Source organism: Copadichromis virginalis, linkage group LG18 (genome assembly GCF_057382275.1).
Source record: "Copadichromis virginalis isolate Kocher_CV1m ecotype Utaka linkage group LG18, C_Virginalis_male_GT1.1, whole genome shotgun sequence".
Classification (NCBI taxonomy): Eukaryota; Metazoa; Chordata; class Actinopteri; order Cichliformes; family Cichlidae; genus Copadichromis; species Copadichromis virginalis.
The window spans coordinates 1,589,593-1,661,116 of record NC_140635.1 but is presented as its reverse complement, the minus strand read 5'-3'; the positions used below and the strand labels follow the sequence as shown (position 1 = coordinate 1,661,116).

Genomic DNA, 71,524 nt, shown 5'->3' with positions numbered 1-71,524 from the left:
CTTCAAGCAGCGCTGGATCACCGACCGTTCATGGGAACTTATAGATCAACGTCGCTTGGCGAAGTCAGTTCGGGACCAGGTGGCCTCTGACCCACATGCTTCTGCAGACCAGCGTGAGAGGGCCATGGCCACCTACTGAGACTTTGCCCGACAGGTCAAACGCAGCTGCTGGCGTGACAAGCGTGAATGGATTGAAGCTAAAGGCATCGAAGCCCAAGAAGCAACCGATCGGAATGATACCCGAACCTTATATCGCATTGTACAAGATCTAACTGGGGCTCGTGGTGGCCGCGGTGTTCCAATCCGAGACAAAAATGGACGTGTCCTCCTTACTGCAGCTGAACAAGACCAACGAAGGGTCGAAGACTTCCGCGATACTCTGAACCAACCTGAGCCACCCCAACTGTTCGAGGCCGAGGACCTGGCACCTTCCATGGATCTTCTTCCTGTCGATATCGGACAAATCAGCATCGCTGAAGTCAAGACAGCGATCCGACTCCTCAAGAGTGGAAAGGCCGCAAGCCTGGACGAAATCCTCGTCGAAATGCTGAAGCATGGCGCACCCCATCTTGAAGCCGCCCTTACAAAACTCCTAAATGCCTGCTTGTCAACATCACATGTACCCGATGATTGGGCAAAAGGCACCATCATCAAACTTTCAAAGAAAGGTGATTTGGGTGACTGTAACAACTGGCGGGGCATCACATTGCTGTCGGTACCCGGGAAAGTGTTTTGCCTCGCTCTTTTGAATCGGCTACGACACGCAGTGAACGAACAATTGCGAGAAGAGCGGGCTGGGTTTCGGAGTGGCCGGTCATGCGTCGAGCAAATCTTCACCCTCCGCATGATCATTGAACAAACACTGGAAAACCAAAGGAAGATTTCTATTAATTTCATTGACTTCGAGAAGGCTTTTGAAAGCATCCACTGGCCGACTCTATGGGCTATCCTACGCCACTATGGAGTCCCTCAGCAGTTTGTAGATGCCTTTCGTTGTCTCTACTCCAACTCCCGTTGCTGCGTTCGGACGGATGACGGCTGCACAGATTTCTTCAAGATCAATACTGGCGTCCGACAAGGATGCGTGCTATCCCCTTTCCTCTTCCTGTTGGTAATTGACTTCATCATGGGACGATCAGTTGAACAAGCTGGCATCGGTGTGCCCTGGCACGAAGTGCGTAATCTCACTGACTTGGACTTCGCAGATGACGTCGCCCTGCTTGGCTCGATTCAGGAAGACCTCCAAAAGTTGACCGCGGCCCTGCAGAGGGAGGCGACGAAAGTTGGATTAAGAATCAGCGCCAAAAAAAACAAGGTACTCCGAGTTGGCTATGCACGTGCCCGCATTCCTGTCAACCAACAACGTGCTGAAGAGGTGAAGAATTTTATATATCTTGGCAGCATCATCTCGAATGACGGGGTCTCTGATCGGGATGTCGACGCCAGAGTAGGGAAGGCAGTTGGTGTCCTGCGATGTCTCCAACCTATTTGGAACTCGACCTCCCTGAATGTTAGGGTCAAGATCAAACTATTGAACTCTATCGTCTTCCCTACTGCACTTTACATTAGTGAAACCTGGCGCTCAACAAGTGCAATTATTCAACACCTGAACGTGCTTCAACAACGTGGCCTGCGGCGAATCCTGAGAATTTGCTACCGGGACCGAATAACAAATGAGGAGGTCCTACGAAGAGCAGGCACCCGCCCATTAGCTGATGTTGTTGCAGAAAGGTGCTTCCGCTTTGCGGGCCATATTTTACGCCTACCCCCTCATTGCCCAGCTAAGATTGCCATGACATGGCATACACGCACTGGCAAGTGAAAGCAAGGCCGACCAAAGACCACATGGCGTCGAACATTCATGGACGATCTGAGAACTGTCACCATTGCCTGGGATGAAGCTGAAGCAGTCGCTGCTGACCGACATCGATGGAGATCACTAGCTGCCTGATGCGCCGCCCGGCGTAGGAGGAACTAAGTGCTAAGTGTGTAAGACCCTCTTGTATATGCATTTCCGGGATTTTCTTTCTCAAGATAAAAATACAGGGAAGAGACCTGATTCTAAATGTCCTCAAAGAACTCATAGATGAAGTGGAAATTCAATCCTAAAGAACACAAATGGCAACAGAACATCTTCTAGCTCTTCAAATTTTGATGTTCTTTTCAACATATTGTGGCTTCTTTGGCAGGAATTTCTGCTCAGTGAGGTTTAAAAAATTACACAGGGGGAGGGATGATGACCGCGTGTTTGGACCCTGTCCTGACAGTAGTCAGACCTTGGATGGACAGCACTCTAATCAATGCATTCATTTTTAAACGTGTTGCAACACATTTTCCCCGATTTTTCCCAAGTATAACAATTTAGTTAGAGTGTAATGAAACCTTATTTCATGAGTAAAGATTTATTAAACAAAGATTAAATTGGTATATTTTCAGGACCTTGGACAGTTCATAAGCTAGGATTCGACATGTGACACACACACACACACACTTACTTGTCTGAATACAAGAATGTTACGGCGCACAATGTCAAATGTGGTTTATAGTCCTGCATCGGTAAATAAATATTTCCAACAAGCTCCTCCTCTTTGTAGCTTCTCGTGTAGACAGTCAAATGATAACTTTGAACCTTTTTCACATTTTGCAAAAACACAGCTTCTCTCCTGTTGATTTCTGCCTGGATTTGAAAAACAAAAGTGTTCCCAGAGGTGGTCCATTGGTACAGTTTCTCACATTTGTGTTTGTTTTATTATGGACTATGATGGACTGCCTTTTTGTTTGATTACAGTTTTCTCCTGTTCTTTTTACTTAGGGAGGTAAGTCGCTGTCATTTGGTTTAATTCTTTTGAGTAGGTAAGTTTGATTTATCTTTGAGATAAGCGCCCTTTGTTTGTTATTTTGGCCTTAGGCCCACCCCAGAGTTATAATATGCTCCCTTCCTTTGCTTTTAAATTCACTCATTGTAAATAAACCACCATCAAAAAGTACTAATTGTGTGATGTGCTGCTAGGGGTTATGTCATGGCCTAGCCACTCCTAGACGGGCCATAACAGTTGTCATTTTTAATCACAGACTGGGTCTCTATATGATGTGTTGTGAAATGTCCACTAAATGTGTGCTAATCAAAGGTTGATTGAAAATACTGGGTAGTTTAGTGAAGGATAAACTGGTTAGTTTGTCCTACTGGTGAATTTACAGCAAAACACTGTGTTGGACTGATACACAGTGGCTGTGGTCTTCATGGTCACAGTTGAATTTGTATTTAAGCTGCTTAAGATTCAGTCACTGAATGTTACCTTCATACCAGCTCTTTACTGTCTGATATAAAGACAGCATAAACAGTGTTGTGTCAGTGTTGAGGATGGAGATCAGCCAGGACAACTCATGAAACATCTATTTACATGTTATATACACTGTGTCAAACCCCAAAGAACAGAAGGTCAGCTGAATACAGCCTGTACACAAAGAGAATCTACAGGAGCTCTCAATAGAAATTCTGAGTTTTGATTTGTTTCCCCACACTGAGCCACTGCAAATGATTTTAGGGTTCAACAAACTGTTGAATCAGACTTTAAATGTTCCTGTTTAGGTTTGGAGAAAATCAATCAATCAATCAATCAATCAATCAATCAATCAATCAATCAATCAATCAATCAATCAATCAATCAATCAATCAATCAATCAATCAATCAGTCTTTATTTATAAAGCACTTCTCATACAAAAAATGTAGCACAAAGTGCTTTACATAGTTACAAGCAGCCCACCCCACCCTCCAACTCACTCTCCACACTCTCATTAACATAAATGATGTGAATACACACATATATCCCCCCCCCCCCCCCCCACACACACACACACACGCACACTTAAAGAGTAAAAATTGGGCTGGGTTCACATGAGCCAAGTGAGGAAACACTATAACAGGGAGCCGTCTGCACCAGGAGCCGGTCACAGACCGCAGCCTCCAGGCTGGGCACACAGCAGGAGGGAGGCAAAGGAGCCCCCCAGCCAGGCTGAGAGGACCCCCAGAGACCCAGCAGCCACGGTCGATCACAGCCCCGGTGCAGAGAGCCCCCTCCGAGGAAACACTGGAGATATGACACAATAGGATATATACAGGGTAAAACGATTAAATAAATAAGAACGGGATATAATATAAATATAAATAGAGTAAGAAGATTAAAAAATGAATAAGAATAAAAGCAATAAATATTAGGTAAAGCCTAAATTAATAATAGAATAACAGGATAGAATAAATAAGCATAAAATAAATAAACGCTAAGTAAAAGCTAAATTAAAAAAGGTGGGTCTTGAGCCTGTTCTTAAAAACATGTACGAAAAGTAACAATCTACAATGTAGACAAAAGAAAAGAACTTTTATGTTCTCGTTTTAGTTTTAATTTTTATTAATTTATTTTATTTTAAATAATGTAACCCAGCAGAAAAGATTTCCTTTTAAACTCTGAGCAGATGTTAAGATCATAAACCATAAAAAAGTATTTACAGTATGAATCATCTGTGGACTGAAGCAGCACAGAGCTGAAATATGAGCTCCCACCTGAAAGTGAAGATGCTGCTACTAGTGTGTAAAGCAGGAGGAAGTGAGAGAAGTTCAAATCCAGATCAGAGAGGAGGAGGAGAGATTCAGGGAGGAGCTGAGCTGTTACTGAACTAGAAGAGAGAGAAACCTCCACATTCAACAGAGTTCAACACAAACCATAAACTTTACCTTCATTCAACATGTTGTCTTTGGACTATTTTGCACTTTCTTTACTGATTCTCACCATTCTAACAGGTACGTTACAATCTGTGTGTTTAAAGAAACACATTTGAACTGTGATGATTTATAAAAGAATAAAACATGTTTCTGTTCCTTTAGGTGTCAGCTGTGAAGATCTCACTCCAACCAACAAAGAAGTGTTCAGTGTAGAAGGCAGCACTGCTACTCTGTCCTATAAATACTCCAAAGCTGCAGATGGGAATGATTATTTATTCTGGTACCGACAATATCCTGGAAAACCACCAAAATTCCTGATCTCTCACTTAGGAACAGGAGTGAAACTGTCAGATCCAGTCCCTGGAATAACGTTTAGAGTGAGTGAAGATAAAACACTGATGAGTCTTCAGATCTCCTCTGCTGCAGTGACAGACTCTGCTGTGTACTACTGTGCTGTGAGGCCCACAGTGACAGGAAACAGCAAAACTCTGTACAAAAACCTTTGGAGCAAAGACAACAGAATACTCCACAACATCCACTAGAGGGAGCCACACACTGTTAAACCACTGATTCAAGTTGAGAGTAGTGAGCTTTATTTGTATGTCCTGAAACTTTTGCATGTGTCCCTGCTGCAACAGACCTGAATAAAATTAGTAGGTCATTTACAACACTATAGGCTTGAGGAGATCTGCAAAGGAGATCTGGAGGAGATCTGAAGTGTAACCTTGCCTCAAGGTTACATTTCATTATTCATTATTTGTTTAAACAAATAATAGAACCTTGAGGTAGATTCTGTATTTAGCTGGCAGCCAAGTATCAAAGTAATACTCTCTTTCAGATCTTTAGATCACAAGAAAGTTTTGCGTTTAGAAATGCTCCTGAGCTGTAAAAAACTGCCACGAACAACCGAGTTTGTTTGTTCAAGGTTCGAGGTTCTTTATTTGTCACATGCATAGTTATACAAGTATAACACACAGTGAAATGTAACCTGACATGCTCCTCAACTTGTGCAAGAAAAAGGGGCGGGTGGCGGGTAGAGAAAGAGCATTCTAAGGAGCTTGGAAAGAAAAGCGTCTGGACTTGATTAAGTGGCTTGAAGATGTTTCACCTCTCATCCGAGAAGCTTCTTCAGTTCTAAGGGTCAACCACCGCCTCTGTTCAAAGATGGTCGCTCACAGTGGACATAAATGTAAATGGCTTCTTTCACTGAGGCCGGATGGCTTGGGGATAGAAGCTCCCCTTGAGTCTCTCTGTCCTTGTCCGGATGATGCGGAACCTTCTGCCGGATTGCAGAAGATGGAACAGTTCGTTGCCAGGATGGGATGGGTCCTTCAGCATCTGCGCTGCTCTAGTCCGGCATCTCCTGGTGTAGGTGTCCTGAAGTGGGGGGAGAGCAATCCTGCAGCAGCGTTCTGCTGCAGGAATGGTCACAGGTCACAGATATCTGACTACTCTTCAAAGAGGAGGGAACTGGGATTCATAGTACGTGCAAAGAAAAAACATGAATACAGCTAAAATGCAAAACCGGCTTATTTAAATACATGTATTCTATCTAAAAACAACATCCCATGTGATCATCACAGATTCTGTTTGAAAATTCCAGCGGAAAGCTTCAATTATTAGGAATTATTCAAGACTTCTTGTCGTTTTCAGGTATTTTCTCTCGTTCATTTTTACAGCGAAAAAATGCTTTGAGTATGACGCTTATGTGTAAGTTTGTTTGGGAAGGTCTGTAATTGCTAATCTGCATTTCAGACATTACTGCCACTTTCCCACACGGTCAGTCTCTTTGCTGACATCATGTTAGTCCAGTCACCTTCTCGCCCACCTTCTTTGAGCCAATCAGGTTCCAGAATATCGAGGTATGAACTTTGGCTATATCGCCCATCCCTAATCTGAAACATCTTAAAGACCGAGCTCAAGTGGCTTTACAATGACAGCATTCAGGTGGGAGGAGTCCGAGTAATGAAATAAAGTAATGGCAGGTGTGCTTTAATTTAATGCATGCAAAAGCTAACAGAAATAACCTATAAAAATCTATTCAACGGTTAGAAAGGATACAAGTACAATGCAAGTAAACCATTATCTTCATTTAACCCTAGTCTATTTTAGTCCATTTTTTAAAACCCTTTCTTGTAAAGTGGTGCTGGATGAAAGATGAGCTCTGGAAGGTCCCCATGATGCAGGAAAAACACCTTTTCCTCACACTGTGCTGACGAGCAGAGAAACACCTGTGCAGCTACAGGAACGAGGTCTTTGAGCAAGGCTGGAAGATTCCAAGGGACACAATCGAAACTTTCTGCTTTACTACTGTCAAAATATTCATCCATTAGTTACTGCAGTGTACATAAAACACAACAAAACAAAGACCCTCCCCCATGCTGGTCCTGCCTACCCAACCTGATGATCCCATTAGCACAACACGCCTACATTCTTACAAAACGCAAAAGTTAAAAAACGACAAAAAACAAAAATGAAAAAATATGTCATCCTTAATGAATGGAATAACCAAAAGTGATACAGTGAGATGCAAAAGGTTGGGTAACATTGTTAATAGTCATTATTTTCCTGTATAAATCGTTGGTTGTTACAATAAAACATGTCAGTTAAATACATCATATAGGAGACACACACACAGGGATATTTGAGAAGTGAAATTAAGTTTATTGGATTTACAGAAAGTGTGCAAAAATTGTTTAAACAAAATCAGGCAGGTGCATAAATTTGGGCCCCACAAAAAAAAGAAATGAAATCAATATTTAGTAGATCCGCCTTTTGCAGAAATTCCAGCCTCTAAACGCTTCCTGTGGGTTCCAATGAGAGTCTGGATTGTGGTTGAAGGCATTTTGGACTGTTCCTCTTTACAGAACATCTCTCGTTCATTCAGATTTGATGGCTTCCAAGCATGGACAGCTCTCTTTAACTCACACCACAGATTTCAATAATATTCAGGTCTGGGGACTGAGATGGCCATTCCAGAACGTTGTACTTCAAATTGAGTTTCAACTTTGCCACAGAGAAATATATCAATAAATAAAACAGCTAAAATTCATTTTTTGATAGTCACCATATTTTCATTGACGCATTTGATGAGAACAGATTAACCCTATAACACCCTTAGTGTCATATTTGCTACATTAGTTTCTAAGACCTCCATCTCATCAAAACAAAAACATCAAATTATCAAAAGGGAAACAAAAAGTATATTTCTATTATATATCATAAACAACATGACATTAAAAATGTGGATTTTGTTATAAGGGTTATTAAACATCTCAGCCCCGCCCCAGAAAAATTATTTATTTTTAGAATTGATGGATTGGGTCTTACAGGGTTAAATCTGCCTTATACATGATAAACATGGTATTTAAAGGTATCTAAACTCTGAAAGTACTCATGTGAACCTGTATAAATTCTCAGATATTCCTCCACGCTTGGCTTCTCAGACATTGTTCTCTAAATGTTTCAAGACTACGATTTCTCACCTGTGTGAGTTTTCATGTGGCGCCATAAATGACTGCTAGATGTGAACATTTTCCCACATGTTTTGCAATGATACGGTCTCTCACCCGTGTGGGTTTTCATGTGGCGCCATAAATGACTGCTAGATATGAACATTTTCCCACATGTTTGACAATTATACGGTCTCTCACCTGTGTGCGTTCTTCTGTGTGCCGATAAATGACTACTACTTGAGAACACTTTCCTGCATGTTTTACAATGGTACGGTCTCTCACCTGTATGCATTCTCATGTGTATGGTCACACCACTGCTTCGCGTATAACTTTTCCCACATATTTCACAAGAATATGGTTTCTCACCTGTATGGGTAGTCAAATGGCTTTTAAGTGTTGATAACATACAAAACTTTTTCCCACACGTTTCACAAGAATATGGCTTCTCACCTGTGTGGATTCTCTGATGTCGAGTCATTCTGTACTTACACTTAAAGGATTTTCCACAAAGATTACATGTTATAGACTCGTTACCTGTGTCAGAATTACTCTGACTTTCTAAGTTACTATTTGTCCCTGAGTCTAAATTCCTACTTCCTCCGTGATTTTGGCTCTCATCTATAGGAGAGGTTTGAAAAGGGAGCTGGTTACTGTTTGCTTCTGGTTCATGGTGGTCTCTTTCCTCAGCAGCAGTCACCATAAAGGTATCAATCTCCTCCTTCAGTCCAACCTGCTCACCCTCCTGACTGGTGCAGAGTTCCTCCTGTTCCTCTTTAATATGTGGAAGTTCTGGTTCCTCCTGGTGCAGAGAGTTCCTCTCCTGGCTCCAGAGCTGTGGCTCAGGGAGAACCTCCTCGTCCTTACAGACAGGCTGCTGTGGGAGTTCTGGCAGGACAAAAAGGAAATGAGGAAAAGGTAATGATGATAGACTGAGAGCTCCTTTTTTTTTTTTGAATCTGCTTTTCTTTACAGAATCTCAAGAGATTATGAGAAAAACAGCGACCCAGGGTTGGATGTAACTTATAGCTGATTTTGTTTTTTGTTAGTGCATTTACAACTGTTGAAGTATTGCAGATAAGGTGGGTCCAAGTTTTTGTCAGAGTCTGCGCAGTAGTTACTTGAGGTGGAGCGTCTACATTACTTTCCCGCCCATACACCTGCTGGACGTGACCACGAAATCGCCGACCTTTAGATTTTATGTAGCCCGGCTGCTCCCACTGATGACTCATTAAATTAAGGTAAATACAACCACATTGCTCCTATTTATAAAAACAAAGAAACAAAAACCCAAACCCCCCAAACAAACAAAAAATGTTATATGTTGTTACACCCCGGCCTAGGCAACCGGGGTGCAACGTAGAAAAACAGAAATAAGGAAAATAAAACCACGAAGGCTCTCCACCAAAATCCCAAAATGAAAATATCCCATAACGAAAGCATTGACAAACCCATTCACAACTATTTACAACAAACTATTTATTTACAACACGGGGGGGGGGGGGAGATCGCGACCATGACATACTGAAACACAAGGCTTAAATACATAGAAGGAGCAATCAGGGAAGGGACCACAGGAGGGAAACACAGCTGGGGCAAATTAGACCTGACGAGGCAAGGAAAAGGAAACTGAACACACTAAGATAACACAGACTTTCAAAGTAAAACAGGAAATACATGACAGTCACGCAAAAAACAAAACACTGACAACACCGAAACGTAACAATGTCTACAACATCTAACAGCACTATGTTGGTAATTTGTTAGCTACATTAGCCGCTAGCATACACATTGTGATGTGAGAGATTTATGATATTTGGAGTGTGCAGTTAGTGTGTAGTGTAGTCAATAGCTTTGTTGTGTGTGTCGAAACAATGATGCAACTGCTGAATGTCACAGTTGCTGCCAAAAAGCCACCAAAGGCAGATTACAGAGCAAACGCTGTCGCCAGGTGGAGTGATACACCTCCGGCTGTCAGGCCTGAGGCTAAAAAGAAAGAAGAAGATACCAAACAAGGCAAAGTAAACTTTTTCTTTTTTCTTATAAATATACATCCTCTCTGGTTACTCTGGTATGAATGACTCTCAAGTACTTTATGGTAAATAATACAATATTGTAGATATTGGAGAAATTCTAGATTGAAGCCTTTAGTTCAACATATAAATGATTACCTTTGACCTTAATCGGGTTTAATTTAATGCTGTCAGAGAAAATCTCATGTGCTCTTCATGCAGCTGAAGCTGTGCATGTCTGAGATCAGCAGCTTTCTGAAACAGCAAACTAAGTTACTGGAGAATCTTGTCTTCGTTATCGTATGTTTTACTACTTCGATTTCAGCGTCTTCACCTCACAACTGAAACGTGCAGTTTACTTTGTGTGCACTCAAATGTAGGAAAGTCAACTAGCGCCACCTGTGGCCAAGTGCCACAGTGCATGAAGTTGATAGAGCCAGATTACCTTCTGACAAACATCTGGCTCTGGCTCTATCAACTTCTCTTTGCTCTTGACGAAGGCGGTCGCACTTTTCTCCTCTCCTTCTCCTCCCCCTTAGCTTCCCTGCTTAGCCTCTTGTGTCCTTGTCTAGTCTCGTGTTTGTTTGTATTACTTTCCCTGGAACAGTCTCTCACAGTCTGTTCTCTAAAACCTAAAAGAGGATTTACGGATTTGATCAACTGGTCCCTAAATGAAATTGACACCCTTTTCTCAATGAGAAGTCTGGGCTCGGGTGAGCCTGAGTGCTGAAGATATCTACCTATTCGGAACCATGATAACAGGGTTCTGGCTGATCGGAGCTGGCTTGGCCCTTATAGAAGAATTAAGGAAGCGGAACCGGCTGTTCAAACCCCAACAAGGCTGGATTGTTTTGGCCTCCTAAGCGAAGCAGTTGTTTTGTTTTATTTTATTTTAACTTGAGCCTTCAACTGCTTAATAAATTTAAGAAAATCCACTTTGAGCATATTTTTCTTTTCTCTCTAAATGAACCCAACATTGATCATCACCAGTTAATCTGTAACAGCAGCAGGGATGCAAAAGATGCAGTCGGGTTTTTATTAACCCTCACAATCAGAAACGTCCCGCAGAGCTGTGATCAGGATCCTCCCTCAGAGGGACACTCACCTGTCCTGTGCAGCTTGATTTGGGGTTTCCAGGTGATATCCAGCAGTCTGCGCTGACGGTCGATCTCTTCCTCGTACTGGACGATCGTTTTTTCAAACTCCAAGAATATTTGTTCAGCAGCAGCAGTTAGTCGCTCGTTGATGAACTCTCTCAGATACTGAACTGAAGGCATCGTTGCTGCCGCAGCTCACACACTCAGCTCACACAACAACAACACAACAGAAGAGTCTCTGCTCAGTCACACAAGAGGAAAGCTAACAGTTTTAGCGCCTTTCCTTTGTTTACTTCCGCCTGGTGTCACGTGATAAAGCTCCGACAGAGCGGGACTGTTAACGCACCTCCCCCTCTCTCTCTCTTATTAATGAATGTAAAGTATTACAGAGAGCTCGGTGAGTCAGTGCAAAGCCGCTAACACCACAGTGATGTGCTGACTCTTTCGGTCCCATACTCCCGGCTCTGTTCACACACGCGCCTTTCCTTTCTTTATTTCCGCTTGGTGTCACACGGTTGTTGCTCCGGCAGAGGGCATTTACCTTTAACTGTTCCGCTGTCGAAGATTTCTCTGTTTCAAATCAGTTTCCAGCTGAAATCAATTTTTTTCTACATCCACGGAAAACAAGAAAATCGCAGATATTCTCATTTGAATTTTAAGCTTTCTGGTTTGAAATGATCTGAATGGTTTTCTTACATTGAACTTTACCGTGTTTCCTATCTTGAATCCACTGCCTCCTTAAACCGATCAGCACCGCAGACTCAGATGACATTTGTAAATCTCATTTTTATAAAAGGAGTTACTGTTTGGATTTGGTGAGTTCAGAATAAATAAAAGAAATATGTTTTCACGCAGTTTAAATACAAAAAAATCCCTCACAAAGTAATGCCTGAATAAAATATTTGTTAATTATTATTACTGTTTAGCTGAGCGCTAATACATTTTTATTATATGCAGATGTTAAATATTTGGCCTATTGTCTATTAAATCAGATGTTCTGGTGCTCCATACTTTCATTTAGATGAGATGATTTAACTTATTACTGTTAACTTTGTTCTTTTCAATTTTAGTTTTGATTTAAATTCATTGTTCGACTTTTTTTTTTGTCTCTAATCATAACCAAGAGAAATTCTGTTTTGTTAAAAATTCTGTTCATGTCAAACTTAACCCTTAATATACTTAAGGAGCTCAGTGATGGGGAACATTTGGGTCCTTGTGATTGCACACAGTGAAAAGTGCTCCATCCTACCTCCTCACAGTGATGTGCATTTATCTATGTATCCTGCAAAAGATGTAAAATGGATGTTGTAAGATACAGCAGTCATCATTTCACTGAAGACCTTGGAAGCCTTGACATGACTGGAAAGACTGAAGCAGTTCACATATGTTTTTGTCATTGGGTTGATGACAAAGACGAAAGAGAAATGAAGCAGGAAACAGGAGCTGCTGTGGAGGCACAAAACTGTTTGATTGGCTGAGATGAACTGAAACTATGATGTCAAAATGTAACTGGCCCCGCCCACTGAACCTTGGTCATTGTGCTGCAGTGGAAGAACATTGTTCATGTGCTGTCTGTCTGGCTTTAATAACTCCAAAGACATGTTGCTGCACCTCTTTTTGCTTCTATCTCACATTATAGGTGAGTTTAAGAACAGGGATTAAAGTTTAGTTGAAGCTGCTGCATTAAGCAGATATACAGACTGCATTTCACTACTTTTCTTCTTTCTTTTTCCAGGACTAACAGCTGGAGACTCAATCACTCCTCAACAACCTGAAGTCACTAAAACAGAAGGACAATCTGTCAAACTCACATGTAGCTATGAGACAACATCAGAGTATGTACGCCTTCACTGGTACAGACATGATTCTGACCTTCAGGCTCCTCAGTTTATACTCTACAAAGGAGCAAGATTATGGAGTGGTGATTATATTCCCAATAATCGATATGACTCAGAAACATCACCTACATCAACTAATCTGACCATAGCAGCCCTAACCCTGGCAGACACAGCTCTCTACTACTGTGCTCTAGAAACACAGTGATACAAAGTGTAGAAGAGGCTGTACAAAAACCTGAACACAGATATCTGACTACTCTTCAAAGAGGAGGGAAGTGGTATTCAAAGCACAGCTTCATATCAGATGGATTCTGCTAATTCCTGTTTTATCAGAGTCACTGTGGTTACAGCTGCTAATGAAACACTGTGGGAGGATTCACATGAGCAGCAAATCCACACCAACCACAAACCAACTGCAGGAACGTTCAGACACAATAAAAACTGTCAAACATCAAAAGCTGCTCATTTACACTATTTTATATTTAGTGGATGAGGACATGCAGAAATGCAGCAGAAGCAAAATAAACAGAGTAACAGAGGTTTATCTCTTTAAGGTAAAATCTCTCACATGAAGCTAAAAGTCTTCAGCTCAGTTTTTATTCTTTTGCAGAATTTATGTTGTATAAAATAAAAACAGTGAAAACTCTTTGTTCTCATATTTAAATAAAATTCAAATTTCAAGCTAACAGCTGTTTGAGAATCACCTTACTGATGTAGAAATATTTTATGTCAAACTGTTATCTTTTGCATTTTTTAGAGATTCAACCAACAAAATGTGAATATTTGTCTTTTTTGTAACACAGTCGAATAAATAAGATTCCAAATATACAACATAAAACTGGTTATTTGCTAGTTTTCTGTTCTGTGTAGAAAACACTGGTTCATGTGTTGAGTTAGGAGCATTTTATGCTTGAAGGATTCATTACTCAGTGTTTAGAGTCTTAACAATCAAAAACATTCTCCTGAAAATGATCAGGTACAAGGACTGGACTGAAAATGAGTGAACAAGCAGCCAATGCAAGGAAAACTTTGAAAGACCTTCAGGAAGCTGGAGAATGATTTCTACCCAGTAATGCACATCACTCAATAACTTCATCATGACTGAGTCTAAAGAAACGCCTGTGATATCTAACAGAGCTGATACTGAACTCTGTATTTATTTTTTCACTCCTACAGATTTATAACTTGCCAAGTATGAGAAATTTAGGAAGAGCTACCAACAGCTGATGCTTTACATCCAAAGCTTCACTCTGTGCAGAAAACAGTGGAAAAGGATTTTTCTAATCAGGCTTTGATATGATAAACTGTGTTAGGTTGTTAAAACCAATCAGCTACAAATGAATATTTAAAGTCCAGTGTTGATGCTGGCTGGTTTACACGTGTACTTCTGCTGTTTAATACATGAGTGAGATTATTCTACATTCTGCTAAATATTTCAAATATTCAAAGCTCTTTATTTACAGGCTCCACAGAAACCAGGGCCAAGCCTATCCAGAAGAAGCAGCCTTTGGAGGAGGAGCTACAGCAGTGAACATGAACGGCTTCATTTAGGAGCTGAAGAGCTGCTGTGTTCTCTCTATTGTTCATTCAGTCCAAGAGAAAATCATGTTGCTGCTTTTCATTTGGATGATGATAGTCTCCTTTCAGACTGGTGAGTCATCAAAAGATGGAGTGAGATGTAAAAGGAGATGATGGACATGAAAATATCTGGATGTTGTTTGAATTGATTCACTTTTTATAAACTAAGTTTAAAGATGCAGAAACATGATGGTGAAATATGTCTTTGTTGTTTTCAGGATCCTCTGAGGATTTACTGACACCATCTAAAGATGTAGTGACGAGTTTGGAAGGAGGCACTGTGACTCTCTCCTGCAACTATTCAGGCTCTGTCCTCAACCTCTACTGGTACCATCAGAAGTCTGGTTCACATCCACAGCTTGTTATGGCAGAACATTTAAAGCAAACAGAAAAGCTGAAGTTTATACATGACAAAGAAAAACAGCAGTTTCATCTGGAGATCTCCTCTGCTGCAGTGTCTGACTCTGCTGTGTACTACTGTGCTCTGCAGCCCACAGTGACAGGAAACAGCAAAACTCTGTACAAAAACCTTTGGAGCAAAGACAACAGAATACTCCACAACATCCACTAGAGGGAGCCACACACTGTTAAACCTCTGGTTTGTTAGCACACAGGAGGGTCTCAGGATATTTTAAAACTGTTGATGAGTGAAGCCTGATTTCAGACACTAAAGCATCACAGTGAAGTTTTGACTTCTCTTAAAATGAAACAAGTCAAAGATTTTTCACAATAAAGCACAAAATTCTTCATGACTTAAAAAGAGTCCATTAAGTTGTCTTGATGCGCGCTCAATCATCCAGGTAAGGAAATCCCAGAAAGTTGAATCTGTAGCGTCTTCAGTGAGAGAACCTTTCTTCACTCCCCCAGGTGACTTCTTCAGTCTCAGCTGACTTCAGGTTTCCTTATAAACAGTACATTTGCATAATGACCAGCATCACAGATTAACAGTAAGCTAATGTGTCACCGTGTCACAACAAGCAACTATTCTGCCATCACTTCCCTCTGAGTGCTCCTAAAGATTATTCCAAATTCAAGCTTTTCCTTTCAGTCAGGTGTGAGATGGAAACACAGGATCCCTAAGCGTCTATGTTATAAAATCACTTTTAGACCTCACGTTGTACTTTTGTTTGAATCGATTATCTCAGAATCTGAACTTGTGTAAATCTACGTTTGTCCTTCTTTGATCTTCCCTGAGTTCCTTGGACTTTCATATTGTTCTGAGTATTGGTGGATCCCATGAGGTCTGTCTGACAAATCCTTTTTGTGCTGCAAAGAGAAACTACCAGCTTGAGTCAAACACTCATGAGAACTGTGGCCTTGTCAAAGTGAAAGACACTGTAGAACCTTCAGGACCTTTATTATGTATATATTTACATGTAAATCTATTTATTTAAGCCTGTCTGTATACTTTAGGGTCCATGTGAATTAGAGAAAATCCAAAATAAAGTCAAACTTGTGAAGCCAATTATTGTTTTTTAAAGTCAATAAAGGTGAATGTTGAACAATCATTCCACCCTGGAACACTTCAAACAAATCATTAAAACCCAGAATTACCATGACTTTCATGCTCATGATGAGATTATATAAACTTCCCACCACCACACCTCCTACTCTGCTGTGTTTCAAGCTGATTGAAGAGGAGGAAGTTTAAAAGACGGAGGTGTAACAGAGAAGTGAAGCTACAAACCAAAGAGGAGGCACAGAGGTTCAGGGAGGAGCTGAGCTGTTACTGAAGAACAGACGAGAGAGAGAAACCTCCACATTCAACAGAGTTCAACACTCAGAAGATTCACTTTATTCAACATGTTGATGTTGGACTGTTATGAAACGTCTCTGTTAATGATCATGATTCTAACAGGTGCATGACAATCTGTCAAAAACTGCTTCATCCCAATGTTTACATGTTATTTATGCTTTCTTTGTATACAACACAGCATTTAACAGATTTCTGTTTCTTTAGGTGTCAGCTGTCAACAACTCACTGCAAACAAAACTGAAGAGTCCAGTTTGGAAGGCAGCACAGCTACTCTGTCCTACAGATACTTCAAACAAGCAGCTGGAGGTGACGAGTTTTACTGGTATCGACAATATCTTGGAAAACCACCAGAGTTCCTGATCTCTCACTTGGGAACAGGAGTGAAAATGTCCAACCCAGTCCCTGGAATCACTTTTAATGTGAGTGAAGATAAAACACTGATGACTCTTCAGATCTCCTCTGCTGCAGTGTCTGACTCTGCTGTGTACTACTGTGCTGTGAGGCCCACAGTGACAGGAAACAGCAAAACTCTGTACAAAAACCTTTGGAGCAAAGACAACAGAATACTCCACAACATCCACTAGAGGGAGCCACACACTGTTACACTTCTCTGGTTTTGGGTCATGTAATCGTTTCTGGTCGAGGTCACACCAACTGTGTAAATCAGTAAACACCGCAACGTGTCACGGATCGTCTTTAAACAATAGTATAGTAGGCCGGGGAGGACATGAGTACCCAGGCTGGTTAAGCTCTGGACCTTAACATTCATTGTTAGCACCCAAGATCAAAGTCTCTCAACTAAAGGCGTCTAATGATGTGTTGTGATTACTAACCCAATTATAAAGTTACATAATGACATCCTGTATGAAGGACAATTTTGACAGGTGACACAGAACTATAAATAAAGAATTGGAAGATTATTGTTACGGCTCACATTATTGAATATTTATAATCATATAAATATATAAATAAATATAATGTGTTTTGGTTTATAATATTTTTAGGGAGGTCTCGAATGGAGAGTAGCCTTTGACGGAGGAGGTTATGGGCAGACTCCATCCAAGTAAGCTGGCTGCTCCAGGTCATCTGGTTGGAAGAGAGGAGATAACACAGGGTGTTTTCTAGCTCCTGGTTGGTTGGTTCAGTCTGACCGTTTGTCTGGGGATGTAAACTGGAAGACAGACTCACCTTTGTGCCAACGGTTGAACAGAACTCTTGACAGACCTGGGAAGTGAACTGTGGGTTGGAGGTCTGAGGAAGCTGGTTGGTGGTGAGCTGGAAGACTCTCGGACTTCCCTCATGAGAGATGGCTACCGCAACGCTCCTTGCAAAAATGTTATTGTGCGGTTCATTCCATGGTGTCAGGTGAATTTCCCCGTATGGGCCCTATGAACTACCTGGAGTGGACGGACATAGGAATGTAAAACTGCCCGGGCGGACCATTCCCAAGGTCTGGTTCCCGGTTCCTGGAACCTCCCAAACAGCAGACTTGATTTATCCAGGCCAGGAACCCACCACACAGGCGGTAGGGAGGATGTTCGATTCCTCCGCGGGCTCGTCAAGTGAAAAAGAATTGCTGTGACAGTGCACCTGGTTTTGTGTTTCTTGATCCAAGTTTGCAGGAGACAATGAAAACCAACCGAGTGAAGCAGAGGGCCCACCTGGCTTGTCATGTATTTAGGGATCTTGCAGTCCGGAGATATGCAAGGTTTTTATCGTCCGTCCAAATGATGAATGGCTGTTCCGCTAGGGGTGGGTTTTGATTATCGATTTATTAAAATCGATTCTAGCTTGGATAACGTGATATCGAATCATTAAAATCCTGAACTGATTTTTTAAATATAAATTAATTTTGCCCGAAATGCCAGAATCTCAGGATAAACCTCACAAAATTTCAACAAACAGCTTAAACAGTAAATGAGAGCAGGCACACGGATTCTGCACAAAGATGTAACCACTGTAGTGTTTTATCACAAGCACATCCTTGTGAAGGGTTGTTTGATGTTTGGTCAGCTTCCTGCCCTTTTTATGGTTTCACTGTGTTGTGCATGGTGAACCAATACAGGAATTGAACCACATATTGAGTGTGGGGGAGATCATCATTTTACGACTAAGGATGTTGTTAGAAACAGTTGGAGGTCACGAACACAGAGAGACACACATTCTCACACTCACTCAAACCGGTGGGGCTTAAGTTAAGTCTGTGTTTAGGAGTTTTGTCTTTCAGGTGAACCAGTTTTTGTCTGAGCGTGTTGGTGGGTCTGAAATGCATCAGGATGTCATGCTTGGAGAAAACTCTCCTGAGTGTTTCTGATGCACCGGCTACATAGGGGATGACAATGTTGTTATTTTACATTTGACATGTAAAATCAGTCTATTTATGTAAATTTAATGATATTCTAGAAAAACAGTACAAGACAGTAAAATACTTTTATATTACAATTTGTTTTTACAGTGTAGATCAAAAACGAAAGAAAACCATTAATCAACATATGAACATTACCTGATGCTGCTGAAGTGAAACAAAGTTACAGAGGTTTTATTAGAGACACAGTGTTTTGCAATTTTGTATCATTTTAAAGTTTAAATTTGTTCAGTCTTCAACAGCAGAAATGAGACTTTCTCTTCGGAAGTTAAAGGAAAAAAAAAAGACAGCGCTGCAAACAACGGTAGACTTGTGCGTAACAAGCAAGCGAACAATGCAGAAAACAGATTTTTAGACAGGAAACTGATCTTGAACTGCAGAGAGAGAGAGAGAGATCTCACATCTCATTGATTCTGATGCGTCGGCGGGTCGGCGCTTTGTGTTTACGTCTCTGTGCAGAATCCGTGTTCCTGCTGTCATTTACTGTTGTAGCTGTTCAGTGATTGTTGAAATTTTGTGAGGTTTAACTTGAGATTCTGGTGTTTCGGGCAAAATAAATTTAGATTAAAAAAATCGATTCAGAATTTTAATGATTCGATATCATGTTATCCAAGCCAGAATCGATTTTAATCGATAAATCGATAATCAAAACCCACCCCTAACATCCCAGCGGTGATTGTATTGCATTCCCAATCAATGTTAGGATTATGGACCTTTAACGAAGCATGACCCAGAACTAACAGGGTACCAGGAGCCTCGATGAACCAAATGGTTTCCTGACAGAACCAGAGAGTGGCTTGGTTAGTGATTTAGCGCGGAAACCTGTAATGGCGCCAGAAGGAGTTCCTGGGGAATGTTGAGCTGAGTAACCAGGGAGTGACCTTGAATCAACTAATGGATGTACGGAGTGAGTGTTGGTGTTTAGTGAAATCTTAGTGAATAGCATGACTCTGGGCAGGGAAAATCTGCCAGAATCCTTGTGACTGCTAAGGGACGTGGCCGTTTGGCTGGGAGGGACAGTTGTGAATGTAATGGTAAATGGCCTGTATTTGTATAGCGCTTTACTTAGTCCCTAAGGACCCCAAAGCGCTTTACACTACAATCAGTCATTCATTCACACACTGGTGATGTCAAACTACATTGTAGCCACAGCAGCCCTGGGGCGCACTGACAGAGGCGAGGCTGCGGGACACTGGCGCCACCGGGCCCTCTGCAGTCTGCCAGCAATGCAGACTCTCTTATTTTTGGACTGAAGCAGCACAGAGCTGAAATATGAGCTCCCACCTGAAAGTGAAGATGCTGCTACTAGTGTGTAAAGCAGGAGGAAGTGAGAGAAGTTCAAATCCAGATCAGAGAGGAGGAGGAGAGATTCAGGGAGGAGCTGAGCTGTTACTGAACTAGAAGAGAGAGAAACCTCCACATTCAACAGAGTTCAACACAAACCATAAACTTTACCTTCATTCAACATGTTGTCTTTGGACTATTTTGCACTTTCTTTACTGATTCTCACCATTCTAACAGGTACGTTACAATCTGTGTGTTTAAAGAAACACATTTGAATTGTGATGATTTATAAAAGAATAAAACATGTTTCTGTTCCTTTAGGTGTCAGCTGTGAAGATCTCACTCCAACCAACAAAGAAGAGTTCAGTGTAGAAGGCAGCACTGCTACTCTGTCCTATAGATACTCCAAAGCTGCAGTTTATGATGATTATTTCTTCTGGTATCGACAATATCCTGGAAAACCACCAGAGTTCCTGATCTCTCACTCAGGGACAGGGGAGAAAATATTAAATCCAGTCACAGGACTAAATGTAAAAGCAGTTGATAATAACAGACAAATGGATCTTCAGATCTCCTCTGCTGCAGCGACAGACTCTGCTGTGTACTACTGTGCTGTGAGGCCCACAGTGACAGGAAACAGCAAAACTCTGTACAAAAACCTTTGGAGCAAAGACAACAGAATACTCCACAACATCCACTAGAGGGAGCCACACACTGTTAAACCTCTGATTCTTGTGTCATTGGACTGATGACAAAGACAACAGAGAAATGAAGCAGTTTGGGTCAGGTGGCAACAATGGCAGATGAAGGTCTGATTCCTGGTTGCTGAAACTAGTTTTGGGTACTTTGTGATGTTCCCCCTCTGGCAGGTCCAGACTCTCCTCTGTGCTTCTGCTCTGAACAACATTTCAGAGGGCCTGGCCTTCTTGAGGTCTCTGAGCAGGATCCTGGACGCTGCATCATCTGGTAACTCTATTGTGCTTCTGAGGACTTTATGTGTCCGAGTGACACAATGGTGGTTTCTGTTTTACTGGACTTGTGTGCTAACCACAGTATAGGTTATGCTTGACTCTGTAATTGCATCATCAGGTCTGCAGCAGTGTGTTCTGGACACTCTGGTGAAGAGAGGAGCTGAGCTGTCATCTGATCACCATCTGGGGGTGAGTTGAGTCAGGTGGTGGGGGAGAATGCTGGACAGGCCTGGCGTATCAAAGTGGTTCAGGTGATCTTCAACTCCCACCTCCAGCAGAGCTTTGGCAGCAGTCTGAGTGAGGCTGGGGACTCATTGCTGATGGGGCTGTGCAGAGCTTTGGCTGCAAGCTGGTTGGTGCTTGTAGTGTTGCTAACCTCCTAACCAGATCTCATTAACTCCTCGTGTTTTGGGGAATGAAAGGTCCAGCTGAAACATCCACTCTTTGTCAGATTGTTGTCTTCATTCTGGTGGTAATTCAGCTTTAATTTATGACTTATGAGTTTGTGCTTGTAGCTTCTGTTACCTCACCATGTTCTCTTGTGTCTGCTCATAGCTCTGTGGACTTGAGTTACCTGAAACCTGAAGGATTCTCTCATTGTCTGCTGTTTGGAAAGGACTGACTTGTAACAGAGCTGGAAAACTCACCTGCCCATCCACTCTCCACCCACTCAGCCTTCTGAAGCCTTCACTTACCTCCCTGACACAGAAACTCTAAAAGTGAAACACAAGAAAGGACTCTAATAAATACTATATAAGCAATTCTGACTGCATACTCAGCAGTCGTTCTCTCGGGCAGTTCTGTGGTGTCTCCCTGCTCTGTCCCTCTGCAGGAAACCTACTTACCTGCCCCCCTGTCTTTGAACCTTCTCAAAATAAAAGCATGTAAAGCTTTAGCCTCATGTGGGCTGCGTTAGAGTCGATGCATTCCTGTAATCATGACACTGAGAGGTTGCTCCAGTGACTTAAATCATGTATTAATCGTAGTGGAGAGAAATTAATATGAATATTTCCTGTGTGAAGATGATGGTGTGATATCAAGGGAAAAGTCCTGAGATTTGGTTCCAAGATGGTGCCAGTGTTTTCGGCGAGCCGTCTCCTCGAGCTTTGTCTACTGTTTGCTATCCCATTTTCTATGATGTTCATCCTGCCCGTATTTTTAAGGAAGCGCTGAATACTATTGGGCCTTGTATTTTATTAATATTGAATGCATCACTGTCCTCAGGCTGTGTACCATCTGCCTCCAAGCATGCTGTTGTTCAACCCGCTATTAAGACGACTAATCTTGACTCCAGTGTTCTTTCAAATTATTGTTGTTCTTTCAATAATTGTTGTTCAAATTAATTGATTTCTAAGCTTCCCTTTTGGTCAAAGATCCTGAAAAAAGTGGTCTGTAAACAACTTCAGACCTTCTTAGACACCAGTGGTATTACTGAAAAATTCCAGTCGGGCTTCAAGCCTCGACATAGTACTGAGACAGCTTTGTTAACAGTTTTTAATGATCTCCTTTTAACCACTGATTCAGGTTGCTCTGTGGTTCTAGTCTTACTGGATCTGACTTCTGCTTTTGACACAGTAGATCACAAAATTTTATTATCAAGATTAGATCAAGTAGTTGGTCTTAAGGGCACAGCCTTATTATGGTTTAAATCTTATCTTTCAGAGAGGTCATTCTCTATCGCTATGGGGCAATACTCTTCCTCCTCTGCTCCCTTTCTCTGTGGTGTGCCCCAGGGGTCTGTTTTGGGCCCTATGTTATGCTCTCTGTACATTTGCCCTTGGGATCTATTTTCCAAAGATATAATATTTCTTTCCATTGTTATGCCGATGACATTCAAATTTATTTTCCTGTGAGTTTGAATGTCGCAGATCCATTGCATACATTGTTTAACTGTCTTCATGATGTGAGAACCTGGCTATCTCAAAACTCTCTTACCTTGAATGACAGTAAAACTGAAGTTAGTGTCTTTGACAGCCATATCCCTCTGAACCAACTAACCATTACCCTTGGCCCACTTGCTAGCTACCTCTCCCACATTGTAAGAGACCTTGGGATACTCTTGGATAGCTCCTTCAAATTAGAGAAACAAGTATCTACTGTGGTTAAATCCAGCTTCTATCAGCTACGTCAAATTTCTAAAGCCAAGCCTTTTCTCTCCCCCAAGGACCTTGAAAAGCTTATTCATGTATTCATTATCTCTAGACTGGACTGTTGTAACTCCCTCTATTTAGGCCTAGTACAGAACGCTGCTGCACGCCTTTTATCAGGTGCCAGAATGCATGATCATATTACTCCAGTTTTAGCTAACTTACACTGGCTTCCTGTGAAATTTCGCATTGATTTTAAAATTCTTTTACTCACTTATAAAATCTTAAATAACGTTGCCCCTGGCTATTTAACAGAACTTCTCCATTTGTATAATCCTAAAAAAGCACTAAGATCTTCAAACCAGATGCTCTTAATGCAACCTAAGTCCAGGCTGAAAACCAGAGGTGATCGTGTCTTTGCTATTGCAGCTCCTGAACTGTGGAACATTCTCCCTACTGCCATTCGCTCTTCTGAGTCTATTCAGTCTTTTCTTGCTTAAAGACCCATCTTTTTACTCTGGCTCTGACTTAAGATAGTTTGACTATCATTTGGTTGGCTTCTAAGTTTGTCTTGTCTTGTGTTGTTGTTTGGTAAATTTGTCTTGTTGTTTTTAAATTTGCTATATAAATAATTTTGATTTGATTGATTGATATCGGGGCTGCCACATGAAGGGGCAAAGTGAACAATTTTATGAATACCCCCGAAAAAAACTTTAATTAGTGTAAATTATCCTCTAATATCAACAATATCCTGGAACACCAACAGAGATCGTTGTGTTTCACTGGGAACACAAAACAGAGAAAATTCCAGACTGTCTGTTAAAGTTGTTGATGGTCAAAGATGAATGGATCTTCAGATCTGCTCTGCTGCAGTGACAGACTCTGCTGTGAGGCCCACAGTGACAGCAAACCCACAGAGATGCTCCACTAGAGGGCGACATCATCCAGTAGGCGGGGCTCTCCTTCTGCACTGTGTTCAACCATTGTGTCAATAATAAGTGCTGCTGTGAAGAGAACAATTCTCAGACTGAATGTTGAACATCAGCTAGTTTCTCCTGTTGATTTAAACCTTGTTGTACAGATGGAACATTGGCTGTGGATTATTCTTGCTGCTCTTTTCTTTGGTGAGATACAAACATCAACATGTTTCCTCTGCACACGACTCACAACAAGGACAGAAAGAGGAGATTTAATCATTTTACACTGTGGAACTTTTCAATAACTTCAATCATGTTTATTGATCCATCTCTTCCTCTGCATGTTCTGTTCTTCCTCAGAGTGTAAAGGAGAAGACAAAGTGATCCAGGAACAAGGAGATGTCATTGCTGCTGAAGGAGACACAGCTACACTTGGATGTAGATTTGAAACTAGTGATACAAGCCCGACTTTGTTCTGGTACAAACAGAAAATGAACGGCTCGCCAAAACTTTTAGTTCAACGATTTTTCTTATCAGCAGATAATTCTGAAGCAAAGGACAGATTTGATGCCGAAGTCGACAAGAAAGAAAAATCAGTTCCTCTGAAGATCCAGAAGCTTCAGCTGTCTCTGATTCTTGTGTGACTGATGACAAAGACAACAGAGAAATGAAGCAGTAAAGATCAGAGACAGAGACAGAGCTGCTGTGACAACCAAACTACAAGTTTTTGTGACACTGATGACAGTTTGTAAATGATGGAGGTCAGACAGAAAATAAGAAGTTTGTGTTCCTCTGGCGCACAAGAAAATCCTAGAGGAGCCTCCGACTTCACCCAGAGGCAGACTGGTGACAAACGTCATTTATTATAACACAAAAAACTGAGTACACTCCTCACATGTTTGTAAATATTTTGTTACATCTTTTCATGGGACAACATTGAAGATATGACAGTTGAATTTGGTGTTATTGCTCTCTCTCATACTGGTCACTGGAAGTCTAAAATCGCACATCATGGCAAAGAAATTCTCTGAGGATATATAAAAAAAAAATCGTTACTCTACTGTACATAAAGATGTCCTAGGCTTTAAGAATATCGCCAACAGCCTGAAACTGAGCTGCAGCACAGTGGCCAAGACCATACAGCAGTTTAACAGGACAGGTTCAGAACAAGCGTCGCCATGGTCGACCAAAGAAGTTGAGTGCACGTGCTCAGCGTCACATCCAGAGGTTGTCTTTTAAAAATAGATGTATGAGTGCTGCCAGTGCTGATGTTGTTCCCGTGGATGAAACACCCGACGGTGACACGTGGACCTGCCTGGAGACTGATGCATGATGAGGGCTGCGACGTCATGATGCCTGTAACGAAGAAACCACCTGAATGTTGCACTGCAGTGCAAAGCTAAGGCCGCTCCGAGACCGTCAGAACAAACCAAGCTACTGAGAACACAATCAGCAGAATATCTGTTATAATAGAAAATGATCATATCTGTCATTAAAACGATCATTAGCTGCACCTGAAGTCACACTGACGCGTCCATTTTCCTGTATGATTAATCAGAATATAAGAAGACGCACAGGGAGACGTCTGCCTCTGTACTTCAGCATCTTAACGCACACATACCGGATTATTTACACTTTACATTTTCAACGATAGATTTACTTTTAATGTAATATCTTCACAGTTCTAACTTTTTGCTGTTACATAAAGAACACTAAAATCCAGGCTGATTTCAGCGCCTGCTGTTTGCATGGAGCGCAGCGCAGTCCTGTCCTCTGTTTGCTCTTTGTTAGCTCACATCTCCAAAAAGTCCTCACAATCAGAAACGTCCCGCAGAGCTGTGATCAGGATCCTCCCTCAGAGGGACACTCACCTGTCCTGTGCAGCTTGATTTGGGGTTTCCAGGTGATATCCAGCAGTCTGCGCTGACGGTCGATCTCTTCCTCGTACTGGACGATCGTTTTTTCAAACTCCAAGAATATTTGTTCAGCAGCAGCAGTTAGTCGCTCGTTGATGAACTCTCTCAGATACTGAACTGAAGGCATCGTTGCTGCCGCAGCTCACACACTCAGCTCACACAACAACACAACACACTCTCCATACTGTCACACAGGAGGAAAGCTAACAGTATTCGAGCAATTTATTTTTGATCTGTTGTTTGGCTGATAACAAATTTACATTTCAGGTTTATTCAAATCTTAAATATTTAACATCTGGTTTAATGCATTTGAATTCCAGGGGCCACATTTCTTGATAAAAACCAATGATTTCACTTCCTGACAACTTCTTTCTTTTCAGTTTTTAATGTTTTGTCAAACATTAAATGCTATTTTACCTTATAGTGTTGTTTATCAGTCCCTGTGTGACTCATGTCTCATTCTAGTACGAACCACGATAAATCCTTTCTGCTGTTCATGTCAAACTTAAAGATCTTATACTAAAACAAACATAAGAGAACACAAGAAGCATTAATCAGCTCAGTGATGGAGAACATTTGGCTCGTTGTCCTTGCACACAGTGCAAAGTGCTCCATCCTCCCTCCTCACAGTGATTCAAATGCTGCTAACAGTCTGTGAACCAGGAGGAAGAGGAAGTGAGAGAAGTGAGACTCAAAGAGGAGACAGAGGGCGACATCATCCAGTAGGCGGGGCTCTCCTTCTGCACTGTGTTCAACCATTGTGTCAATAATAAGTGCTGCTGTGAAGAGAACAATTCTCAGACTGAATGTTGAACATCAGCTAGTTTCTCCTGTTGATTTAAACCTTGTTGTACAGATGGAACATTGGCTGTGGATTATTCTTGCTGCTCTTTTCTTTGGTGAGATACAAACATCAACATGTTTCCTCTGCTTAAATAAATGTGTGAGTCTGATTAATGGTGACTTTTTAATCATGTTTATTGATCCATCTCTTCCTCTGCATGTTCTGTTCTTCCTCAGAGTGTAAAGGAGAAGACAAAGTGATCCAGGAACAAGGAGATGTCATTGCTGCTGAAGGAGACACAGTTACACTTGACTGCAAATACGAAACAACTTCTGCATTTCCATATTTGTTCTGGTACAAACAGGACGTGAACGACTATCCGAAATATGTTTTACGGCGAGATGCTTCTGGAACTGAAAACGCTCAAGAGTTCCCGAAGGACAGATTTGATGCTGAACTCAACAAGACATCAGTTTCTCTGAAGATCCAGAAGCTTCAGCTGTCTGACTCTGCTGTGTACTACTGTGCTCTGCAGCCCACAGTGACAGGAAACAGCAAAACTCTGTACAAAAACCTTTGGAGCAAAGACAACAGAATACTCCACAACATCCACTAGAGGGAGCCACACACTGTTAAACCTCTGATTCTTGTGTCATTGGACTGATGACAAAGACAACAGAGAAATGAAGCAGTAAAGATCAGAGACAGAGACAGAGCTGCTGTGGAAGCACAGAACTGTTTGATTGGCTGAGCTATTACAATGGCCCCGCCCACTGAACCTGAGCTCATCCAATGACATTATTTGTTGGTCATTGTGCTGCAGTGGAAGAACATTGTTCATGTGCTGTCTGTCTGGCTTTAATAACTTAATAATAAATAAATAATAAATAATTTAATTCTTTCTTTTTCCAGGACTCACATTATAGGTGTGTAAGATCTCACCTGGATGCCTTCTGCCCTCACAAAATCAGGTTTTCGCCAGAAAACTTCCCTAATATCTACAAAGGTGTTTCAACACCGTTCAGACAGACATCAGTTTATCTGCCAGTTTTGAAAACTACATAGTGGTGCATTGTTTTGGCAGTGTTACACACCGAATGGACCCAGTGCAGGTGGTGGGAGACAGAAGGACTCTGGCCAAAATAACATCTCTGATGGACAGAGTCTCCCACCCCATGCATGTAAATGTTGCTGAACTACAGAGCTCCTTCAGTGACAAACTGCTGCGTCCTCAATGGATGAAGAAGTGATTCAGCAGGTCCTTCCTCCCTGCAGCTGCCAGACTGCACAATCAGAACTGTTCCCAACAGAGAGGTTTACATCAGCGCTTCAACTGATTCACACTGCAACCTGGGTTCGCCTCTTATCTGTATTTAATTTTATGTAACTTTAATAACTGTACTGTAATATCTGAAAGACATTACAGGCCACCAGCTGGACCCTCTGCAGTTCGCCTACCGGGCAAACAGGTCGGTGGATGATGCAGTGAACATGGGGCTGCATTACATCCTGCAACACCTTGACCGCCCGGGAACTTATGCCAGGGTCCCGTTTGTGGACTTTAGTTTGGCTTTTAACACCATTGTGCCTGAACTTCTTTCCCCCAAACTCTCCCAGCTCAGCGTGTCACCAGATACCTGTCAGTGGATCGCCAGCTTCCTGACAGACAGAAAGCAACAAGTGAGGCTGGGGGAGATCACCTCTGAAACCCAGTCCCTCAGTATTGGTGCCCCTCAAGGATGTGTCCTCTCACCACTACTGTTCTCCCTCTACACTAACGACTGCACCTCCAATAACTCAGCTGTCAAACTCCTAAAGTTTGCAGATGACACCACTGTCATTGGCCTCATTCAAGATGGTGATGAGTCTGCATACCGGCAGGAAGTTGAGCAGCTGGTACTCTGGTGCAGTCAGCACAATCTGGAGCTGAACACTCTTAAGACTGTAGAGATGACAGTGGACTTCAGGAGACATCCCTCAACTCTGCTCCCCCTCACCATATCAGACAGCCCTGTGTCAACTGTGAAGACCTTCAAGTTCCTGGGTACAACCATCTCCCAGGACCTGAAGTGGGAGACCAACATCAACTCCATCCTCAAAAAGACCCAGCAGAGGATGTACTTCCTGAGACAACTGGGGAAGTACAGTCTTCCACAGGAGCTGCTGATCCAGTTCTACACTGCGGTCATTGAGTCTGTCCTGTGCTCCTCCATCACAGTCTGGTATGGTGCAGCCACTAAACAGGACAGGAGCAGACTGCAGCGGACTGTACGGGCAGCAGAAAGGATCATCGGCACCCCCCTGCCCTCCATCCAGGATCTGTACCTCTCAAGAACCAGGAAACGGGCAGGGAAAATCATCACAGACCCCTCACACCCTGCACACAGACTTTTTGATCTGCTGCCCTCTGGCAGACGGTACAGAAGCCTGCAGACCAGGACCACCCGACACAGGAACAGTTTCTTTCCCCTCGCCATCTCCCTTCTTAACAGTTGACCTGTCACACTGCTCCCACTGCCAGACTGCAGCTGCACCTTATGTACATTTTGTAGTATTCACTCCACCTCATTCATTTCTGTATTTTATGTATATAAGTTTAGATTCGTTATTTATAGTTGGATTACACAGCTTTGTGTACGTATGTGTAATGTGTATATAGACACGTGTGTGTGTGTGTGTGTGTGTGTGTGCTGTGCTTGAGAGCCACCATCTACCGGAACCAAATTCCCCATATGTGTCTGCACATATACTTGGCCAATAAACACGATTCTGATTCTGATTCTGGTTCTGTACAGTACTCTGTTTACTCTGTTTTGGGTAACTCTTGTCCATGATGTAAATAATACATTGTGTTTGTTTCTGTTCTGTGTGCTGTTTGTTTGTAAATGTGTTTGGTTCGGGGGGGGGGGGGGGGGGGGGGGGGTTCTCCTGCTGTTACAACCAAACAATTAAAAGATTATTCTATTCTATTCTATTCTATTCTATTCTATTCGTTTTAGTGGTCTGTGATTGACAACCAGGAGTCATTGTGATTGACGTGAATGATCATTTTCTTAGACAATAGTTTCAGATTTTTATTTTAATGAGGTTTCATTTCAGTGAAGTTTGTGGTGTACTCTTTTTTTATCTGACCCAAACACGCGCCAATGAGAGGGACAAAATCCTCTGACTCTGCTTCCAACAGGAAGTGACTGCTAGTCGTTGCTATAGCAACATGTAAACACTGCTTTTGCGTGGAAACCAGTTAATGCAGTTCGCTCCAGGTTGACGCGCATGTCGTTAAATACAGAAAAGCGCAACGCGCTCGGTCTTCAAACCTGACGTTTGAAAGGCTTTTGTATCATTTTCAATCATAACAGGAGCTGTAGTTTAGTTCAGTCACTGAAATCTGTCATGTCGGCGCAAAGAGGAAACCAAGAGCAGAAAGAAACAAACACAGAGCCAGGCGGAGACACCGCGGAGGAGGACGGCGGGGAGCCGGGAGGAGAGGAGGTGAGGTCCGGCAGCTCGGCTTCAGGTGAGTCCAGGTGGGCTGGAGCTCCTGACAGTGTTCGGATAAATACTCAGGAATAAAGAGAATGTGACCTTTTTCACAGCAGCAGAGACTCGTGTGGCGCAACTCACATCAAAGGTTTTATTACACTGGAGGGGAGAAATACTGAAATGCTGTTTGTCTGGATTGTGACTGAGCACGGCCAGACTCGATAGCACCTCTGTGTCTCTGTGTGTGGTTGCAGTCAAGGTGGTGCTGGTGCCGGAGGGCCACGTGATGACGGTGGCGTTTGCTATCGAGCTCAGCATTCACGAGCTGAAGCGTCACCTCGCCTCAGAGCTCCGAGTCCCAGCAGACGTGCTTCAGATCTCTCTGGACGGTTCGTTTCTTTCTCCTGACCCAGTATGAAGCTTCCAGATCCCTCAGCTCATCTGGATCCGGTCTTTTATCAGTTCCCAGAGTCAGAACCAGACACGGAGAAGCTGCATTCAGCTTTTATGCTCCTTATATCTGGAACAAACTCCCAGAAAGCCTCAGATCAGCTGAAACACTCAGTTTATTTAAATCCAGGTTGAAGACTCACCTGTTCTCAGCTGCATTTGAATAAAGCACCAAATCCACACTTTTAAGATTAAACTTCAAAACTTACATTTAACTACTGATTTTATCTTTTGCTTGTTTTAATCAATCTTAAATCCTGCTTTTTATTTGTTTTTGTTTCTAATGTCTCTGTGAAGCACTTTGAATCACCTTGTTGTTGAATTGTGCTCTATAAAAAAACTTGCCTTACTTCCACAAGTTTTTCTACAGAGTCGCACTTTGAAGATGACGACTAGTGGACATAGGTGTCAGTTGTCTAGATAACCCTACAAAGTCTTTACTGTCCTGCCATATGACAGTCACTAGTATCCTGACTGGTAGTTGCTTCAGTTATTTGCCTTCAAGTTGAGAGGAGTGTTTTTTTCATTTCCTATGATGTTTGGTCACCAAGTCGCTGCGAGCTGCTGCCTGTGTGGATACAGATTAACGGGTCAGTGTGTTTTTAGGCAGAGCGGTGGAGGAACACAAGAGTCTGATGGAGCTCGGCGTCAGGCCTCACAGCTCCACCCGGATGGAAATGAGCTCCACTGACCCAAGCTTCCACCCACTCCGCCCTGTTCGCCCCCTAGAGCACGACAGCATGCCCGATGTTATCACCGTCCAAGTTGAAGCAGGTACGAATACACAAGCTGCTACCTGTCCGTATACACAAAGTGCTTCCATTAGACATGAAAGCACTAAGAAATCACGAGTTACATCTGATTTATATAAAACTACAAGACTCCATAGGAAATAACACTGTAAAGATAAGGATAAGAGAGAATCCTCATAATGTGACGTGCATTCATTTGAACCGACTTTTAGCTAAACAAGTTTGCCAGACCTGGTTTAATCCTGGTGCCAAGCTAAAGATTTCCATACAAAGATATGCCGTCTTTGAAAAACCTTCAGTCATTGTCTCTCAGATGGGGGGGTGCTTCAGGAGGTGGTGGTGGAGATTGAGCGCCCACGCCATCAGAAAGCCTTCCTCGGTGGCTACAGGCATCGGCTGACGGGGCTGGAGTACCATCACGCCGCAGTCCAGACGCTGCCCAAGAGGAGACCCGATAGAGGAGTGGCGGTCTTCAGCCGCGACACACAGGTACAGAAAACAGCTTCAAAAGCACCACAGTTTATATCAGAGTCAAAACTGGGACTAAATAAGTCTTTACATAAATAATGAAAAAGATCGGCACAGGACGCCCAGACTTCATGTTCAAATTAAACAATGTAATTCTAGAGATAAGCAGCGAGTGTAATGAGCTCCCTGGACCAACAGAGACAAACACCTCTGAGGATTACAGCGCTCAGCTGATGTGCTCATTTAAACATTCATCTACTTTTTTTGGTTAAAATCTCTTAAACTCTCCACACTCGAGGTTTTATATGGTCAGTGCTGCAGCTTTCTGTCAGTTTTACCTCACAGGGGATCTTTTCTTATTCCTTTCATTTATCCCATCACAGTCAATACTTACTTAATTTCAGTTTGAATTCAGTTTTAGTTACTACTCGAGTACTATTACACCCAATGTCAATGAGATTAACATTACAGTAATCTTATTATTTATTAAAAACCTTCCATTAACCACACTGAAACAAAACCCAGCCGAGTCAAACAAAACAAAGTCACGAGGTCTGTCTGCAGGCCGGAAGCTCCTCACACAACTTTCACATTTTTTGGTATTAACTTTGTCTACATGTTTAAAGATGTTGCTCTTAAAGCCAGTCAGCCCCTGATTTAGTTTGTTTTCTCTGTTTCAGACAGTAGAGCTGAAGTCTCAGGCTCAGCAGTGTCCAGTCAGTGCCTCCACCCAGATGACTGGCATCGGCTGCTACGTCTCCTGCATGAACGACAGGTTGGTGACTCCAGGGACCTACACCACTGCTGATGAGCACCACGACCGGAGGCTGAGAGCTGTGAGTGTACACTGAGCGTGTGTGGTTGCAATGCAGTGTTTCTGAGTACCTGCTGTACCAAGTGTTTGGACACACCTGCTCTTTCATGCTGTTTCCAGCTCTGTAGAACAAAACTGAAGATATCAAAACTAGGAAATAACACATTTGAGCTTCATAGTGCGAGTGATGATTCAGTGTTGCCTTGGCTTCTGAATAGAAATGTGACCAGCAATGCTGCGCTGTTAGAGCTCAGCATGCTTTATGGTGGGAACACATGCTCAGATTTCTGAGGCTTCAGGCTGCTGGCCCTCTGTGTTACAGTGAAGTCTTGCTCTGCTTCTTCATCTCGGGGATTCACGGTGTTTGAACTTTCAGATTTTTGGTGTTTGAAATGGTTTCGATGTCTTCAGTCTCGTTCTGCATCACAGAAGATGAAGAGCAGTTTGTGTGTGTAGTTATCATATACGCAGTCAATTCAGTCCCACTAAATATAAAAAATACATTTAGTGGGACTAAGTATATGACCCGTCACACACCCAGGTGATCCGTCTGCAGACGTTTGCTCGGCGCTGGTTGGCCCAGCAGGCGGTGGACCACCTGCGGAAGGAGCGAGCCCGGCGGTTGGCCTGGCTGGAGATGCAGGAAAGGAGGAGGAACGAGGAGAAAGAGGAGCAGCTGAGAGACCGCCGAAACCGCTGGCTGAATCCGAAGAGGCAGGAGGACTTCAACCTGCTGTACCAAGCTCTGGAGAGTAGGCTTTAGGGGCAGGAGGAGTTCCCCGCTTTATGTCTGTGAATGCAGCAGAGCAGTTACGTATTTAACTTTGTGTGTCTCAGAGTGGAGGAACGAGGAGGAGCAGAGGATCAGCTCGTCCCTGCGAGGAGCTGAGAGGAAAGCAGCTCTCTGCGCGCTGCTGGACCAGGAGATGGATCTCATTGCTGCTATCGGACGCCATCACATCGCCGTTCACAGCGACAACTACGACAAAGCTGTCAGGAACTTCCTGGACAAGGTCAGAGGTCGCTCCACCTACTCTACTCCAGCTCTCAACCCAATTTCATAATTTATCTTTTATATGCAAATGAAAGTCATCATTAAACACAAAAAGAGAACCATGGTTAAGTGTGTAGTCACATCATCTTAATTTGATTTGGATTTTACGCACCTTCAGTTTGTTGCGGTGCTCGTTAGAAGATGTTTAATACAAGGTGGAGCCTGTTTCATTCTTATTCACGGCACTTCAGTCAGTGCAAGGCTGCTTGCTACACTTACAAGCACTCTCATCACATGCTTTCGTAGCACGATGTTCCAAAGAGATTCTAATGCTGTCAGTAATGTTTGGGTTTCTTATGGTGTTTCACACCAAATGTGACAATAAGCTTGTTGTTCGTTGTGAATCATCGATCGCAACCAGAATCTAAAAGTGTGCCGGAAGAATCTCAGCTTTCTTTACATAATGTAAAGCAAATTTTTGGCCACAGATCTAATATTTTATGCTGTACTGACATGTGTTATGAGGCATAGCTTCTAAGTTTGAAAACCTGATCTTGCATTCTTTCCGATGGCCAGCAGAGGGCGACTCCTCTGCTTGTAAAAAAAAACCAGTTCAGTTCTGCAGGAGTTTAAAGAAATGACTCGTTTGGCTCACTTGATTAGGAAAGACTTTCCTGATCAGTCTTTATTTAACGTATCCTCGTTGGAATCGGAGAGACCTTGCACTCTTTCCTTAGTGACTGTCCAAGAGTGGAGGGTGTTCTGGGAATCCATCCTACCTGACAAACCATCCTACCCGTTGTTTCTACACATGCGCACAACACGAAATTAAGTGGCGACCTGCCCTACCCTTGTGAATATGAGCTAGAAACATACTTTAACAGGTAAAATGAAGTGGCAAAGCGTCCTGGCTTTATGATTATGGGCTACAGCATACTCTGATGGGCAACGTGAAGTGGCAAACCGTCATACCTGCGTAAATTTGCTGGAATTACTCTGTGACAGCAGAAATGTGCATAAACTACTTACGGTAGGACGTTTTGCCAAAGTAGGATGGTTTGTGAAAATAGAGGGTCCCTTAGTTTCGAGTCAGATCCCCACCCACACGGTGATCACAGAAACACTCAACTTTAAAACAGGACTTGGGTGAGACCTTGGTGGCTACAGCCATCTTTTATATACAGTCTCTGGTTTCTCCGTAAACGCTGGGGTGACTGTGGGATGCTCAGAGCAAACTTCAGAGGAGCGTTCGGTCTCACAGGTACTGACACTGTGCTGTATCTGCTCCAGTCTGCGTCTCCTCATCAAAGGCGAGCAGCGGACGGTCGTCTGATTGAGATTGAAACTCAGAACACCATCAGAGCCCGAGAGCTGCGAGATCTGTACAACAGCATCAGCCTGACCACCGTCAGCCAGGAGCAGAGGCTCCACTTCCTCATGACACTGAAACACACTGTCAAGGTAAAACACACACAGTTCTTTCACAGCTAACAGTACTCTGATGTCGTCCTGTTATTATTTATATTATTTTGGGGCCTTTTGCCTTATTCAGTAACGTAGTCATGGGGAGGGGACAGGAAAGCAGGGACTCGCTGAGCACAAACAGGTCAGACTGAGACACAACATTTCAGCCTTGTAGCAGTTGGTCAGCTGCTCATGCTGTTACGTTTTTATCAAAGATAAGTGGAAGTGAATCGCGCACGGTTCATAGCATAAATGAGTCCTGAGGCTCAGTGGTTAGGACCACTGCCTGCACGGTGAGAGGTTACTGGGTTCATTCCTCTGGGAGCTTCAGTTTTTTCCCCTTTGAATGTTTCACTGTGTCACTCTGAATCTCATGAGTTTCACTTCTTGGTCAAAAGTGTTATTTTTAGAATAAAACAACCTTTTCATAACCAAAACATTGACTATTACAGAAGTGTACACATTCAACAGAAAACTATTTACTGTCACCAAAATCCCGGGGCGACCGTGGCTCAGGGGGTTGGGAAGCGTATCTGTAACCAGAAGGTCGCCAGTTCGATCCCCGGGCTCTCTGTCCTGGTCGCTGTGTCCTTGGGCAAGACACTTTCCCCTACCGCCTACTGGTGATGGTGCGATATGGCAGCCTCGCTTCTGTCAGTCTGCCCCAGGGCAGCTGTGGCTACAACTGTAGCTGCCTCCACCAGTGTGTGAATGCGAGAGTGGTGTTGTAAAGTGCTTTTGGGTGCCTTGAAAAGCGCTATATAAATCCAATCCATTATTATTATTAAAATGCCAAATATATGAAGCTCACGATATGAAGCTCAGACAAGTAGTGCCCTTCAGAATAAAAGTCTGTGCTTTGTGTTGCCTTGTTCATAATTTGACACATCAACTTTACTGACCTGGAGATACGTACGTACATCAAAATACCGTAAATATCTGTTTTACATGAGCAGTGCGGTTGCGCTGAAATTTTCTTTCTTCCATGCTCATTGGACAGGAGCAGGAGTGTGCGCTGACCCGGGACATCGTGGATTTGGTTGACAGGGAGGTAGACCTGATGACTCGAGGGGTCAAATCAGCCAAGTTGGAGGGCCTGAGGAAGAGGATCTGTACTCTGTTACTTCAGTACATCAAAACTCCAGCTTTCAACCCTGAGGTGGCCAAGCTGCTGAAGGTGAGCGACCATCCCTCCTCATCTCACGTGTTTGGCACAATCTCAAATATGATTTCATATGTAAAATTAAAAATCTGCCCCAGGTTCCCCAGAATCCTTCCCAGCTGAAGAATGACATGATACTCTGCCAATACTGTCATCGTTACCTGCGCCTCACGGACTTCATTATGTCGGCCAGCGGCAGTCCGAACCGCCAGTGCCGCCAGTGCGCCAGACTCAACAACATAGCCAGATCTCGCCATGACTTCACCTTTTACAAAAGCATCCTGATGAGGCTGAGAGCCGACGAGCAGAGGCTCAACGCAGAAGCTAAGATCCCCTTCCTGCTGAAGGTGAACTGCTTTCATTGTGTATAATGAACAGCTCCACTGATTTCACTCTTTTGTCTACAGAAGTCTGCCATCTTCATCGTTTCAGGTGCAAGACATGCAGTACTTGGTGGAAGCAGTGTGGGCGTCCCGGTCGGCCCTCAGCGCCAACATCGATCTCTACAACCTGGCGTTTGTTCGGTGGGATCGTCAGAAGGACTGGAGCCCCTGGAACTGCATTCTGCTGTCCAAAGAAGAGACCTCAGCTCACTTAGAGGTGGAGGACGTCCACACGGTCTGTACATGTCTGAACAATATCAATTTATCTTTTGTTGAGAGAAAGTCCGTATTAGGACAGCCCCTCTCAGCTTCCACTAGAAGGAACTCTGACTCTGTTTCACTTCTGAATCGACCTCCTTAATGCTAATCTCTGTGAACAGGTACCTGCATACCACGTCCACCGCCTACATTTCACGCTTTGCCCGTCCAAAACGTGAAGTGTTCACGCATGCAGAAGTTACAGCAAGTTGCAGTAACAGCAACAGAGGGAGATATTTTATTTCCAGCCAACATGAAAATTTAAACAGACAGCAACACATTTACATGTAAATACATATTAGTCCCTAGCTTAATCGATTCTGACGATTTAGGACCTTGGAATGTACTTATTGGCACTTTTTGCTCATTACCGACTTCTTGGCTTTAAATATATTATCTCGCCCTGCTGGTAATGCAACTTCTGCATACGTGTCCATTTCATGTTTTGGAGAGGTAAAGTGTGAAATGGACACGATGGACGGCGTGCCTATTACACGTTTTGCGGTTTGACATGTATCCAGAGCCTGAAGCCATCAGCCCAGAGCTGTTGACTCGTTCCGTTACGGATGGTTTTTGGCGCAGCACCTGCTCATGTTTCTGGCTCCAATGTTGTTCTTAGCTTTGTACAAAGCTTACATATTTACACTGTAATTGTACATTTGATTGTTTTACATTTTATTTGTTTTGGTGGCATTTTACATTGTTAAGCACTTTGTGCAGCAGGGACTGTTTGGAAATGTGCTGTATAAATAGACTTGCCCTTGATGAATTCTCTAAGCCTGTGTGTGTTTGTGTGTTCAGACATACGACACAACGTTAATCCACGAGATCGAACGCAAACACGCACAAGCTCGACGCCACTTCAGCCAGGTTCCCGTTATGTCCGAGCAGCTGGATACTCACCCTGCTGCTGTCCTTGGCAACCAACTTGTCTCCAAGCCCATTACCATGGCAATAATCAAGCATACCAGAGACACTCAGACCTCAGATCATTAACACTCTGTGCAGTTTTATTTCTTCTGCCTCATATTTCTTGTAACTTTCATTTGAAGTCTACAGTAAAGCTTATGTTGGTTCTGACTTTTGTACATTTATTTCTCTGATTTGACTTTTAAGGTAGAGGCTCATCTTAAAATGTCTCATACAAACATCTCAAGGATGTTTTGAGTTTGCCAAGATGTTCAGCTTTATGAAAAGTCATGTGCTTAACAAGCTTTTATATTCATAGCTTGATGTTTGGCCTGGTATGCAGGGTGAACTGTGGGGCCTTATTCAGTATCAGCGCAAGTTGCCATAAGAAGACATTCAGTTTCTAGATGATGATACTCACACTTACCAGTGACGGCAGAACAGAATCCCAGCAGAGACGGGATATAGGACAGACTGGTTTTAGATTTTAACAAATTAAAAACTGTTCACAGTTACAGATTGTGTGTCCAAATGCAGGTTAAAGCTCCATCATGCAAAGCAATCTTCTCTGGACCATTGTTTCAAATTTGAACTTTTTTTTGGCAACTGTGGATGTGTTATTAGACTAAAGGGGGGGGGCAACCCGCTCATTATCAGCGCAGAGTTCAAACACCTGCATCTCAGATAATGGTGGTGCCTCAGTGGAACCAGCAGCGTACTTGTAGAGTCCATGTGCTGAACTGGCCAGCCTGCAGTCCAGACGTTTTACTAGCTGAGAACATCTGGAGCCTCATAAAGCAAAAGAAACCATAAAGAATACTCGAGTATCGAGCAGCTACAATCATCCATCCTCCCCCAGGTCCAGGAGCAGAAACAGATGTTACACAAGCTGTCGCTGATTTGCGACCCCTGGACACTATCAACCTGTTATAAACAGGTAAATTCAAAGTGAATTTAAACAGCATCAACATCTTTAATGTAAATTGATGTCTGCTGCTCTCAGTGTAATTTACCATTGACCATGAACACCGCAGCTGCTCTGCAGCAGTCAAACATCGAGCATCACTGTAAATTTCACTGAAAACTAACCAGTGTAGCCTGCACGAAACTTTACCAGACTGACAGAATAACATCAACTATAACCGGTTATGTCAAAGCTAAAGATGTTTATTAACTCGTACAACAGACTGAGATGCTGAGTTCTACAAGTGAGAACTTTATTTACAACCACACATTGAGCAGTCTGTTGTAGGCAGTATTCTTTTGGAGATTGTGTTTTAGGTTTATCCCATGATCTTAAAAACTAAAGCTAAAAGGCATTTCCAAAACATTTCACTTTATGTTAGGAAAAATGCAAAAATGCACACAAAAGATGAGGCTAGAAATCAATGTTGACTGTTAGTGACCTTCAGGCCTTCAGATGGGTTTAGATCAAGTTTTATAAGAAAAAAAAAACTAATATAGTGATATGAGAGGAGGAAGAGGCTGAAGGAGGAGCAACACTGTCACAGAGCAGAAAAGGACTCCCACTGTCAGATACATTCAATATGTGAAGCATACAGAACAGATAGTGTGTGGAAGATGCTGTCACTGCATTACTGGCTCATGTTTCCTTTGTTTGTGATCACACTAACAGGTCGGTTAAAGCAGGAAGAAGAAATGTCTTTAAAGGATCTGTTTGCTAGAAATCACTGGAACAGGCGCTCACAGTTTAACGTCGTCTTTAACAACATTTATCTCTTCCTTTAGGTGTCAGCTGTGATCAACTCACTGCAGTCAAGGATGAAGAGTCCACTGTAGAAGGAAACACTCTCACTCTGTCCTACAGATTATCCAGAGATATTATAATTAATGATTATTTCTTCTGGTATCGACAATATCCAGGGAAACCGCCAGAGTTCCTGATCCACATATCAGGGATGAATATTTCAAGGCCGTCGGAGTTTCTGAAATCAGCTGCAAGATTCTCCACAAAATTGTCTGGAAAAAAGCGTCTGGACCTTCAGATCTCCTCTGCTGCAGTGTCTGACTCTGCTGTGTACTACTGTGCTGTGAGGCCCACAGTGACAGGAAACAGCAAAACTCTGTACAAAAACCTTTGGAGCAAAGACAACAGAATACTCCACAACATCCACTAGAGGGAGCCACACACTGTTAAACCTCTGATTCTTGTGTCATTGGACTGATGACAAAGACAACAGAGAAATGAAGCAGTAAAGATCAGAGACAGAGACAGAGCTGCTGTGGAAGCACAGAACTATTTGATTGGCTGAGCTATTAAACTGGCCCCACCTACTGAAGTTGAGCTCATCCAATGACATTATTTGTTGGTCATTGTGCTGCAGTGGAAGAACATTGTTCATGTGCTGTCTGTCTGGCTTTAATAACTCCAAAGACATGTTGCTGCACCTCTTTTTGCTTCTATCTCACATTATAGGTGAGTTTAAGAACAGGGATTAAAGTTTAGTTGAAGCTGCTGCATTAAGCAGATATACAGACTGCATTTCACTACTTTTCTTCTTTCTTTTTCCAGGACTAACAGCTGGAGACTCAATCACTCCTCAACAACCTGAAGTCACTGAAACAGAAGGAGAATCTGTCACACTCACATGTAGCTATGAGACAGATGCAAGTTACCCACGCCTTCACTGGTACAGACATGATTCTGACCTTCAGGCTCCTCAGTTTATACTCTGGAAAGGAGGGAAACGAGAAACAACTCAATATATTCCTGATAATCGATATCAGTCCACAACAACAGATAAATCAACTAATCTGACCATAGCAGCCCTAACCCTGGCAGACACAGCTCTCTACTACTGTGCTCTACAAACACAGTGATACAAAGTGTAGAAGAGGCTGTACAAAAACCTGAACACAGATATCTGACTACTCTTCAAAGAGGAGGGAAGTGGTATTCAAAGCACAGCTTCATATCAGATGGATTCTGCTAATTCCTGTTTTATCAGAGTCACTGTGGTTACAGCTGCTAATGAAACACTGTGGGAGGATTCACATGAGCAGCAAATCCACATCAACCACAAACCAACACTTTATATCAGCATCAACAGTCAGGAGGAAACATCGTTGCTAGTTGATGATAAATTCTGTATTGTACAAATTGTAAAGATTTCCTATATGAAAACCTTTAAAACTCAGCTTTTACAGTAAAAAAGAGACAAACCATTTGTCATTCTGTACACTGTTTTATATGAGAAGATAAGTCTAATTGAATGATATCAAAGGTAATGTACACCAGCTTAACTTTAAATGCAGACAGGATCATTTATAAAAGCAATTTAGCGAGGACAAAAGAAAGCATCTTTACACAGCCTGCACCTGGGGTCTCTCCTGCTGTGACAGACCCCAGCCTCTTGTGCTCAGAGCTTGTTCCTGTGCTGCCATGATTAGTGCCTCTGTGCTGTCTTTCAGTCCAGCCACTGGTAGGATTTCTGGGTATCAGCCACCTCCTCTATCTGCCGGTGGTACATACCGTGCAGGGGCCTGTCCTTCCATGATGGTTTGTCCTCTTGCTCCTTTTTCTTGGGTTTCTGCTTTCTTCCCGTATGTTACGTTCCCCTAAAAGGGTCCAGGCGGTGAGGGGGAAGTAACAATAAGTGTCCAGGTCAGAAAAAGGAGCCAAGGAGGCAACAGGGTTAAATTAAAGAGTTTTATTAAAATAGCTCAACTAAAAGAGACAGACAAGCCGCTATCACCATTTAAGAAAACGAACGAAACTCAAATGTTAGTCAATAAAGCACAAAGTAAGTCAAAAAGAGTGCAGCTCACAAGCTGCAAACACACTAAGGGCAGTCTGGCCCAGAGCTCACCTTTCCCTGGGCTTAAATCTCCTTAACTACTGACGAGAGTCAGCTGCACAAAAGGGAAAGGTGGCACCTCAGGCAGAAGAGGTGGTGGGACACGCCCACACAGGCACCTTCAGGAGGAGGCCCTGCTAGGGCCGTAACACCGTAGCATACAGTCACAGGGTGCTGGGCTTTGGGTGAAACCCTCTGTGCATGGTCAGGAGCTTCCTCATCTAAATGTCATTGGCTTCTAGCTCAGGAATGTTTCTTTATATGTTGAAGCGCATGCATTTAGGCTCCTACATGTGTGATCCTGGATCTTTCAGTCAGTACACTGCAACAAAATCCAGATGAAATAATGACCAATCATTAACCAGAAAGAGTTTGATAGTCCTCTCCACTTTTCCCTCATGTCATCATCCAATTATATCCAATCATTTGATGACGAGCCGCACCCTGGTGTTCTCTCTCTACTTCCCTCTGCAGCAAACGTTTCTTTATTAGTTACATTTATTCAACATAATTCAGTTTGTATAATTTTAACCGGACTTCTTATCATCTCGATTAGAAACACAGTTCCCCCTCTCGTACTCTACATAGTTCACATGCAGTTTCCAGTTCTGATTCTGAATCAATAAAACTGAAAAAGAATTGCTGCAATGAAATAATAATAATATTTAAACCTTTCAACCTGTGTGTGTGTGTGTGTGTGTGTGTGTGTCTGAGTGTGTGTGTGTGTGTCTGAGTGAGAGAGAAGAGCAAACATCTGATAAAAGTGAAGCAGGCACAAAGGTTTTGGACTTTATACATACAGAAGACTCTGTTAAAGCTCTGTGTTACATGACGCCCATGGAGGCTGGATTTTCGGCCTTTAACTGGAGCCGAGCTCAGGGATCTAATCTGCCTGACAGTACAAACATACACAGAAAAAGCAAACTTAATATTTCATTCAAAAGACCTTTAATTTGACTTTTTCCAAAGTACAATTTAAATAAAAGACCTTCACCGTGTTTTCACTTGAGCATTTAAAAGCCTCCACGAGACTCTGCAGGCTGACACATCTGTTGTTAGACTGATCTCACACCGTGTGACATGTAATAAAGTGATGGAGCAGTGTGAAGGTTTGTAAACCTGGAAGCTCTGCTCTGAGATTCTGTGAATCCTCGGATGGATATTTATCAGCCTCAGCTTCACAGACAGTTTGTCTCTAAGACTTTTGCCACGTGTGAATTTTATTGTGGCGCCACAAATGACTGTGACACCTGAACATTTTCCCGCATGTTTTACAGGAAGACGGCTTCTCGCCTGTGTGGATTCTCATGTGGATCAACAAATTACTCCTTACAGTAAAGTTCTTCCCACATGCAACACAAGGATACGGCTTTTCACCCGTGTGGATTCTCATGTGCACAGTCAAATTATCCATCTGAGAAAAACCTTTTCCACATATGTCACAAGAATACGGCTTCTCACCTGTGTGCATCGAATAATGTCGCTTCATTCTGGAAGTATACTTAAAAGATTTTCCACAAACATCACATTTTATAGACTTTTCACCAGTTTTGTTGTTACACTGACTGTATGACACAGGAGGGCGATCTGCATTGTTGTTGTGACTAATGTTTCGATTTCTAGTGGATCCTGAGTCGGTGCTCCCGCTTCCTTCCTGATGCTGACTCTCAGCTCCAGCAGAGCTGTGAGAGAGGAGCTGCTCCCACATCGGTTCAAGTTCACTGTACCCACTTTCCTCAGCAGCAGCAGTCACCATGAAGGTATCCGTCTCCTCCTTCAGTCCCAGCTGCTCTCCCTGCTGACTGCTGCACAGTTCCTCCTGTTCCTCTTTAATCTGTGGAGCTTCTGGTTCCTCCTGCTCCACACTGGAGCTCCTCTCCTGGTTCCAGAGCTGCTGCTCAGCGAGAACCTCCTCCTCCTCCTCCTCCTTACAGACAGGCTGCTGTGGGACACCTGAGACAATCATAAGCTTGTATGGTGAATAAAGTCAACTACACTTTAAAGAAACTATCATCTTTACATGTGACACGAGTGCAGCCTCTCACACTATCCATCCTCAGACCTCTCTTAGCTTGGTCTTATATTCAAATCTGATTCCTCAGCTAAAAAATCCTCAAGAGGAAAATATTCTGACTTCAAAGCTTTAAAGCGCAGTGCAGTCCTGTCCTCTGTTTGCTCTTTGTTAGCTCACATCAAAAAGTCCTCACAATCAGAAACGTCCCGCAGAGCTGTGATCAGGATCCTCCCTCAGAGGGACACTCACCTGTCCTGTGCAGCTTGATTTGGGGTTTCCAGGTGATATCCAGCAGTCTGCGCTGACGGTCGATCTCTTCCTCGTACTGGACGATCGTTTTTTCAAACTCCAAGAATATTTGTTCAGCAGCAGCAGTTAGTCGCTCGTTGATGAACTCTCTCAGATACTGAACTGAAGGCATCGTTGCTGCCGCAGCTCACACACTCAGCTCACGATCGATGTATGCTTCCGCGCTAAATTGCGCTCTTTCTCGGAGATATTACTCCGCTTTCAGCCGCACAGGTGTGAGCTTCCACAGACGGTGTCGCAGATTTTTAAAATATTCAACGCAGAACTCTAAATTAAGCCTTTTCCAACAGAAAAGCCTCCCTGCTCACTCCTCACGTAGGAAACAAACACTTCCGGCTTTTCTTTCCTTACTTCCGCCTGCTGTCACACATAAAGCTTCCTGCAGAGGACAGTTGCTTTTTGTTCCGCCCTGTACAGCCCGCAATGTCTGCGTCGCTTTTAAATCCACAGGTTATAAAGTTCATCAGTCAGACTAACTGAACGCATCAGCCTGGAGAGCAGCTCGATAACAAAGTGTACAACAGTTTCTGTCAAAGCTGAAGATTTTTCTGGACTCATACAGCAGACTGAGATGATGGACTTCACAACCGAGGCTTTACTTACGACCACACATTGATCAGTCTAGTGTAGGTGGTATTCTGTTAAATCGAGACTGTGGATTCTCATCAAAACTGACGCTATAAAGCTCGAAATGTTTCACCTCATGTTAGTAAAAGATTCTGAAAAATGCTCTGTACAAAAGACAAGGTTGAAAATCAGTACTGACTGTCAGCCTTCAGACGGGTTCAGACAAAGTTTAGGAAATGTTTGTAATGTTCTTATTTTCAGGATGTCTCTAAATAAAATGTTTTAATGTATTAAAGCTGAAGGACATTTTAAGAACAACAGCCACACTGAGAGCTTCAGGACAAATGTTTAAAAAATGCAAGATTGAAAGTTTGGTGAAGGGTTTTCTGTTGAATGCTTTAAATGCTGCCCTCTCTGTCTCAGTGCACAAGTCACAACACAACTCAATGAGCAACAACTTTCTGCAGCTAAATGAAGATAAGACTGAACATTCAGAGATATGAGAGGAGGAAGAGGCTGAAGGAGGAGCAACACTGTCACAGAGCAGAAAAGGACTCCCACTGTCAGATACATTCAGTATGTGAAGCATACAGAACAGACAGTGTGTGGAAGATGCTGTCACTGCATTACTGGCTCATGTTTCCTTTGTTTGTGATCACACTAACAGGTCGGTTAAAGCAGGAAGAAGAAATGTCTTTAAAGGATCTGTTTGCTAGAAATCACTGGAACAGGCGCTCACAGTTTAACATCGTCTTTAACAACATTTATCTCTTCCTTTAGGTGTCAGCTGTGATCAACTCACTGCAGTCAAGGATGAAGAGTCCACTGTAGAAGGAAACACTCTCACTCTGTCCTACAGATTATCCAGAGATATTATAATTAATGATTATTTCTTCTGGTATCGACAATATCCAGGAAAACCTCCAGAGTTCCTGATCCACATATCAGGGACGAACAATTCAAGACCGTCAGAGTTTCTGAAATCAGCTGCAAGATTCTCCACAAAACTGTCTGGAAAAAACCGTCTGGACCTTCAGATCTCCTCTGCTGCAGTGACAGACTCTGCTGTGTACTACTGTGCTGTGAGGCCCACAGTGACAGGAAACAGCAAAACTCTGTACAAAAACCTTTGGAGCAAAGACAACAGAATACTCCACAACATCCACTAGAGGGAGCCACACACTGTTACACCTCTGATTCTTGTGTCATTGGACTGATGACAAAGACAACAGAGAAATGAAGCAGTAAAGATCAGAGACAGAGACAGAGCTGCTGTGGAAGCACAGAACTGTTTGATTGGCTGAGCTATTAAACTGGCCCCGCCCACTGAAGCTGTGCTCATCCAATGACATTATTTGTTGGTCATTGTGCTGCAGTGGAAGAACATTGTTCATGTGCTGTCTGTCTGGCTTTAATAACTCCAAAGACATGTTGCTGCACCTCTTTTTGCTTCTATCTCACATTATAGGTGAGTTTAAGAACAGGGATTAAAGTTTAGTTGAAGCTGCTGCATTAAGCAGATATACAGACTGCATTTCACTACTTTTCTTCTTTCTTTTTCCAGGACTAACAGCTGGAGACTCAATCACTCCTCAACAACCTGAAGTCACTGAAACAGAAGGAGAATCTGTCACACTCACATGTAGCTATGAGACGAGTGATGATACTCCTTGGCTTTTCTGGTACAGACATGATTCTGACCTTCAGGCTCCTCAGTTTATACTCTGGAAAGGAGCAAAAGACAACAGTGGTGAATATATCCCTGATGATCGATATGAATCAGAAACATCACCTACATCAACTAATCTGACCATAGCAGCCCTAACCCTGGCAGACACAGCTCTCTACTACTGTGCTCTACAAACACAGTGATACAAAGTGTAGAAGAGGCTGTACAAAAACCTGAACACAGATATCTGACTACTCTTCAAAGAGGAGGGAAGTGGTATTCAAAGCACAGCTTCATATCAGATGGATTCTGCTAATTCCTGTTTTATCAGAGTCACTGTGGTTACAGCTGCTAATGAAACACTGTGGGAGGATTCACATGAGCAGCAAATCCACATCAACCACAAACCAACTGCAGGAACGTTCAGACATGAAGAAACAAAGTTCAATTCAATTCAATTTTATTTATATAGCGCCAAATCACAACAAAAGTCACCTCAAGGCGAGTAACTGTTGCAACACCTGCTGAATTTTAATGTACTGACAACTTATAACAACGAACATTATTTATAGATTTCATTAGTTAGAAGGTGCAAAAATGCACCTGAAGCAAAATAAACAGAGTGACAGAGGTTTATCTCTTTACGGTTAAACTGTCACATCCATATGCTGTGATGTAAGCATCGTCCTGTAGAAAAGACAAGTGTTGGATACCAAGAGTACACGTTATTGCAATCTGATGACAGAAGCACGCTGGCAGTTCAACCTGATGAACATGAACTTCAGACTATCAGAGAAGAATCAGAAACATTCCCACACAAGCTGAAGTCCAAATCGCTGTAAAAATGCCAAAGGCAGAAGTTTCCTTTCACATGCTGCACCTTGTTCTGAGCAGCCACCTATCTAACATGCTGTCAGGATCTTTGAATTTCATTCTGAGGAAGCGTAACAGGAACCTGAAATAAAGACCAAGAGGAGACACAGACTGTGGGAGGAGCTGAGGTGAAGTACAGAACAGAAAAACTCCACAGTACACAGAGTTCATCATACAGACCACACAAACCCTCTTTATTCAACATGCTGTCGTTCAGCTGCTCCACACATCCTCTGCTGATTATAATGATTCTAACAGGTACGCTAATATCTGTACATTTAAAAATGCTTTTCATTCCAGTGATTCATAAATATATTTCAATATTTATAATTCGTATAAAGCATATTTCTCTCATTTTAGCTGTTTGCTGTCAAGATCTCACTCCAACCAACAAAGAAGAGTTCAGTGTAGAACGCAGCACTGTTACTCTGTCCTACAAATACTCCAAGGAAGCAACTGGAAGTGATAATTTCTACTGGTATCAGCAACATCCAGGAAAACCACCAGAGTTCCTGATCTCTCACTTTGGAACAGGAGAGAAAATATCAGATCCAGTCCCTGGAATAACTTTTAATGTGAGTGGAGACAAAACACTGATGACTCTTCAGATCTCCTCTGCTGCAGTGTCTGACTCTGCTGTGTACTACTGTGCTGTGAGGCCCACAGTGACAGGAAACAGCAAAACTCTGTACAAAAACCTTTGGAGCAAAGACAACAGAATACTCCACAACATCCACTAGAGGGAGCCACACACTGTTAAACCTCTGATTCTTGTGTCATTGGACTGATGACAAAGACAACAGAGAAATGAAGCAGTAAAGATCAGAGACAGAGACAGAGCTGCTGTCGAAGCCAAAAAGAAAGTCTTACCATGACAATAAAGGTATTAACTTTTATTTTTCCAGAATAGAAAACTAGGATCACACCATCAACTCAACAATTCAATGCCGTTCTTTAGCAGAACTACAAACCAAAGCTGGGTTGTACGTTATCCAAACTCCAAAAAGGCTCAGACTTTGTGTAAAATTTCAACAAAAACAACATGCAAATCTCATAAGTCCGTATTTTATTCACAACAAAACAGAAAAACATTTTTAAAGTCAGTTTTTTTTCTGAAAAAATATTTTTCCAAATTTTGAATTGAACTTATTTTGAATTGAATGGTAGCGACACATCTCAGGATTGGGCAGCAAAAAGCTGGAAGAGTACGTTGTACTGAAAGAAACAGTTGGAGGAACATTTGGCAACTAATGAGGTTAATTGGCCACCAGTCAGGAACAAGACTGGGTATAAATCAGTGCCTGTGGATCTGGCAGCTGGCACATCTGGAAAGGCACCATCAACACTGAAAGGTGCTTACAGGTGACATATTCTCTACCCAGACGACTTTTTCAGAGGTCTTCATATTTTAGCAGGACGACGCTAAACTGCACACTGCATCTATTCTAACAGCACAGCTTCATAGCAGAAACATCTGGGTGTTGAACTGACCCAGACCTTTCACCAGCTGAAACATCTGGATCATCATGAAACAAAAATACACCAAAGAAGACCCAGGACTGCTGAGCAGCTAGAACCCTCTATCAGACCAGAATGGGACAACACTCCTCTTTTCAGGTCACGGATGCTGCACAGTGGAGACCTGACCCAGCTTTTGAGACGTGCTGCTGCCATCAAATCCAAAATAAGATTAATCATATTTTCACTGAATAATATAAAAGCCTTACATGTAAGAGTCAAACAATCATTGGAGAGGTCAGAAGATGATTTCAAGCCAAGCCTCTACTTTTGAACCATCATGAATTAATGTTTGCGTTAAACTTGGCTTCAAAGGTGTTGCTTTTTCTAAAGATATTTTTCGGTTACACCTTTTCACCTGTGTGAATTCTCATGTGGCTAGTCAAATCAGAATTTTGATTAAAGCTTTTCCCGTATGTTTTGCAGGAATACAGCTGTTTACCTGGGTGGATTTTTGTGTTTTTTAAGTCCTGTTATATTTAAAAATCTTTTCCCGCAGATGTTACAGACGTGTGACATCTCACCCATGTGGATTTTCATGTGCTCCATCAGAATACTCCTGTGATGAAAACTTTCCCCACAAGTGTTACAAAGATGTCGCTTCACACATGTGGAGAACCAAATGATTACGGCAACAAAAACTTTTCCCGCATGTTTTGCAAGAGTACGGCTTCTCACCTGAGTGGAGCCGTGCGTGATCTTTAAGTGAAGAAGATGCACAAAACTTTTCACTACATGTTTGACATTGATACGGTTTCTAACCTGTGTGAGTTCTCATGTGGATGGTCAAATGATAGTTTCGACGAAAGTTTTTCCCACATGATTTACAGGAATATGGCTTCTCACCTGTGTGGATCTTTGTATGCTTTCTAAGTACTGATTGGCTAGAAAACATTTTACCACAAGTCTTAATAAGAATAAATTATTCGTTAAAGTATTTGTTAATCATTAGTATTGAAATTTGCAAATTTATTTTTGTGATATTTAAATTTGAAATATTTTGCATCTTGTATATTAAATCTGAATATCTGGTGCTCCATTCTGTCATACAGATAAATATCGCTCATTAGTGTTAACGTTATTCTCTTCAATTTTAGTAATTCTCTTGATTTAAATATTACGTGTCATCTGACAAATTGTGTCAGATGACATGTCTCATCCTTGTGTGAACCACGACACTGCGGGTCGTTGTCCTTGCACACAGTGCAAAGTGCTCCATCCTCCCTCCTCACAGTGATTCAAATGCTGCTAACAGTCTGTGAACCAGGAGGAAGAGGAAGTGAGAGAAGTCAGACTCAAAGAGGAGACAGAGGGCGACATCATCCAGTAGGCGGGGCTCTCCTTCTGCACTGTGTTCAACCATTGTGTCAATAATAAGTGCTGCTGTGAAGAGAACAATTCTCAGACTGAATGTTGAACATCAGCTAGTTTCTCCTGTTGATTTAAACCTTGTTGTACAGATGGAACATTGGCTGTGGATTATTCTTGCTGCTCTTTTCTTTGGTGAGATACAAACATCAACATGTTTCCTCTGCTTAAATAAATGTGTGAGTCTGATTAATGGTGAGTTTTTAATCATGTTTATTGATCCATCTCTTCCTCTGCATGTTCTGTTCTTCCTCAGAGTGTAAAGGAGAAGACAAAGTGATCCAGGAACAAGGAGATGTCATTGCTGCTGAAGGGGACACAGTTACACTTGACTGTAGATATGAGACCAGTTATGCAGCTACACTGATCTGGTACAAGCAAGAAGTAAATAGTTACCCAAAGTATATGCTCAAATGTGTCTCAGAAACAACAGTTAAAGCTGAAGAATTCAACAACAACAGATTTGATGCAAAAATCAATGAGAAGCAAAAGTCAGCTCCTCTGAAGATCCAGAAGCTTCAGCTGTCTGACTCTGCTGTGTACTACTGTGCTCTGCAGCCCACAGTGACAGGAAACAGCAAAACTCTGTACAAAAACCTTTGGAGCAAAGACAACAGAATACTCCACAACATCCACTAGAGGGAGCCACACACTGTTAAACCTCTGATTCTTGTGTCATTGGACTGATGACAAAGACAACAGAGAAATGAAGCAGTAAAGATCAGAGACAGAGACAGAGCTGCTGTGGAAGCACAGAACTATTTGATTGGCTGAGCTATTAAACTGGCCCCGCCCACTGAAGTTGAGCTCATCCAATGACATTATTTGTTGGTCATTGTGCTGCAGTGGAAGAACATTGTTCATGTGCTGTCTGTCTGGCTTTAATAACTCCAAAGACATGTTGCTGCACCTCTTTTTGCTTCTATCTCACATTATAGGTGAGTTTAAGAACAGGGATTAAAGTTTAGTTGAAGCTGCTGCATTAAGCAGATATACAGACTGCATTTCACTACTTTTCTTCTTTCTTTTTCCAGGACTAACAGCTGGAGACTCAATCACTCCTCAACAACCTGAAGTCACTAAAACAGAAGGAGAATCTGTCAAACTCACATGTGACTATGAGACAAATGCAGGTGGTGCTTTACTTCACTGGTACAGACATCATTCTGACCTTCAGGCTCCTCAGTGTATATTGTGGAAAGGAGCAAGATCAGACAGTCATCTAAAGTATATTCCTGATAAACGATATGACTCAGAAACATCTTCTACATCAACTAATCTGACCATAACAGCCCTAACCCTGGCAGACACAGCTCTCTACTACTGTGCTCTACAAACACAGTGATACAAAGTGTAGAAGAGGCTGTACAAAAACCTGAACACAGATATCTGACTACTCTTCAAAGAGGAGGGAAGTGGTATTCAAAGCACAGCTTCATATCAGATGGATTCTGCTAATTCCTGTTTTATCAGAGTCACTGTGGTTACAGCTGCTAATGAAACACTGTGGGAGGATTCACATGAGCAGCAAATCCACATCAACCACAAACCAACTGCAGGAACGTTCAGACACAATAAAAACTGTCAAACATCAAAAGCTGCTCATTTACACTATTTTATATTTAGTGGATGAGGACATGCAGAAATGCAGCAGAAGCAAAATAAACAGAGTAACAGAGGTTTATCTCTTTAAGGTAAAATCTCTCACATGAAGCTAAAAGTCCAACCAGGAAGACCATCTCATGCTTAGTGCAATATGTTGCCATCAGGGTGTGAATTTCATGCTTAAAACACAACCCTGGATGTAGATGTGACTCCGTTACATCTCATGTCTAAATCAGGGGTGTCAAAGCTCAGCTTGCTCAGTGTTTGAGTGTCTAAATGAGTCTCACAGTCCTAATTGTGCACTTGAAGCCATTTATAAATATAACTTATAATTCTTAACCTGTTTGAATTCTTAACCTGCTCACCACAAACAAGCACAAGCAGACATTTTTTGGACTGTTCATAAGTGTTACAGTTTTTCCTACTGATACAAACTTATGGCCATTCATACCACACAAAGAAATCTAGCAACAAACAATTAATGCCCCCAGTACAGGAGCAGAGCGAGAGAACATGTGGTTGAACAGGATGTACCACCAGATGTGTTGTTTATACAAAGACATGTGTGGTATCCACGGAAACGTTAGAATCTCAGCTAAAAGCTCTTAAAACAGTTTCAACGACCACCAAACAGCCAAAACAGCAAACGATTAAAGAGCAGGTAAACAGATTCAACAAAGAGATGTAAACATAATGAGCTGATCGTTCACCCGGCAGCAGGAACACGAACACGCCGCCCGTGATGAAAGTAGACATCTCACTGGAAATGCAGATTCCGATGATTAGACCAACATTCACTGAACCAGCATGAAAGAAGACCAAAACTACGCCTCACGTTTGAAAAACATTTTCATGAATTCACTCTTTCTTTGGCTGTTTTGCTTCCACCATGATTCCTGCACATCTCTCTCCCTCTTTCTGCTTTGAGACCATCAAAAATCTCTGTTTTCTGCATTATGTGCTTGCTTATTACACACCAGTCTACCGTTGTGTATGCTGCTGTCGGCCGCTGTTTTTGTTTATTCCCCAAAATGGCTTCTGACAAGAAAGCCTCATTTTTGCTTTTCAATACAGAAGAAATTTCAGCTTTCACAAATGATGCCAAACTACAAAGTGCTCAGCTGTGTCTCTAACAAAACCTCTGTGACTTTGTGAGAAACAGAAAAGTTGATCTTTTTCACTTTCTGCTATAGAAGTTTTAGATTTTTTACAACTACAGTTAAAAAAAACTGGACAGTTTGGGCAATGAGCTCCCAGAACTTCTTCTGTCGTTGTATTTCTCACAGTTCTTCATGTAACTTATTTACACTGACAGAAAAATTCACCAGTCTTGCCTACTTAACATCAAAGTGGGCTGTATGTGTCATGTGGTGTAAAATGAGTTTGATACCCCTCGTCTAAACCTCTGTAGCACCAGGGTGTTTCAGAAAGACGGAGGTCAGTGCTGATGGGAACAAGAGCAGTACATGTCTGACCTGTTCTGGAAGCACTGGTTTCAGAAGTATCTGCCTCAACTTCAGGACAGTCAGAATTGTCAGAGAACCAAAAAAAGCATCGCTCCTGGAGATGTTATCATCATGACTAAGTGCCTCGGTACTCATAGCTGACTGAAAGACATACTTCCTGACAGCAGATGGCTTGTATAGTGGCTATACATTAACACAAGGATTATCTCGATAGGCTCATCGCAAAGATGTCTTCTTCAAGAACAAAAGGAGCTATGAGGAGCTGCTTTGACCTTTGCCCTTGTTGGAGACGCTGACTTTTGTATTGATCTTATTGATCTTATTCCAAACACATCTGGGACTCAAGCTTTTGTTCTTTAAATATTTACATTAATTGACTTTGACACAAGGATTTGTGATATTTTTGTTGATGTTATTTCTCCTATGTGGTGGTACGGTATAATTACTGGTGTTGAATAACTGTGGGCTGGAATATTCGAGTCATTCATGTCAGTTTCTGTCAGTATTTCTAAAAAATTTAAATTAACAATGTCATATTTTTATCATGATATGTTATTTTGCGATAATTATCTTTATCATCTTTATCACCAAGCCCACCATTATTTCCATTTACCCCTAGTTTATCTTATCCTGCACTACTTACAACCACCGTGAGCCTCATGAAGCTTGGTTGGATAACAGATGAGCTCAAAGGCAGCTGTCCTCAGCTCTGAGAGGATCCAAGGAAGAAGGAAAACGATCTTTCCCTCAGGCTGTGGCCTCATGTGGCTACTTGGCTCAGAGAGCAGAGGTCTCCTAACACCTCTGCAGGTACAGGAGTGAGGTCTTGAGTGACCTCATCCCTTCATGCAGACTTTTTCTCTTTGCTGCCCCTCCTGTGCAGGTATTTAAAAAAACAAACAAACAAACAACCAGTGCATGCTGGTCCTATACCTGCTTACCCTATCTATACAACCTGAGATTTCCATATTCTATCTTGACTTTTTAATCACCCCCCCCAATGAAATGAAAAACAGCAGTGAAACAAATAGAGCAATAAAAATATACAAATATATAATAGCTTCAACATCTGCCATTTATTTAAAACCAAACAGCTCATACATGTTATTTCACACCATAAGACACTAATAAAGTAACAACTGTCAGTTATTTATCCCCCACTATGTACCATAATATCTCAGTTTGGACCCACATAAAACATTTGTAGCTACAAACCTAACAAATCAGCTTCATCTATCGAATCTATCCAGAGTTCAGAGAAAACCATTGGTGATTGGTGTTTCTATATGGTCAAAGTTAAACATCAATTATCAAAAATCAGTACCAGCAGGACACCCAGAGAAAAATCTGAAATGGCCAAAAAATAATTTAGTGCGTGCATCTCTAGTTCCAACATACTCTAAGACTTCTCAGCTGTGTGAGTTTTCATGTGGCGCAAGAGCTGACTACTATAGGTGAACATTTCCCCACATGTTTTACAATGATGTGGTTTCTCTCCTGTGTGCATTCTTATGTGCACCGACAGGTAACTACTACGTGTGAACATTTTCCCGCACATTTTACAAGGATATGGTTTCTCTCCTGTGTGAGATCTTACGTGCTCCAGCAAACGACTACTGCGTGTAAACATTTTTCCACATGTTTGACATGGATACGGCTTCTCACTTGTGTGGATTCTCATGTGGACAGTCAAAGTACTCTTCTGACTAAAACGATGCCCACACATTTCACAAGAATACGGTTTCTCACCTGTGTGGATTCTGTAATGTCGTTTCATTTCATAATTATCTTTAAAGCATTTTCCACAAACGTCACATTTTAAAAACTTTTTAGCTGTGTCAAAATTATACTGACTCCCTGATCTGGGAGGAAATTCTTGACTTTCATTTTTATTTCCAGTTGATCCTGGATCTGCACTCCTGCTTTCTTCCTGATCCTGGCTCTCAGCTACAGCAGAGCCTCCTTCTGATTCACTGTGGTCTCTTTCCTCGTTAGCAGCAGGCACCATTAAGGTATCAGTCTCCTCCTTCAATCCAAGCTCCTCTCCCTCCTCACTCCTGCAGAGTTCCTCCTGTTCCTCTTTAATCTGTGGAGGTTCTGGCTCTTCCTGGCCCAGGCTGGAGCTCCTCTCCTGGTCACAGAGCTGCAGCTCAATGAGAACCTCCTCCTCCTTACAGACAGGCTGCTGCGGGACGTCTGGAGGGACTAAAGGAGACAACAAAAACAAAAGTGAACTGAACATGATTCTCTGAAATGCACAAAAGGTTTCCACTTGTTGTCAGTGCTGCGAATCGCTACCTTATCGTGGTGGAGGGGTTTGTGTGTTGTGTTGTCTGGGGGCTTTTCCCCCCTGGAAGGGTCTCATGTGGCAAATTGGTCCAGGGTAAGGGACTAGACAAAGAGAGATTCAGAAGACCCCTATGAATACCACACTGGTGCTCCACAGGGGTGTGTACTGAGCCCTCTCCTGTACTCACTCTACACCTACGACTGCACAGCCACTAACAGCTCCAACATCATTGTGAAGTTTGCGGACGACACTACAGTGGTGGGTCTTATCACCAACGGTGATGAGACGGCTTACAGGGAGGAGGTCAGCGCCCTGACCCACTGGTGTCAAGACAACCATCTCACCCTCAACGTCGCAAAGACAAAGGAGTTGATAGTGGACTTCCGGAGGTGCAGAGAAGTACACACCCCCATCACCATCAACGGCGCTGCTGTGGAGAGAGTGAGCAGCTTCCGGTTCCTTGGAGTACATCTGGCTGAGGATCTTGCGTGGTCAGTACACACAAACAAAACAGTGAAGAAGGCGCAGCAGCGCCTCTTCTTTCTCAGGAGACTGAAAAGATTCGGCATGAGCCCCCGCATCCTCAGGACCTTCTATCACTGTGCCATTGAGAGCATCCTCACTGGATGCATCACCACCTGGTATGGCAACAGCACCGCCTACAACTGCAAAGCTCTCCAGCGAGTAGTGCGGTGCTCTGAACGGATAATTGGAGGTGAGCTTCCCTCCCTCCAAGACATCTACAGGAAGCGCTGCCTGAGGAAAGCGGGGAGGATCATCAAGGACTCCAGTCACCCCAGCCATAAACTGTTCAGACTGCTTCCATCAGGAAGGAGGTTCTGCAGCATCCGGTCCCGAACCAGCAGACTGAGAGACAGCTTCTTCCACCAGGCCATCAGACTGCTGAACACGTCATAGACACCTCAGCTTCACTACTGGAACTTCAACATTATGCACTCCATACTGTATATAAATGCCACTTGTTTTGCACATATTCAACTCTGTATATTTTATTATTATTATTATTATTTTATTTTATTTTTTTTACTATTTAATTTGTAAAAATGTGTATACACACACACACACACACACACACACACACACGTAGGAAAATATTTAGTATACACATCCAGAAATGCATACACTATTATATATTGTACATATATTTATTAGTTTCAGGTTGGCCATTCTTGTATTTTGCTCGTTTGTGTTGTTGTGTTTGCACATCTCTGTTGCTTGTGGGGCTCGCACACAAGAATTTCACTCGCATGTGCTGTGCCAGTGTGCCTGCACATGTGATGTGACAATAAAAGTGATTTGATTTGATTTGATTTGAGTGTAAGATCAAGGGAACAGTTCACCCTTCCTTGGATAGGGTTACCAGAGCCCTGCCCTGGAGCCAGGCATGGGGAAGGGTGTTCATGGGCAAGCGTCTGGTGACCGGGCCTTAGTCCATGGGGCCCAGCCTGAAAACGGGACACAGGCCCATCGTCCTGCAGGCCCACCACCTGCAGGAGGCGGTGTAAGGAACCCAACCTCTAGGAGCGGAGCGGAAGCCCTGGTGGACCGATCCCTGGCTACCAAGACTGGCAATTGGGACATGGAATGTCACCTCTCTGCGGTGACAATGGGGAAGGAGCCTGAGCTAGCCTGCCTACTCAAAAGTAGGCCGATAGAAGCCAGACGTGTCTCCCTGCCAGCGGCTTAAAATAGTTTCTGGTGACTTGTATCAAGGTGTTACCCTACTGTGACACAAACTCAAACTCTTTCAGGTACCTGTAATCAAGGGAGGTGAAAACTGTTTTTCTCGCTATGATAGCATATAATCGATATTATGTGGTACAATCAACCTTCACTTTTCTCTGGTGGTATATTCAAGGGAGCAAACACTGAAAAATGTAGCCTAAAGAAAATGGCATGAGGTAAAGCTAGTGTTGTTTTTAGTCAAAATCATGAATTCACGAACGTAGAGTGAGTATAGTTCATGACAGTGGAGGGATGGATGAATGTTACTGCACTAACTGAGTTTACAGAAAAGCGTGTGCTCCCCTGTCCTCCTCCTGTGTAACACACCTGATAAACCACACACATGTACCTGGATTAGCTGATTTCATGAGACTGATGCTGCTAACCCTAACCCTCCCAGGGGGGGCACTTCACAGGTGTTTATAGCTAATGCAGTGATGTAGCCGCCATTCTGGATCAGGACATGGCACACGATACATGACTATATCAGCTACTTCCACTGGAAACTGTGGTGACAGCAAAAAAGTCCATTTTTTACTTCAACAGAGACTGCTTACTAAGATATTTCCTTATATTAAAAAAATTAATTTATTTATCAGATTTTCTGTCATGTTTAATGCTGCACACTGTAGACCAGGGGTCTCAAACTTAAACGAGCTGTGGGCCACTGCTGGCACTGTCATCTCATTGGAGGGCAACTTTAGTGATCAAGTAGTACAAAAACAAACAAACAAACAAACAGCCACAAATATTTCTGAAAATGTTTGTTTTTAAAATTTCAAATATTCTACAACAGGGCCGTGCAGAGAGGTTTAAAGGGGCGGGTGCTCAAAGTTAAAAAGGGGCACATTGAACCAGGCTGAATAACAACAACACACATTCATCAAGAATCTAATATGGGAAGGGCAGGGCTGTGTTGATCTGAGACTGTAGACATTAAAAAGTCCACAGGAGAGATGGTAGCTGATTAAACAAGTGTCATGAGATAATAACAAAATGCAAAGATTGGTGACAGCGCTTGGAACCATAAGGACACAAAAAACTGTGAGAAATAATTTAGGCTCTGCCTGTGAATCACTCTTTGCTTCTCTTCTTCCTTCCATCCCATCATTTCATATATCACTCTCCACTTGCTGTCTATGTGAGAACAAAGCACAACTTGCTATTGCAATAAACTATAATCTAATTATCCACACCTAACAACTCCAGCACTTAATCTATAATAAAATGATGACAGAAAAATGTTATAGCCCTGCCTTTAGTAGCCTCACACAGCTCTACTGTTTCCTCCTCATGTCCTTACCAGCCATGTCTGCACAATATTATATCATGAGTAATAATTTTTTTAAAAATCCATCTAAATAAAACACACACATGCACACACAGGGACATTTTAGACCTTCTTCAGAATACTGTATATACTATGGGCATCCTTACATTATTATTTATTACTAGAGCTACAATAATAAAGCAAAGAGGAGGGGGAAGTAATAAATATGAAATAATGTATTTATGATGATTGCATTTGTTTCACTATCCACTCTGTGCAGGGCAAAGCTTATTACATGTTTAAACTGTAGAGATACAATCATTTTACTGCTGTAACATCCAAATTTTGTCTTATTTAAAATATAAATCTAATATAATCTGCTTCTTAATGTATGTTCTTTAAAATACAGCGTGTGTTTTTTAAAATATTATAATAATGCATAATTATGTGGACATGCATATTAGATCATTTTTTAGTGAAATATAATCCCTCCAGAAAGGCAGGAAAAGCCCAGAAACTTACTTTAAAACTAAACATGTTTCTAAATACTTTAAAACTAAATATGTTCTAAATACTTTAAAACTAAACATGTTCCCTGAAACGGTGACAGAGCTACAGACCCATGACAGCCTTACACAGGTAGCCAGCAGCTGTGACCAGCACTACTTGTGCAGTTAATAAAAGGACAGGTAATGTTTGTCGCGCTGTTGCACACACAGCACGCTCGTTTGTTTCAGTTCGTCAGTCCAACGTGTACGTAATAAGCTGATACTCCTGGGTGCTACACACTACAGTGTACGCTGTACACCTACTTACTGGTTGTGTCGCATCAGTCTGTGTCTCTGAGTTAACTTGTGTTTCTCCTGCAGCTCCGGACCGCAAAAAATGCGCGTGCTCTTTGTGAGCTCGTTCCCGGCTCGTAACCAGCGCGTTCTGCCGTCGAGGGCGATCATTGGTTAAATGTGATCATGTGACTGATGCAAGCCAGATCCTTTTATTTAGCAAAACTGTGATTAATAGTTAAATATTATTGTTGAGGGGCACAGACAGGACTCCGCACTCACACACACATAAAAAAAAATATATATACATATTTTTTTAAAAGTTGCCTTATCAAAAGGGCACTTTGGGCACCCATCAGGAAAGGGGCGGGTGCTCAAGCCCCTCTAGCCCCCCCTCACGTGCCTGTTCTACAACAAGACAAAACAGCAAACATGAACACACATTACTTTGTCCCACTCTTCACTAACTGCAGCCTTCACTGATCTACCAAACAAACCCATCGGTCCTCTCTTCCTGTTCAGACACGTGGCAGCACTTCTATCATTTTGTTTGTATTTAACAAAATAAAAATGCAGACATAAGAGAACACATTCGTCTTTGACTCTCTCCCTGAACTCACACCTCAACATGTTTGTACTCTTTGCTCATATTGCCTTCATATCAAATCATTTTTGGCTTTTAAAGAACTTATTTTAACATTGCACTCAACAACAAACAAATCCTCCCTAACACAAAAAGTCACTTTAACGGCCAAATTGCAATATATAAGTAAGGAGGGGTGACGTGGGCTGCAAGTGGCCCCCGGGCCGCGAGTTAGAGACCCCTGGTGTAGACAACCATAGAGACATTTACTAATGTCTGCTACATAACTACTACTTCACTTCAAATAAATAATATTAAAATACATTTATTATTATGAATATCTGGTCACCTGACATTATTTGCTCTATCAAAGACAGTTTCACTTCATCATCTTCCTCTTTCTTAAATTTATACTTCATCCTCACAGTGCAGTCCTGTCCTCTGTTTGCTCTTTGTTAGCTCACATCTCCAAAAAGTCCTCACAATCAGAAACGTCCCGCAGAGCTGTGATCAGGATCCTCCCTCAGAGGGACACTCACCTGTCCTGTGCAGCTTGATTTGGGGTTTCCAGGTGATATCCAGCAGTCTGCGCTGACGGTCGATCTCTTCCTCGTACTGGACGATCGTTTTTTCAAACTCCAAGAATATTTGTTCAGCAGCAGCAGTTAGTCGCTCGTTGATGAACTCTCTCAGATACTGAACTGAAGGCATCGTTGCTGCCGCAGCTCACACACATAAATTGCGCCCTAACGCACATAAATTGCTCCACGTTCAGTCCGCACAGGTGTGAATGTCTCATAAAGTCTAAATTAAGCCTTTGAAGACGCAACAGCCTTGCTGCTCGCGCGACACACAAGAAACGGAACCACTTCCGCCTTTTCCTTGTTTACTTCCGCCTGCTGTCACACAGAGCGCTTCCTGTCGATGAGGAAAGTTGCTTTGAATTCCGCTCTCGTGTCTGTATGTTCTTTTAAATTCCCAGTTTGTTCTTCAAATAGAAGATGAAAAATACACAAACATATACCAGAGCTCCCGCACATCAATGAATTAATAAAGTTCATAACTGCGCTAAAATAAAGGTCACAATAATCTTTATTAAGCCTTTTTCTGACATTGTGCTCACATTAAGGTGAAGGTGACATTTGAACATGAACAAACTGTCTGAATGTGAGATTCACCAAATCGACCCGATGAGCTGCAACTTTCTGCAGCTAAATGAAGATAAGACTGAACATGCAGAGATATGAGAGGAGGAAGAGGCTGAAGGAGGAGCAACACTGTCACAGAGCAGAAAAGGACTCCCACTGTCAGATACATTCAATATGTGAAGCATACAGAACAGATAGTGTGTGGAAGATGCTGTCACTGCATTACTGGCTCATGTTTCCTTTGTTTGTGATCACACTAACAGGTCGGTTAAAGCAGGAAGAAGAAATGTCTTTAAAGGATCTGTTTGCTAGAAATCACTGGAACAGGCGCTCACAGTTTAACATCGTCTTTAACAACATTTATCTCTTCCTTTAGGTGTCAGCTGTGATCAACTCACTGCAGTCAAGGATGAAGAGTCCACTGTAGAAGGAAACACTCTCACTCTGTCCTACAGATTCTCTGGACAAGCTAATGTCAATGATTATTTCTTCTGGTATCGACAATATCCTGGAAACCCACCAGAGTTCCTGATCTCTCATTTGGGAAATGGAGATTTATTGAAGCGAGAATTCTCCAGAGTGTCTTTTAAAGTCGTTGATGATCAAAGACAAATAACGATCTCCTCTGCTGCAGTGTCTGACTCTGCTGTGTACTACTGTGCTCTGCAGCCCACAGTGACAGGAAACAGCCAAACTCTGTACAAAAACCTTTGGAGCAAAGACAATAGAATACTCCACAACATCCACTAGAGGGAGCCACACACTGTTAAACCTCAGTGCTTTGGTTGGATATAATCCCTTCTTTTCACTCCACTTCACTAGTGTGACATGTGACTCAGTCCACTGTAAATCATTAAGTGCTGTTGTAAGTTTTGTGAGTCTAAAGTAAGCAAGTATAGCAGAAACTAGGTGATTTATTATTTCTCATAAAGAGTTATTCTTGGCCTGATATGAACCATTTAGCAAACTGAGCGTGTTGAGCATCAATTTTTGTGGCTTCAGTTTTACTCTCACTTTTCAAACAGCCTGTGTACAGACTGAAAGCTGGGACACCAAGTTCCAAAAAGTTGATTCTGTTCATCAGTGTGAGAAACGATTCGTCACTCATCCAGGTGACTTCTTCAGTCTCAGCTGACTCTAGGTTTCCTCAACTTTATAAACAGTACATTTGCACAACTGCTGATCAAAGAAATGGCTTTGGGACATCAAGGGTTATACAACAATGTATTTTAGTCCCTTTGCAATCCGGTATCATGAAGCTGTCAGCTGAGGACCTGTAAGGAGTCTGTTTTTCAAATAATGACTCAGACGCTGGTCCAGTTACATGAAAATAGTAATTAGTTACTAATTACTGGTTACTTCTCAAAGAAAGTAATCTTGTTACTTTACTGATTACTTATATTCAAAAGTAATTAGTTACTTATTACTTAGTTACTTTTTAAAAACATGATACACAAGCTCAGTACGTAATAAAGAAATAGACCTTTAGCCCATAATCCATCATATGAAACTGAATCAAATGAAAGTCTCTTTCTAAAATTTGTTTTATTAGTATTAATCTTTTAACTTTATGCATCAAGCAAAAATTAAATTATATGCAACAGTCTTTGACTTGAAGAAACGTGTTTAACATTTAAACCTATTTTCTGCATATTCCAGCATAAAATAAAGTTTTGTGTTTACACTTTTTCAAATAGATGCAAGTAAAACACAGCAAAAATAAATAAAATGAAAGATTCAGCAGCACTGAGTCCTGTCGCTCTTAAATCTATTGTCACCTGTTTAGCAGGAGTGGGGCGGGTGGAGGTTTGCCCACAGCGGTCGTGTCAGTGGGGGCATCCGGGTGTCTGTCTGTGAATGTCACATTCCCGTGGCAGCGTGCTCGCTGCTCGCACAGATTTGAAGTTTAATTTTTTGCTGTAGATTCAGTAAAAGCACTCGATGTTACGGTCCCTGATAATGCATTGCTTCAGATGGAGAGACTCTTGAGGGACGGCTGTTATGAGGAAAGCCCAGAAACTTTGTCAGCAGCACGCATCGTTGTGCCTCAACTTTCGGTCTTTTACCCAGGCTAATCTGCCATTTTCCTTCCTTGGTTAGGTTTAGGGATTAGAGATCTGATCTAGATTATCATTTTAAATTTGGGACACATCATCAGTTGTGGACCTTGGATTCATCGGGTGTTTCGGCCATTATCACCAGACACCCTCATCCAAGGAGGCCCTGCCAGGGTTGGTCAGGCCCCGGAGTGTCAGTGGTTTGTGTTAAATTGTTATTTCTCTCCTTCTTTCTTCTGTTTAGTTTCCTACAGTTTATTTTCTATCTATTTCTATCTACTGCAACTGAGAAATAATACTTACCTCTTTAGCATTTATGGAGCCTAACTTCTTCAAAGGGATAGAAAAGGTGATCGAGAGAAGTAAGACAAACGGGACAAGATAGGAGAGAGAAGAGCCTGAAGGGGGGCGCCCGGTCTGGCTTCCCACACCTCCCCGCCGGATCGGGCTGTACGCTCTACCTCCCCACTGCCTCCCAAAAAAGGGAAGAAGAGCAGAATATTTATTTTCTCATGGTTAGCTGACTGCCTTAGCTCCCCAAGTGATGTCAGCCCTTTTTAACCATGGCCAGTGACTGCTCCTCTCAGCACTGTTAGCTAGTTCTCTTATAGCCTGCTGTTGCGCCTGTCCTCTGATCCCAGTCTCTCTGAGCAGTTTTGCTGTTGGCCACAAAGCCCCTGCACCCCACTTCCACCGGGCCCACCATGATCTTCCAGCCTCTCTCCTCTGCCTCAGCTGTTGTTGGCATAGCGCAGCTTCTTACGCTCAAATGCTTCCTCAATTGCTTCCTCCCATGGAAGTTTTCTGCCCACACAGAGTGTACAGTGGACACTAATATTTTTGTCACTCTTTACAGACTCAAATTCAAAGTAATGCGATTACTTCCACACTTTAAACACTGCGTGTTTGTACTCTCTCCATCACACCATATTATACATGTTGATCTGCACACGTCTGTTGCTGCCACGGACGTCACTGTCATGAGACACATTCACAAACAAAATCACAGTTTAGTAATGCAGCATGGCTACGGGAAAGTAACAGTAATCTAATTACTTTTTTGCAATACTGCTCATCTCTAATGTCCACTGCTCAGCGTGCAACAGGAACTCTGTGCTGTAGAGGGAGTAACACATGGTTGTATTCAATTCAGGTTTATTTATATAGCACCAAACAGTCACCTCAATGGGCTGAACACTGTAAGGTAAAGATCATCATCATCATCATCAACTTTATTTATAAAGCACTTTAAAACAACCACAGCTGACACAAAGTGCTGTACACTGGAACTGTAAAATAAAATTACATGAGATATAAATAAAAACAAATAAAAGAGTGAAATCATTAATTAAATAACTACTTCAATTAAAAGAGAAACTAAGTCTCACTGAGGTTAAAAGCCAAGGAATAAAAGTGGGTTTTAAGACGGGATTTAAAAGTGGACAGTGAAGGCGCCTCTCTAACATGCATGGGCAAATTATTCCATAATTTAGGAGCCACGGTAGAGAAGGCCCCGCCCCCTCTGAGCTTCCTCCTGGATCTCGGTACCTCCAGGAGCAGCTGGTCAGCTGACCTGAGAGACCGACAGGGTGTGTGGGGATGAAGAAGCTCAGAGAGGTAAGGCGGGGCAAGACTGAAGGCATTTAAAAACAAACATGAGAATTTTAAAATGAACTCTAAAAGACACAGGCAGCCAGTGCAGAGAGGCCAGCACGGGGGTTATATGCTCTCTTTTTCGAGTTCCTGTTAGGAGTCGTGCAGCCGCATTTTGAACCAGCTGCAGACGTGAGAGCAACGACTGACTGACCCCCACATAAAGTGAGTTACAGTCGTCCAGGCGGGAAGAAATAAAAGCATGGATCACTGTTTCAAGGTGCTGCCTCGAAAGAAAAGATTTTACTCTTGCCAGTTGCCTTAAATGATAAAAACTGGACTTCACCACTGCTCTGATTTGGTTGTCCAATTTAAAATCACTGTCCAACTTAAAACCAAGGTCAGTAACAACAGATTTAAAATAGACTTCCAGGGATCCTAAAACAACAGAGGAGGACTCACAGGGACCACTGGGTCCAAACACCAACACTTCTGTTTTCTTTTTGTTAAAATTTTAAAAGTTTCGAGCCAACCAAGCTTTAATGTCATCTAGACATGTCAAGAGAGGTTTTATGGAGATGGCATCCTTGTGCTTTAGTGGCAAACAAATTTGGCAGTCATCGGCATAACAATGAAATGAGATCCCGGGCCTTCTAAAGATACAGTAAAAAGAGTAGTGGCCCTAAAATTGAGCCCTGTGGGACGCCGCATGACAGAGGAGCAGAAGACGATTCGTAACCGAGAAGGCTGACAGAGAAAGTTCTGTCTGGCAAATAAGACCTAAACCAATTAAGTGCAGTGCCACCAATACCCACTACATCACTTAATCGAGAAGTTAGAATATTGTGGTCTACGGTGTCAAAGGCAGCAGTTCGGTCGAGCAAGACAAGAACAACATGGTTACCAGAATCACATGCCAGAAGGATGTCATTAAAAACCCTTAATAATGCAGATTCTGTGCTATGAAGTGTTTTAAAACCTGACTGAAAAACCTCAAAGATGCCATTACCATCTAGAAAATCTTTCAGATGACTAAAAACTATTTTCTCTAAAACCTTGGAGACTAAAGGCAGCTTGGAAATAGGCCTATAGTTCGCTAAAACTGTGTGATCAAGGCCAGGTTTCTTAAGCAGTGGCTGCACTACTGTATGTTTGAAATTTGGAGGAACCATACCAGAAGACAGACTGCTGTTAATAATGTCAAGGACAGACTGCCCTATACCAGGAAAAATTTCTTTAAAGAATCGTGGAGGGAAAGGACCACGAGGGGAACCTGTGGGCTTAATATGGCGAACCACATCCTCTAAAGTGGAGAGCGTCACAAGCTCAAACTGAGTGAAAACAGCAGTGCAAGGGACAGAGACAGAGGGCTCACAGTCAGGAGCTGTGATAAGAGCCCTGGTGGTGACAACCTTTTCAATAAAAAGTTCAGAAAATCATTGCAAATCTTAGGAGAAACTTCCAAACAGACATTCAGTGGAGTATTAAGAACAGAGACAGAGAGAAAACCCCAACAATAACATGAACACCTATGAGCAAGCAAAGGCAACAGTGGGAAGGAAAAACTCCCTTTTAACAGGAATAAACTTCAAGCAGGAAAAGGCTCAGGGAGGGGCGGTCATCAGGTGAGAGGAGGAAGCCAGGACAAAGTCACGCTGTGGCAGAGAGCCAGAGATTAACAACTAATGATTAAACGCAGAGAAGAGTAAGTTTGTCTCACCAAATACAGTTGGTGTCTTAGAACAAGAACACTGTCAGGAGTTTCAGAAGTTTTCCTGTTGCTCATTTTAAAACTATAATTGAAGCTCTGTGCTGTTAACTTTGTAAACTTCTTTTTGTTGCTCGAACATGTTTCAGTTAGACCATGTGTGCAGGATGCAGTCGGAGCTCTGCAGGCTCCTCCTTCAGTCTGACCTTCTTGATGATAATGATGATGACGATGACTGCAGCATCACTGTCAAAGCTTCATCAGCCTGAATGGAAACAGAGCTCAGCAAGAGGAGGAGCTACAGCAGTGAACATGAAAGGCTTCATTTAGGAGCTGAAGAGCTGCTGTATTCTCTCTATTGTTCATTCAGTCCAGGAGGAAATCATGTTGCTGCTTTTCATTTGGATGATGATAGTCTCCTTTCAGACTGGTGAGTCATCAAAAGATGGAGTGAGATGTAAAAGGAGATGATGGACATGAAAATATCTGGATGTTGTTTGAATTGATTCACTTTTTATAAACTAAGTTTAAAGATGCAGAAACATGATGGTGAAATATGTCTTTGTTGTTTTCAGGATCCTCTGAGGATTTACTGACACCATCTAAAGATGTAGTGACGAGTTTGGAAGGAGGCACTGTGACTCTCTCCTGCAACTATTCAGGCTCTGAAACTTACTTCTTTTGGTACAAACAGAAACCTAATTCACATCCAGACTTTCTCATCGCCTACTATTCAAAGCAAACAGAAAAGCTGAAGTTTATACATGACAAAGAAAAACAGCAGTTTCATCTGGCGATCTCCTCTGCTGCAGTGTCTGACTCTGCTGTGTACTACTGTGCTCTGCAGCCCACAGTGACAGGAAACAGCAAAACTCTGTACAAAAACCTTTGGAGCAAAGACAACAGAATACTCCACAACATCCACTAGAGGGAGCCACACACTGTTAAACCTCTGATTCTTGTGTCATTGGACTGATGACAAAGACAACAGAGAAATGAAGCAGTAAAGATCAGAGACAGAGACAGAGCTGCTGTGGAAGCACAAAACTGTTTGATTGGCTCAGCTATTAAACTGGCCCCGCCCACTGAAGTTGAGCTCATCCAATGACATTATTTGTTGGTCATTGTGCTGCAGTGGAAGAACATTGTTCATGTGCTGTCTGTCTGGCTTTAATAACTCCAAAGACATGTTGCTGCACCTCTTTTTGCTTCTATCTCACATTATAGGTGAGTTTAAGAACAGGGATTAAAGTTTAGTTGAAGCTGCTGCATTAAGCAGATATACAGACTGCATTTCACTACTTTTCTTCTTTCTTTTTCCAGGACTAACAGCTGGAGACTCAATCACTCCTCAACAACCTGAAGTCACTGAAACAGAAGGAGAATCTGTCAAACTCACATGTAGCTATGAGACGAGTGAAAGCAGTCTTCTACTTCACTGGTACAGACATGATTCTGACCTTCAGGCTCCTCAGTTTATACTCTGGAAAGGAGCAAGATCATGGAGTGGCAATGAATATATTCCTGATAAACGATATGAATCAAAAACATCACGTACAACAACTAATCTGACCATAGCAGCCCTAACCCTGGCAGACACAGCTCTCTACTACTGTGCTCTACAAACACAGTGATACAAAGTGTAGAAGAGGCTGTACAAAAACCTGAACACAGATATCTGACTACTCTTCAAAGAGGAGGGAAGTGGTATTCAAAGCACAGCTTCATATCAGATGGATTCTGCTAATTCCTGTTTTATCAGAGTCACTGTGGTTACAGCTGCTAATGAAACACTGTGGGAGGATTCACATGAGCAGCAGATCCACACCAACCACAAACCAACTGCAGGAACGTTCAGACACGAAGACATAAAAAAATACAAAATTATAAGTAAACAAACTTTTATTACAGCAATATAAAGGAAAAACTAAATTCACTGCATGATTTTATCTCAGGACACTAAGGCAGACACAGAGGAAACTGTTTGTCTTTTCCTGGACTACAATCCAGGATCAAACCATGTTCTCAACAATTGAATGTTGTCCTTCAGCAGTTATACAAACCCAATTCCAAAAAAGTTGGGACTTTGTGTAAAATGGAAATAAAAACAGAATGCACATCTCAGAAACATGTTTTATTCAAAATAGGACAGAAAAAACAAAATGTGGAAAAAACTACAATTATAAGAAAACTATGAACTTGTTTTGACTTTAATGCAGCGACATGTTTCACGATGGAACAACAAAGGCTGGAGAATTAAGTGGTGCTAAAGAAAACAGGTGGAGGAGCATTTTGAAAACAGTAAGGTTCATTTGTAGGGCTACAATGATTCGTCGACATAATCGATCACACGACATAGAAATTTCTTGTCACATCTTAAAACCACATAAATGTTTTTTTTGTTTTTATTTAAACTAAAACACACTACAGGAAGCTGTGGGGGCAGTATCACCTACAGTGGGGCAAAAAAGTATTTAGTCAGCCACCGATTGTGCAAGTTCCCCCACCTAAAATGATGACAGAGGTCAGTAATTTGCACCAGAGGTACACTTCAACTGTGAGAGACAGAATGTGAAAAAAAAATCCATGAATCCACATGGTAGGATTTGTAAAGAATTTATTGGTAAATCAGGGTGGAAAATAAGTATTTGGTCACCTCAAACAAGGAAAATCTCTGGCTCTCACAGACCTGTAACGTCTTCTGTAAGAAGCTTTTCTGTCCCCCACTCGTTACCTGTATGAATGGCACCTGTTTGAACTCATCATCTGTATAAAAGACACCTGTCCACAGCCTCAAACAGTCAGACTCCAAACTCCGCCATGGCCAAGACCAAAGAGCTTTCGAAGGACACCAGGAAAAGTATTGTAGACCTGCACCAGACTGGGAAGAGTGAATCTACAATAGGCAAGCAGCTTGGTGTGAAAAAATCAACTGTGGGAGCAATCATCAGAAAATGGAAGACATACAAGACCACTGATAATCTCCCTCGATCTGGGGCTCCACGCAAGATCTCATCCCGTGGGGTCAAAATGATCATGAGAACGGTGAGCAAAGATCCCAGAACCACACGGGGGGACCTGGTGAATGACCTGCAGAGAGCTGGGACCAAAGTAACAAAGGTCACCATCAGTAACACACTACAACGGCAGGGAATCAAATCCCGCAGTGCCAGACGTGTTCCGCTGCTGAAGCCAGTGCATGTCCAGGCCCGTCTGAAGTTTGCCAGAGAGCACATGGATGATACAGCAGAGGATTGGGAGAATGTCATGTGGTCAGATGAAACCAAAGTAGAACTTTTTGGTATAAACTCAACTCGTCGTGTTTGGAGGAAGAAGAATACTGAGTTGCATCCCAAGAACACCATACCTACTGTGAAGCATGGGGGTGGAAACATCATGCTATGGGGCTGTTTTTCTGCCAAGGGGACAGGACGACTGATCCGTGTTAAGGACAGAATGAATGGGGCCATGTATCGTGAGATTTTGAGCCAAAACCTCCTTCCATCAGTGAGAACTTTGAAGATGAAACGAGGCTGGGTCTTCCAACATGACAATGATCCAAAACACACCGCCCGGGCAACAAAGGAGTGGCTCCGTAAGAAGCATTTGAAAGTCCAGGGGCCCTTTCTTCGTACCTCGCTAAGTAAGTTAGCTGGATTAGATTGTTGACGATTTCGCGTGATCTTGGATCGTTCGGTTCCCCGAAGATCATCCGGGACTTGCTGTCATAGCAACAGAGCCGTAAGCGTAAACCTGCTGGGGAGCAGGTTCACTTTATGTAAACAGGATTAGATCGCGGCCACGCAGGTATGTCCGCTTCATTTATACGAAAGCAACAGCGATATTCCACCACTGTTTCACCATAAATAAATAACATCAATGTAACTAAAGATAATGCAGCACCTGATCCTTTTATTGATGTCACACAGATACATACAGGTCATTTCCTAAAAAAGGGAAATGTACTATTAACATTCTATTACATGTATGTGATTATTACAGATGTAATTCATATTTCAGAGTAGTAATAGTAAATTACTTCGTGTAATCAAGATGAGAGACCACGGCTATAAAAGCGAAGGTGGATTTGGGAAGCCTGTCGCAGCCATATCCTGTCCGTATACGCGAGCCACCCATTGCGGAAGGTGCAAGATTGATAAGGAGAGTCCTCAGAATCCAGCGTATATTGCGGGACAGACAGGATCCTTTAGCTCAGCGCGACAGTGTGCTCATAGAGAGATATCGATTTTCCCGTGAGGGTATTATTCACTTAACCAACTTGTTGACGAGGGGGTGCAGGACCACCACCTGTCTTTTGTTGCTCTGCCCTTTTCTTGGTTGCTGTTACAAACAAACAGATTATTTCAGGGTCTCTTTCCAAGAGACGAAAAGCAATATAAGTGATAAATATTACCATTCTGTAGAATATTCTTATATTTCACTTTTACTTGTTCCCATGTTCTAGTGGGTCCTGTTGTGGCTCTAATGTGAAAGAGGATAAAATATAACATATTATAATATAATGTAATATAATATTGGATAATATAGTGTAATATAATAAATCTACCCTACCGCCTACTGGTGATGGCCAGAGGGGCCGATGGCGCGATATGGCAGCCTGGCTTCTGTCAGTCTGCCCCAGGGCAGCTGTGGCTACAACCGTAGCTGCCTCCACCAGTGTGTGAATGTGAGAGTGAATGAATAGTGGCATTGTAAAGCGCTTTGGGTGCCTTGAAAAGCGCTATATAAACCCACTCCATTATTATTGTTATTATTAAATTACTTACGAGTTTAATTTGTCAGCAACTTCCTGCCAGCCCTCTCTCCTTGCTTTTGCAGCCTTTGCAGTGTTCCCTTGCGTTCTGATTAAACTCTGAAACTCCTGAAATCCCTCACTCAAGAGTTCTTGCTCTGCTGCCGAAAAATACCGAGCCGAGCGCGCTCCGTCGACATTTTCGCCGACCAATCAGAGGGTTGCCGATCAATGTTTCCACTATCGATGCGTAGCCCCTTTTACGACACCCAGTGATGTCACATTACTGCGTCCAGCTGTACTAATCGTCAACAGCAGGTGTGTTCGGGGAACCGGATTAGCGAGCTCACGGTTAGCGCGATGGTTTGGTCTTGGATGTGTCATTTGATCTTGGATGTAGTAAGCGACGTACAAAGAACGGGCCCCTGGAGTGGCCTAGCCAGTCTCCAGACCTCAACCCCATAGAAAATCTGTG

At 42.4% G+C, this 71,524-nt stretch overlaps 4 protein-coding genes across 7 annotated transcripts; 1 reads left to right on the top strand and 3 right to left on the bottom strand.

Moving 5' to 3' along the window:
- Positions 1-7,368: 7,368 nt before the first annotated feature.
- LOC146686867 (uncharacterized) lies at positions 7,369-11,641 on the bottom strand. Its single transcript, XM_085440266.1, has 2 exons — positions 11,288-11,641; positions 7,369-9,058 (listed from the first exon to the last, which is right to left on the bottom strand). The coding sequence occupies exons 1-2, from the start codon at positions 11,457-11,459 to the stop codon at positions 8,190-8,192; spliced, it is 1,041 nt and encodes a 346-aa protein (XP_085296392.1). The 5' UTR covers positions 11,460-11,641; the 3' UTR covers positions 7,369-8,189.
- An 18,326-nt stretch (positions 11,642-29,967) lies between these two features.
- On the top strand, positions 29,968-38,083 carry iqub (IQ motif and ubiquitin domain containing). Of its 3 annotated transcripts, none has more exons than XM_085440210.1 (12): positions 29,968-30,292; positions 30,513-30,647; positions 31,315-31,482; positions 31,774-31,949; positions 32,609-32,764; positions 33,299-33,494; positions 33,580-33,755; positions 35,027-35,197; positions 36,201-36,377; positions 36,461-36,709; positions 36,795-36,980; positions 37,805-38,083. In XM_085440210.1, the coding sequence occupies exons 1-12, from the start codon at positions 30,169-30,171 to the stop codon at positions 37,997-37,999; spliced, it is 2,109 nt and encodes a 702-aa protein (XP_085296336.1). In that variant the 5' UTR covers positions 29,968-30,168; the 3' UTR covers positions 38,000-38,083. The 3 variants fall into 3 exon arrangements, with proteins under 3 accessions (XP_085296336.1, XP_085296335.1, XP_085296337.1); XM_085440209.1 differs by having other exon boundaries at positions 33,284-33,494; XM_085440211.1 differs by lacking the exon at positions 30,513-30,647 and having other exon boundaries at positions 33,284-33,494.
- A 3,023-nt stretch (positions 38,084-41,106) lies between these two features.
- On the bottom strand, positions 41,107-44,555 carry LOC146686865 (uncharacterized). 2 transcript variants are annotated; one of them, XR_014916579.1, is made up of 3 exons: positions 43,994-44,555; positions 42,531-43,683; positions 41,107-42,052 (listed from the first exon to the last, which is right to left on the bottom strand). XR_014916579.1 is itself a non-coding variant. In XM_085440272.1 (2 exons), the coding sequence occupies exons 1-2, from the start codon at positions 44,163-44,165 to the stop codon at positions 42,926-42,928; spliced, it is 930 nt and encodes a 309-aa protein (XP_085296398.1). In that variant the 5' UTR covers positions 44,166-44,555; the 3' UTR covers positions 41,107-42,925. The 2 variants fall into 2 exon arrangements, 1 of the variants encoding a protein (XP_085296398.1); XM_085440272.1 differs by having other exon boundaries at positions 41,107-43,683.
- Positions 44,556-54,179: 9,624 nt separating this feature from the next.
- LOC146686864 (uncharacterized) lies at positions 54,180-60,659 on the bottom strand. Its single transcript, XM_085440271.1, has 2 exons — positions 60,330-60,659; positions 54,180-55,324 (listed from the first exon to the last, which is right to left on the bottom strand). The coding sequence occupies exons 1-2, from the start codon at positions 60,499-60,501 to the stop codon at positions 54,519-54,521; spliced, it is 978 nt and encodes a 325-aa protein (XP_085296397.1). The 5' UTR covers positions 60,502-60,659; the 3' UTR covers positions 54,180-54,518.
- Positions 60,660-71,524: the final 10,865 nt, after the last annotated feature.

Excerpts from the sequence above, each read along its gene's own strand:
- LOC146686867 (XM_085440266.1), bottom strand. The coding sequence starts at position 11,459 with ATGCCTTCAGTTCAGTATCTGAGAGAGTTCATCAACGAGCGACTAACT. Across the intron at positions 9,059-11,287 it reads AATCAAGCTGCACAGGACAG|AACTCCCACAGCAGCCTGTC; the intron begins GTGAGTGTCCCT and ends TTGTCCTGCCAG.
- LOC146686865 (XM_085440272.1), bottom strand. The coding sequence starts at position 44,165 with ATGCCTTCAGTTCAGTATCTGAGAGAGTTCATCAACGAGCGACTAACT. Across the intron at positions 43,684-43,993 it reads AATCAAGCTGCACAGGACAG|GTGTCCCACAGCAGCCTGTC; the intron begins GTGAGTGTCCCT and ends TGATTGTCTCAG.
- iqub (XM_085440209.1), top strand. The coding sequence starts at position 30,169 with ATGTCGGCGCAAAGAGGAAACCAAGAGCAGAAAGAAACAAACACAGAG. Across the intron at positions 31,950-32,608 it reads TCTTCAGCCGCGACACACAG|ACAGTAGAGCTGAAGTCTCA; the intron begins GTACAGAAAACA and ends TCTCTGTTTCAG. Across the intron at positions 36,981-37,804 it reads AGGTGGAGGACGTCCACACG|ACATACGACACAACGTTAAT; the intron begins GTCTGTACATGT and ends TTGTGTGTTCAG.
- LOC146686864 (XM_085440271.1), bottom strand. The coding sequence starts at position 60,501 with ATGCCTTCAGTTCAGTATCTGAGAGAGTTCATCAACGAGCGACTAACT. Across the intron at positions 55,325-60,329 it reads AATCAAGCTGCACAGGACAG|TCCCTCCAGACGTCCCGCAG; the intron begins GTGAGTGTCCCT and ends TGTCTCCTTTAG.